This window comes from Hordeum vulgare, chromosome 3H, assembly GCF_904849725.1.
Source record: "Hordeum vulgare subsp. vulgare chromosome 3H, MorexV3_pseudomolecules_assembly, whole genome shotgun sequence".
Lineage (NCBI taxonomy): Eukaryota > Viridiplantae > Streptophyta > Magnoliopsida > Poales > Poaceae > Hordeum > Hordeum vulgare.
Genome location: NC_058520.1, coordinates 327,687,537 through 327,759,625, shown reverse-complemented (window position 1 = coordinate 327,759,625; position 72,089 = coordinate 327,687,537).

Below are 72,089 nucleotides of genomic sequence, written 5' to 3'. Positions count from 1 at the left end.
CCAGCCAGCCAGCAGCCCACGAGCATGCGCCGCCAGGTTCAAACCTGATGCGCGCCCCCATACGGTCAGCAGTAGAGAGAGGAGAGAGGTGGGAGAGGCGAGCCACCGACAGGTGGGGCACACCTGTCGGGGTGGTCTTCCTCCTCTGGACAGAGGGAGGGGAGACACGCCGGCGGCGACACCGACGCCCTCACGCCCCAACAACGGCAGGAATGGGACCAACACATTGCCGCCTACCTGCTGATGGTCGAAGGAACGATGGGGAGGCCGTGGGTCACTGGCGAGGAGGTGGCTGCGGCGGAGATTCTACGAGAGGTGGTGGAACTGGGTGCTACGGGCAGGGATTCGCTCGGGGGAGTGGTGGAGAAGCTCCCTGATCTCACTACGGCCACGGAGGAGGAGAGAGGAGCGCCATAGCTGGCATGTAGCCCGAGATCAACGGAGCTCCGAAGCGGTGGGGCCTCGGTCGATCTCGCGCACTAGAGCTTGTTGTGCTCGAATGGGGTGGCTAGGATCTCGATAGAGGCTCTGGAGGAGTGGGGTGAGGGTGGTGGAGCAAGGGGGGAGGCCTATTTATAGGCCCTCGATGGTGCACCGAGCGGGAAGCGCCGGTGGTTTCAGCGTGGCTCGCAGGAGAGGTAGAGAGAGCTCGGGGTCAAAACCACGGTATTGCGGACGTGGTTTAGGACCCCTGAGACTCACTCAGAGGGAGAGAGAGTGAGGAGTGCGGGAGCTGCATGGCCGCGTTCTTCTGGTTGGATCTGGCGCGCGCGAGCACGCGTCGCTCCGGTCAACAGAGAGGGGGAGGAGGGGGCCCTGAGGCTGCCGTGCTGCAGGAGGGTGTCACGGACGTGGACAAGCATTGAGGGGAGGCTTGAGCCGACCGGGGCTAGGCATCTTTGTCTCGGGTCCGGCCTGTAGCGTGCCCATAGCGTAGTTTTGGCATGCCACGACATCATGGCGCGCTCTGGGGTGCTTTGGCCGTGTCTGGTGTGTCCAGAGGTGGGGTTAGATGTTCCCTAGCCATTTGAGAGCTGAGAGACTCACTGTGGGTCAAAGGGAGTGATTAAAGAGATGATGCCATACTTGAGCCAGAAACTAAAATGGATATTTTCACTGTTTTGCTTGCAACCAAAGAGGGGCCACTCGTGTGCAGTTGAGGAGTGGTGCTGGCTGCTTAGACTATGAGTTTGGAGGTAAGTGTATGGGTGTAGAGTGAGTTAAGAGCTGATTTACCAAGATGGCAGAAGGTGTTCGACAGTTGTTTGGGGTAGCTACACTTCACCATTGGTGATGAAAGTTAACATGATTGGGTTTGATGCAAAAATAGGGTGCTCCACCAAATTTGAGCTTCATTGGACAAGTTTGGCAATGCTAACTTGAAATCACCCCCAAATGGGCAGCATTGGCCCTTGAAAACGGATTGTCGGTAAATCAATCCCCACAAATCCAATTTTTGGCAGGGACTCCACATTTGGTGTGTTGAGCACTCCTGCAAAGTTTCAAGCCATTTGGACAAACTCTGCTATGTAGAGTTGCTTCAACTTGATTCTGGATAGAGAGGGTTTTGGGATTATTTGGTGAACCGAATCACCTTGGAATGAGGTGAAACTTGACCTGACGACCAAATATGGCTTGGGAAGTTTGCTGGAATTTTCTGGGAATTTATTGGAAATATTTCCTTTGGAAATATTTCAAAATTTCAAAACAGATAGAATAAGTTTTCAGGGATTTTATCAAATATTTTGAACATAATAGGGGTTGAAAATCTTATGTATGGAAAATATATGTCCTGTGAGCATCTCCAAATTTTCTCAGATTTTTCTAAGGCAGAAAGGTAATTTTTCATACAGAATATCATTTCTGGCCTCAGAATTGAGCATGCAAATAAAATAGGAAAATATTTTATAAAATAATTATTTTATGATTTTGGAGAGTAAAAATAGTTCTAGAACGAGAATACAATCTTTGGGTAAAGGCACTCCCTTGAAATCAGGGACTTGTAGTGTAAACCCAAGGCAAGGTTTTGAAATAATCCGAAATGAGAAAAAAATTGGTAAAAATATCATGCTATAAAATATGGTTTTTGGATCCACTCATTCAAGCATACATACAAAAAATAGCATTCACGGCACTCATAGCACTTGCTTAAAAAGTTTTTAATGAACTCAAATTTTGAAAAGGCTACAATTGAAGTGAGGTAAAAACAGGGTGTGACAATACATTTGATAAGTATCAGGCCTCGACGACAAAAATATCCGATGCAGGTGCAACGACCCGTATATGCCAATGGTGTGCATGGCGACGCGTCGTATAATGATGTGTTGTGCATCATCACTAGGGTTGAGCAGACCCTTGGCGCATGGTGCAACAATGCTGCCGAGCAACATAGCCGCCTCATAATACGTCTCCAACGTATCTATAATTTATGAAGTATTCATGCCATGTTTACAATAATTTTATATGATTTTGGTATGATTTGATTAGAACTAACTCGGACTGACGCTGCTTTGAGCAGAACTACCGTGGTGTTGTTTTTGTGCTGAAATAAAAGTTCTCGGAATAAGCTGAAAATTTACGGAGAACATTTCTGGAAAATATAAAAAATACCGGTGAAAGAATCAACCGGAGGGAGTCCACCACCTGGCCACAAGCCAGGGGGTGCGCGCCATGTCTTGTGGGCCCCTCGTGCACCACCTTGACGTGAGACCGACGCCAAAAATTCATACAAATCAAGAAACCTCCAGAAAGAAACCTAGATGGGGAGTTCCACCACCGCAAGCCTCTGAAGCCACGAAAAACCAATCTGGAACCTGTTCCGACACCCTGTCGGAGGGGGAAACCATCATCAGAGGCCATCTTCATGATATCGACGTTCTCCATGACGAGGAGAGAGTAGTTCACCCTCGGGGCTGAGGGTATGTACCAGTAGCTATGTTTTTGATCTCTCTCTCGTGTTCTTGAGATGGCACAATCTTGATGTACCGCGAGTTATATTAATATATATGAATCATATGGAGTTTTCCCCTCTCTATGTTTTTGTGATGAATTGAGTTTTCCCTTTGAAGTTTTCTTATCGAATTGAGTCTTTAAGGATTTGAGAACACTTGATGTATGTTTTGCGATGGGATATCCGTGGTGACAATGGGGTGTTCTATTGATCCAGTTGATGTATGTTCTGGTGATCAACTTGCGGGTTCCGTGGCCTTGGGAATCTATGCATAGGGGTTGGCACACGTTTTTGTCTTGACTCTCCGGTAGAAACTTTGGGACACTGTTTGAAGTTCTTTGTGTTGGATTGAGCATGATGAATCTGAAATTGTGTGATGCATATCGTATAATCAAGCCCATGGGTACTTGTGGTGACGTTGGAGTATCTAGGTGACATTAGGGTTTTATTTGATGTGTGTCTTAAGGTGTTATTTTAGTATGAACTCTAGGGACTGTTCGTGACACTTATAGGGATAGCTCAGAAGATTGATCAGAAAAGATTACTTTGAGGTGGTTTCGTACCCTACAATAATTTCATCGTTAGTTCTCCGCTATTTGTGAATTTGGAGTGAACTCTTTGTCGCACGAGAGGTATTTACATATGATTCAACTATGTTAGTATTGTTGAGAGAACTTGCACTAGTGAAAGTATGAACCCTAGGCCTTGTTTCTAAGCATTGCAATACCGTTTGTGCTCATTTTTATCATTAGTTACCTTGTTGTTTTATATTTTCGATTAAAAAAACCTATATCTACCATCCATATTACACTTCTATCACCACCTCTTCGCCGAACTAGTGCACCTATACAATTTTCCGTTGCATTGGGTGTGTTGGGGACACAAGAGATTTATTGTATTTGATTGCAGGATTGTTTGAGATAGACCATCTTCATCCTACACCTCCCACGGATTTATAAACTTTAGGTCATCCACTTGAGGGAAATTTGCTACTGTCCTACAAAACTCTGCGCTTGGAGGCCTAACATGAGTCTACAAGAAGAAGGTTTCGTAATACATCAAGCTCTTTTATGGCGCCGTTGCTGGGGAGGTGAGTGCTTGAAGGTATATCTTTAGATCTTTCAATTAAATCTTTTGGTTTCTTGTTTTTCACTAGTTTGGTTTTATAAAATAAAACTACAAAAAATGTAATTGAGGTTGCCTCATATGCTTCATCTTTTCAATGTCTTTCGTGAAAATGATGGAAAGGAAAATTGTGCTCAAGTGTTAGAAGAAGTTGTTAAAATTTTGGCACTGAATCTTTGAGTGATGAGTATGATAGAAATATTTTTAGTATGAATTCTCTGAATATTCATGATGCTAATGATATGAAAAGCCACAAGCTTGGGGATGCTATGCTTGATGAATATGATATTTTTAGTCCCCCAAGTTTTGATGAGCAAAACTATTATGATGGTAGCATGCCTCCTACTTATGATGACTATTGTGTTCATACTTATGTGATGAAAAAGAGTGATGATTAGTATCATGATACTTGTCATAATTTTGAATATCCTTTTACTGAATATTACTCTTTTAATGTGGAACCAATTTGTAGTATTCAATTCTTTTATGATACTCCCACTATTAGTCATGAGAAGAAATTTTCTTGTGTGGAGAGAAGTAAAATTTCTATGCTTGTATATCATGAAAATAATGCTTTATGTGCTGGTTATAATATGAAATTTCTTCATGATGCTACTAAAATTTATTATGAGGGAGGAACATATGCTTGTAGGAATTGCAACAATATCAAGTTTCCTCTCTATGTGTTCAAAGTTTTGAAGTTATGCTTGTTTTGCCTTCCTGTGCTAGTTGATTCGTGCTCCCATAAATTGTTTGATCAAAAAATCCATATGCATAGGAATTGGGTTAGACTTAAATGTGCTTGTCATGAGATTCATGATGCTCTTTTGCATGTTTCAATTATTATTCTTTTATGAGCATCATTGAAATCATCATGCCTAGCTAAAAGGCTTTACAGAAAAGCGCTTGTTGGGATACACGCCAACATTTTTGCTTTATGTTTTTTGGTGTTCACATGATTAAGCTACTTTATTAATCATGTTTTATGCCTTTTATTTCAATAAAGTACCAAGTAAATCCTTTGGGATAGCCTGGATGATAGCTGACTTGATTCTGTGCAAAAACATAAACATTTGCTCTCAGTCTAGGAATTTTGTAAATTCACTGGAACATGATTTTGATCTGATTTTTTTACACATTATTGATATACAAATTTCCTGGAGTGTCCTAATGTTTCAGAATTTTTGGAGACAGGGAAGTATGGTTACACTATTGATCTTCACACACTGTTCTTCTTTTTGATAGATTCTGTTTTGCATGCATAGTTTGCTTGTTTTAGTGTTCCCATAGCTTATATTCAGTGATATAAATTATGGGGATAGTAGAATACAGTAGGTATCATGTGAGAACAAATATGAATATTGTCTTGACAGTACCTAAGTGAATGATCATTATTTATTATACTAACCCATCTCACAAAGTTCCGTTAAGTTTTGTGTGATTGAAGTTTTCAAGTTTTGGGCAAGACATCGATATGAGGAGAATAAGAAGTGACAAGAACCTAAGCTTGGGGATTCCCAAGGCAACCCAAGGTAATATACAAGGAATACTCAAGCGCCTAAGCTTGGGTATGCCCTAGAAGGCATCCTCTCTTTCGTCTTCAACATTATCGGTATATCTTACTTGGAGCTATATTTTTATTTGTCACATAATATGAGTTTTGCTTGGAGTGCCATTTTATTTTGTTGTTCTCTGTTAGGTGCTATTTATAATTTTGTTTTTCAATAAAAAAGTTCAAAGAATTGCATTAGGATGCTTGCATTGCATGCTTTGATTGGTGCTGTGTAAAAACAAAAACTGGTGCTGTAGTGTTTGAATTTTCATATTTTACTGGAACATGAAAAGTTTCTGAAATTTTTGCAGTGTTTTCATATAAATATTATAGCATTACCTAAATTTTAATAATTTTTGGAGTTACATAAGTACACTGTTTTCGTAAATTTTACAGACTATTCTGTTTGGATAGATTGCTGTCATAGTTTTGTTATCTACTTATCCTATAGTTTCCACGACCTATATTGATAGATATAAATTGTGGAAATCATAGTAAACAGTAGATGATGTTTGCAATTATTATGCAACTTGTCTTGGCAGTATATAGAGAGTTGATTTATTATTATGTGCACTAACCTATCTCACGACTTCTTTTCAAGTTTTGTGTGGATGAAGTTTTTGAGAATAGGTGAAACCAGGATATGAGAGGATTGAACAAGATACAAAAGCTCAAGCTTGGGTATGCCCAAGGCACCACCAGGAAATATTTCAAGAACTCTCAAGCATCTAAGCTTGGGGATGCTACGCATCCCACCTCTCTTCGTCAACTATCGGTTAGCCTATGTTGAGCCAAAAAAAATATTCGTTCACGTGATGCAACCTATTCTTGGAGTGCTATTTTTGTTTTGTTTGTTATTTAAATAAACTACTCAGATCTGAAAATCTTTATTAAGAGAGAGAGAGAGAGATAAAGTCCTTGCATCGCTACTTAATTGTTTGGCTACTCATTGATCTTCACTTATATGTTTTGGAGTAGTTTTGCAATTTACTTTTGTGCTTCACTTATATCCTATGTGTAAATGGTTGAATGAATTGAATATCATAAATATGAAATTAAATATGCTTCATTGTCAGGACCCCGATCCTAAGCCATAGGAATCCAGCCTGTAACACATCGCATCTCTTTGCGGTCTCACGCACGGTTATCCCCACGGCTGCAACCTTACCTTAGCCGGGACCGTTTGCGCCTTTTGACTCGCGTATGCAATTGTGTCGCTAGCAATCCAATGACAAAGAACCCAGATCGACATGTCTAGTCATAAACCAAAGCGGCAGTTCCGCACAGGGACATGCATACATGACCCAGCAAAGCAGGTGTCAGGCACCAGCGAATGTAGACGAGTCGTAGCAAGCTACAAGGAATCCATTACATCGCATGACATTTCCCCAACGGGGACAGACACATCAGCTAAGAAGGACACATGCCGGTCAACCAATGTGTCCGGAGCAGTAGCGAACTACCATGGCTCGTTGGATCACAAAGGGGCATTTCCCTGTAAGGAATGCTACTAAAGCCAACGGCTAGGTAATTGAACCCGTTACATATCAAGTACAACACACGTACGCATGGCATACCGATATGTATAGATTCATCGATGGCATCACAACATAACGATAAACATACAGACTTTATTTAGAAGGCTCGGAAGAGCCACACACATAATATTACAAGGGAGGGGTCTCACGACACATCATCACAAGTCATACACACAATTCTTACAAACCAGCGGAAGAGTAAAGCTGTCTGAGTACAGACAGAAGTAAAGACAAAGGCACATGGCCTGACTATTTACAGACCCACCCTAGGGCCAGATCGTAGCTGGGATACCAGCTACTCGTCGTCGTCGATGTCTAGGTAGAACCCTCCATTAGGGTCATTAACAACCTCTGCAACAATTATTAAGCAAACATGAGTACAAAAGTACTCAGCAAGACTTTAGGATAAGCTATCTACTCATGCAATGTATCAATAAGGAGTTGTGGGGTTTCATGCGGAAAGCCAGCATTTGACTCGTGGCTAGACAACTTGCATTTTTAAATAATTTTGACAACTTGATTTCTCGCACACGAGTCCACTAATACCACAACAATACTCCATCGTGGAATCATTCAGTCTCCATACGGAAATGCCGTCCACGACACTCACGCTTATCTTGACAATTTTATGAGTAGCCATTAAAGTTATCTATGAACAACATATGCTTCCAAGTAGTCCATATCCGCGGACGCGGCTATTTGAATAGATCATAACCCTGCAGGGGTGTACTTCTTCACACACGCTCTTGCCACTTATCGCCATGTGCACGTCATGCACCTCGGCAACCTTCAAGCGGAAGCCCAGCGAGGGAGTCGGCCACGACCGTTAACCACGCTCATACTTAGTCCAGGTCTATCGCCTATCTGGGGGTAATCAGCACAGAAGTACGGCCGAAGTTTCCACCATGGCCCCAAACGATGTGCGCAGGGTTCCCAAGCCCACCATCCTGGTGCTACTTGGTACACCGTGCCACTGCCTACCGCATCATAGCCCACCTCTAAGGTCAGCGCTACGCATGGCCTCCAACATTACTACAAACACCAGAAACTACTTGCAACTCCTGGACCGAGTAATAAGCGATTAATAAGTTGAGAGGGTCAATTAAGTATCCTAACGTGTGGTAGTATCTAGTCTTGGATTACATACACGGAACTCAGTTCCTAAGGACGGTTCCAATGAAACAACCCGCCATGTACTCCTACATAGCCTTTCACCGGTACCTTTACCAAATCAGGTTCAACACATAGAACACATTCTCACAATTCTGTTCATCACCCAGATGACAGAACATACACAACTCTAAGCATAGCATGCATAGCAGGATAAGGCACATCATGGCTCAAGCATCTACCATGTATGCTAGGTTGCAAGGTTCAGCTATTTACTGTGACAAAGACAGGTCATGCAAAGGAAGTTGGTTCAACTAACGTAGTAAAAGAAGTGAAAGCATTTGCCCTAATGCAAGAAATAAGAGCAGGAGCGAGAACATGGGATTTATCGGGATGATCAAAATGGTTGCTTGCCTTGTTGCTCAGCAAAGGGGCAATATCCCTTAGTCGGATATTCGGTGGAATCTGGAGGAGCGGAGCCTACCGATAGAAATGACATCAATCAATATCAATCATATGCAACAAGATGGTGCATGAGCATGGCATGGAGATGAAAGGTGGTAGGCTAATGTAGCTGCCATTTCTTAAGTTGAAGTTGATTTGAATCAAGATTCAAATATCACTTCAAACCAGGTATTTTCGAATACCCTTTTAATTTATTCGACCTGATGCTCAGGTCATCTTGTTTTAACATGCATGGGAATGATATGTTGAGTTGCTGGTTGTGATTGAGCATTGTTTGGTCATGGCATTTGAAGTGGAATTCAAATGAATTTCAAATTCCAACTCCAAAGCATTTATCAAATTTAACCTATTCACCATTTTGCATGTTTGGTGAAGTTAACATTTTCAAACATGTTTGAAAATGACATATTCAGATTCCTTGGATTTTTCTGATCATTTTTCATATATTATTTGTCCAATTTGGAGTTATATTCAAACTTTTATGAATTTCCAAAGTTTTGAACTTATTCTGGAATTATTTTTAAACAGAAAAAGATTTATTGCATCAGCATGACATCAGCAGGTCCAACTGGCCGTTGAAAGTCAAACCTGACAAGTGGGACCCAATGGTCAGTGACTCAGGCCAGTTTTTAGTTTAAATTTAAGTTAATTAGTTAATTAGCAGGGTAGGGCCCACCTGTCAGTGACTGCTTAGGTTAATTTAATTAAGTTAATTTTATTTTTATTATTAGTAATTAACCAGAGGCTGGCCCCACGTGTCATAGACTCAGGGGGCTCAGATCCAGCGGTGGCGAGGTCGTTCTCGCCGGCGGTGAGCCTCCGGTGACCTCTAGGACGGTGGAGAGGCTCGGAAATGCGGCACAGGTGGCCAAACTCTACGCGGAGTGCACCAGAAGAACGACACGTCTCCCGCAGGTCCATTTTTGCATTTCGCCAAGGACGAACTGGCCAGAGAGGGCACCCGCGACGAGCTTGGCGGCGTCCGAAGCTCGGGCATCGCTGGGCTCATGGAAACAGAGGGAGTTACGCACGGTACTGAGCTCCTACAGTACCTACTCGACGCCCTGAAGCCACTGGTAGCCTGAGATGGATGAGCCGTTCACCGGAGGGCTCCGACGACGAGCTCCCGGGCGGATCACGTCGGGCTCCGGTGAAAACAGGGCTAGAGGAAGAGATCGAAGGGGGAAACTTGGGGGAAATCTTGCTAGGCTCACAAGGAGTGTAGTGGTAGAGCTAGCTTGCTCGGGGACGACCTGTAGAGAGAGAACGCCGGCGGCGAGTTTCGGTGACCCGAGGAAGAAGACGACCGCGTCTCGTCGATTCACTGCATCCTGGCGTCGGGCTCGTAGCTTGGGAGCTTCAAGGAGCTGCGGCGGATCTGTTGCATGGCTTAGAAGGAGGAGAGGTGGGCTAGAACGACGGCGAGCTCGAGCTCGGGCTCGGCTCTAATGGCGGCAGAGAAGGATGAGGCGGAGGGGGCGAATGCGGAGAGGGCCGAGCATGGAGAGGCTGTGGGGAGGTTATCCCCTCGCGTGCTAGCGCCAAGCGGTGGCCAGGCAGGCAAACAGGTGCGTGGCCACAACGGAGTACGCGGCGGCCACCTCCTGCTGCCCACTGGCGAGGAGGAAGACGACAGAGAGAGAGCTGGGCTGGGCCAGGTGAGCGACAGGTAACCTTTTCCCAATTTTTTTCTATTTTGTTTTCTGTTTTGAAGCTGAATTGTTCTGTTATTTTTTTTGGCTCCAAACTTAGTTCAAAAATTATTTTGAACACACTGAAATATTAGTTGGAATAGTTCCAACCATTACTGATGTTTTCAACATTTTTGAAAACTTGAATGTTTTTGGATTCAGATTTAAACTTGAATTCAGTGGCTTTTTGAATTTAAATAAAATGGCAAATGTGTTTTGAAAATAGTTTTCTTCCCTGATAATTTGTTTTCAAGAATTATCATAAAAGTTGAACATTTCTTGAGGCCATTTTGGGTTCATTGATTTTAACAAGTTTTGAATTTCCTTGAATTTGGAGAAGTGGCTAGGGTTATGTGGTTTTGTTTCACCACTTGCTTTGAATTTGTTTCAAGTTCTTGAATGCAATGAATGTAAACATGAGAATAATGCTAAAACCTAGTTAGGGATCCAGGGATGTGACATTCATATACGTATCACATGGGGAGTAATGACTTCGCACATAATAAGTATAGGTGGTAAAATTTATTGAAAGTTAGCAAACACCGCATTGGTCACTTGAACAATTCATGAAATTATATTATAGGAAGAGAGATTCCACATATAAATATACTATTTTGGAAATATTCTATGATCATGAATACCCGTTAATTATTTTCAAACTTGATCAAATTAGTTGAAGTTGGACAAGGAAGACAATGTAAGGAGTTATGCTTGGGTATATTTGTATAGAAGTTATATTGTTATGGATCCTCCAACATGTGGTGCTTGCTTCCACCTCATACGAGCCAAAATGTCCGCACCAAGTAGAAATACTACTTATGCATCGAAACACCATTAAACCCAAAGTTGTTCCATATGAGTCCACCATACCTACCTATATGCGGTACTTACGTGTCGTTCCAAGTAAATTAGCATGTGCAAAACTCTAAACCTTCAAATAATATTCTGTTTTGTATGCTCAAATCGCTCAATATAGTGACTAGGGGCTGTCAGTATCTTCCATGCTAGGTGAGTTATTCTCACGATATGTGTTGATTCAGTATCATTCACGAGAAAGTGGCTCGTATTCAGAATGCCCAGTCCCATGCTAAAAAATCAAGTCAAAATATAATGAAACAAACCCCCCCAGGATTGTTGTTTGTATGGACGGTACTGCTACGGAAACAGACAACAGCGCCAGGGATTGACACGTTGACGGAGACTGGGCTTGCGTTGGTTTTTCCCTTGAAGAGGAAAGGGTGATGCAGCACAGGAGCAGTAAGTATTTGCCTTAGTTTGAGAACCAAGGTATAAATCCAGTAGGAGAATCTCGTCAAGTCCAGAGTACCTGCGCAAACACAAACGAGCTTGCACGCAACGCTATAAAGGGGTTGTCAATCCCTTCAAGATTGATTGAAAAGTGAGATCTGAAGGCGGAAAGTGCAACAAAGTAAAAGAGTAAGGCTGAAAATATGATGTGAAGTAGACCCGGGGGCCATAGGGTTCACAAGAGGCTTCTCTCAAAATAGCAAATAATACGGTGGGTGAACAAATTACTGTAGAGCAATTGATAGAACCACAGAAAGTCATGACGATATCTAAGGCAATGATCATACATATAGGCATCACGTCCGAGACAAGTAGACCGATACTTTCTGCATCTACTACTATTACTCCACACATCGACCGCTATCCAGCATGCATCTAGTGTATTGAGTTCATGACGAACAGAGTAACGCCTTAAGCAAGATGACATGATGTAGAGGGATAATCTCAAACCAATGATGAAAACCCCATCTTTTTACCCTTGATGGCAACAACATGATGCGTGCCTCGCTACCCCTTCTGTCATTGTGTGAGGTCACCGCACGGTATGAATCCAAAACCAAGCACTTCTCCCGTTGCAAGAATCATAGATCAAGCTGTCCAAACAAAACCCACAACTCAAAGAGAATTACAAGGATATGAAATCATGCATATAAGAGTGTTGGAAATATGCCCTAGAGGCAATAATAAATTAGTTATTATTATATTTCCTTGTTCATGATAATTGTTTATTATCCATGCTATAATTGTATTGATTGGAAACATAGTGCATGTGTGGATACATAGACAAAACACTAGTAAGCCTCTAGTTGACTAGCTCGTTGATCAAAGATGGTCAAGGTTTCCTGACCATAGGCAAGTGTTGTCACTTGATAACGGGATCACAGCATTAGGAGAATCATGTGATGGACTAGACCCAAATTAATAGACGTAGCATGTTGATCGTGTCATTTTGTTGCTACTGTTTTCTGCGTTTCAAGTATTTGTTCCTATGACCATGAGATCATATAACTCACTGACACCGGAGGAATGCTTTGTGTGTATCAAACGTCGCAACGTAACTGGGTGACTATAAAGATGCTCTATAGGTATCTCCAAAGGTGTTCGTTGAGTTAGTATGGATCGAGACTGGGATTTGTCACTCCGTGTGACGGAGAGGTATCTCGGGGCCCACTCGGTAATACAACATCACACACAAGCCTTGCAAGCATTGTGACTTAGTGTAAGTTGCTGGATCTTGTACGGAACGAGTAAAGAGACTTGGCAGTAAACGAGATTGAAATAGGTATGCGGATACCGACGATCGAATCTCGAGCAAGTAACATACCGAAGGACAAAGGGAATGACACACGGGATTATATGAATCCTTGGCATTGAGGTTCAAACGATAAGATCTTCGTAGAATATGTAGGATCCAATACGGGCATCCAGGTCCTGCTATTGGATATTGACCGAGGAGTCACTCGGGTCATGTCTACATAGTTCTCGAACCCGCAGGGTCTGCACACTTAAGGTTCGACGTTGTTTTATGCGTATTTGAGTTATATGGTTGGTTACCGAATGTTGTTCGGAGTCCCGGATGAGATCACGAATGTCATGAGGGTTTCCGGAATGGTCCGGAAACGAAGATTGATATATAGGATGACCTCATTTGATTACCGGAAAGTTTTCGGAGTTACCGGGAATGTACCGGGAATGACGAATGGGTTCCCGGTGTTCACCGGGAGGGGGGGGGCAGCCCACCCCGGGGAAGCCCATAGGCCTTGGGGGTGGCGCACCAGCCCTTGGTGGGCTGGTGGGACAGCCCAAGAAGGCCCTATGCGCCATAGATAGAAAATCAAAGAGAAAAGAAAAAAAAGGAGCTGGGAAAGGAGAGATGAACTCGACCTTCCAATCCTAGTTGGACTAGGATTGGAGGAGGACTCCTCCTCCCTTGGTGGCGCAGCCCTTGGGGCTCCTTGAGCCTCAAGGCAAGCCTCCCCTCCCCTCCTCCTATATATATGGAGCTATTAGGGCTGATTTGAGACAACTTTTGCCACGGCAGCCCGACCACATACCTCCACGGTTTTACCTCTAGATCGCGTTTCTGCGGAGCTCGGGCGGAGCCCTGCTGAGATTAGATCACCACCAACCTCCGGAGCGCTGTCACGCTGCCGGAGAACTCATCTACCTCTCCGTCTCTCTTGCTGGATCAAGAAGGCCGAGATCATCGTCGAGCTGTACGTGTGCTGAACGCGGAGGTGCCGTCCGTTCGGCACTAGATCGGAGCGGATCGTGGGACGGATCGCGGGACGGTTCGTGGGACGGTTCGCGGGGCGGATCGAGGGACGAGAGGACGTTCCACTACATCAACCGCGTTTCTTAACGCTTCTGCTGTGCGATCTACAAGGGTACGTAGATCGGAAATCCCCTCTCGTGGATGGACATCACCATGATAGGTCTTCGTGCTCGTAGGAAAATTTTTGTTTCCCATGCGACGTTCCCCAACAGTGGCATCATGAGCTAGGTTCATGCGTAGATGTAATCTCAAGTAGAACACAAAAGTTTTTGTGGGAGGTGATGTGCGTTTTGCTTCCCTCCTTAGTCTTTTCTTGATTCCGCGGTATTGTTGGATCGAAGCGGCTCGGGCCGACATTACTCGTACGCTTACGAGAGACTGGTTTCATCGCTACGAGTAACTCCGTTGCTCAAAGATGACCGGTGAGTGTCAGTTTCTCCAACTTTAGTTGAATCGGATTTGACCGAGGAGGTCCTTGGATGATGTTAAATAGCAATTCGTATATCTCCATTGTAGTGTTTGCGTAAGTAAGATGCGATCCTACTAGATACCCATGGTCACCACGTAAAACATGAAACAACAATTAGAGGACGTCTAACTCGTTTTTGCAGGGTAAGCTTGTGATGTGATATGGCCAACGATGTGATGTGATATATTGGATGTATGAGATGATCATGTTGTAATAGTTAATACGACTTGCACGTCGATGGTACGGCAACCGGCAGGAGCCATAGGGTTGTCTTTAAACTAACATTTGTGCTTGCAGATGCGTTTACTATATTGCTAGGACATAGCTTTAGTAGTAATAGCATGAGTAGCACGACAACCCCGATGGCGACACGTTGATGGAGATCATGATGATGGAGATCATGGTGTGACGCCGGTGACAAGAAGATCGTGCTGGTGCTTTGGTGATGGAGATCAAGAAGCACATGATGATGGCCATATCATGTCACTTATGAATTGCATGTGATGTTAATCCTTTATGCACCTTATCTTGCTTAGAACGACGGTAGCATTATGAGGTGATCTCTCACTAAAATTTCAAGACGAAATTGTGTTCTCCCCGAGTGTGCACCTTTGCGACAGTTCTTCATTTCGAGACACCACGTGATGATCGGGTGTGATAGACTCAACGTTCACATACAACGGGTGCAAAACTGTTGCACACGCGGAACACTCGGGTTAAGTTTGACGAGCCTAGCATGTGCAGACATGGCCTCGGAACACATGAGACCGAAAGGTCGAGCATGAATCGTATATTTGATATGATTAGCATATAGATGCTTACCACTGAAACTATTCTCGACTCACGTGATGATCGGACTTGAGATAGTGGATTTGGATCATGTACCACTCAAATGACTAGAGAGATGTACTTTTTGAGTGGGAGTTCTTAAAGTAATATGATTAATTGAACTAATTGTCATGAACATAGTCTAATGGTCTTTGCGAATTACGATGTAGCTTGCGCTATAGCTCTACTGTTTTTATATGTTCCTAGAGAAAACTTAGTTGAAAGTTGATAGTAGCAAACTTTGAAGAGGATTGTCTCGTTGCTGTGCAGAAGGCTTATGTCCTTAATGCACCACTTGGTGTGCTGCACCTCGAGCGTCGTTTGTGGATCCTGTGAACATCCGACATACACGTTTCTGATGACTACACGATAGTTCAGTGCAAAATACTTAAAAGCAAGGCGCCGAAGACGTTTTGAAACGTCACAGAACATAAGTGATGTTCTAAAGAGATGAAATTGTGATTTCATGCTTGTGCCCTTGTTAAGAGGTACGAGACCTCCGACAAGATTCATTGTCCATGAAAAAAAGGAGAAAAGCTCAATCGTTGAGCGTGTGCTCAGATTGTCTGAGTACGAGAATCGCTTGAATCAAGTGGGAGTTAATCTTCCAGATGAGATAGTGATGATTCTCCAAAGTCACTACCACCAAGCTGTGAGAGCTTCGTGATGAACTATAACATATCAGGGATAGATACAATGATCCTTGAGAGATTCGTGATGTATGACACTGCGAAAGTAGAAATCAAGAAGGAGCATCAATGGTTGATGGTTAGTAAAATCACTAAGTTTCATGAAAGGCAAGGGCTAGAAGGGATACTTCGTGAAACAGCAAAACAGTTGCAGCACTAATGAAGAGACCCAAGTCTAAACCCAAACCCGAGACTAAGTGCTTCTGTTATGAGGGGAACGGTCACTAAGGCGGAGCTACCCTAGATGCTTGGTAGATAAGTAGGGTGGCAAATTCGAAAGAAGTATATTTGATATACATGATGCTGATGTGTACTTTACTAGTACTCCTAGTAGCACGAGCGTATTGGATACCGGTTCGGTTGCTAAGTGATTAGTAACACGAAATGAAAGCTACAGCATAAACGGAGACTAGCTAAAGGAGCGGTGACGATACGTGTTGGAAGTGTTTCCAAGGTTGATATGATCAAACGTCGCACGCTTCCTCTACCATCGGGATTGGTGTTAAACCTAAATAATTGTTACACTGCCGCTTGAGTCATGTTGGTATAAATTGCATGAAGAGGCTCCATGATGATGGATCTTTATACTCACCTGATTTTGAATCACTAGTGACATGCAAATCATACCACATGAGCAAGGCCTTGTTTTCATTGAGATGAAACAAGATAGTAACTTGTTGGAAGTGATACAATTTGATGTATGCAGTCCAATGGGTGCTGAGGCACGCAGTGGATATCATTATGTTCTTACTTCAATGACGATTTGAGTAGATACAAGAGTTTTTACTTAATGAATCACAAGACTGAAATATTGAAAAGTTCAATTTTGCTTCGGAGTGAAGTTCGTCGTAACAAGAGGATAAACGGTCTATGATATGATCATAGAAATGAATATCTAAGTTACGAGCTTTGATACGCAGTTAAGACAATGTGGAAATTGTTTCGCAGTTCATGCCACCTCGAACATCATAGTGTGATGATGTGTCTGAACGTCATAGCCACGCGCTATTTGGTATGGTGCATGCTATGATGTCTCTTATCGAATTACCACTATCGTTTATGGGTTATGCATTAGAGACAACCGCATTCACTTTAAAATAGGGCACCGCGTATTTCCGTTGAGATGACACAGTATAGACTGAGGTTTAGAGAAATCTAAACTGTCGTTTCTTGAAAGTTTGAGGCTTCGACACTTATGTGAAAAAGTTTCAGTCTGATAAGCTCGAACCCAAAGCGGATAAATGCATCTTCATAGGATATCCAAAACAGTTGGGTACATCTCCTATCTCAGATCCGAAAGCAAAGTGTTTGTTTCCAGAAACGGATCCTTTCTCGAGGAAAGGTTTCTCTCGAAAGAATTGAGTGGGAGGGTGGTAGAACTTGATGAGGTTATTGAACCATCACTTCAACCAGTGTGTAGCAGGGCGCAGGAAGTTGTTCCTGTGGCGTCTACACCAATTGAAGTGAAAGATGATGATGGTGATCATCGAGCATCGGATCAAGTTACTACAAGCCTCGTAGGTTGACAAGGTCGCGGTCTACTGCAGAGTGGTACGGTAACCCTCTCTTGGAGGTCATGTTGTTGAGCAACAGTGAACCTACGAGTTATGGAGAAAGCAATGGTGGACCCGGATTCCGACAAATGGCTGGAAGCCATGAAATCCGAGAGAGGATCCATGTATGAAAACAAAGTGTAGACTTTGGAAGAACTACTTGATGGTCATAGGACTATTGAGTAAAGATGGATCTTTAAAAGGAAGACAGACGACGATGGTGATAAGTCACTATTAAGAAAAGCTCGAGTTGTCGCAAAGATGTTTCCGACATGATCAAACAGTTGACTATGGTGAGACTTTCTCACTCGTAGCGATGCTAAAAGTCTGTTAGAATTATGTTAGTAGTTGTTGCATTATTTTTGAAATATTGCACATAGGATGTCAAAACATTGTTTCCTTGAAGGTTTCCTTGAGCGAACATTGTATGTGATACAACCAGAAGTTTTTGTCGATCCTAAAGATACTAACAAGTATGCAAGCTCCAGCGATCCTTCAATGGACTGGTGCAAGCATCTTGGAGTTGGAATATACACTTTGATGAGATGATCAAAGATTTTGGGTTTGTACAAGGTTTATGAGAAACTTGTATTTCCAAAGAAGTTAGTGGGAGCACTATAGAATTTCTGATAAGTATATGTGGTTGACATATTGTTGATCAGAAATAATGTAGAATTTCTGTGAAGCATAAAAGGTTGTTTGAAAGGAGTTTTTCAACGGAATACCTGGATTGAGCTACTTGAATGATGAGCATCAAGATCTATGGAGATAGATCAAAACGCTTAATAGAAGTTTCAACAAGATGCATGCCTTCACAAGTTTTGAAGGAATTCGAAATAGATCAGCAAAGAAGGAGTTCTTGACTGTGTTGTAAGGTGTGAATTTGAGTAAGACTCAAAACCCGACCACGGCAAAATAAAGAGAATAGACGAAGGTCGTCTTCTATGCCTTAGCCATAGACTCTAAAGTATGCCATGCTGGGTACCGCACCTGATGTGTGCCTTGACTCAAAGTCTGTTGAGAGGTACAGAGAGTGATCCATGATTGAATCACTAGCAGCGGTCAAAATTTATCCTTAGTAACTGATGGACTAAGGATTTTTTCTCGATTATGGAGGTGGTTAAAGAGTTCGTCGTAAAGGGTTACGTTGATGCAAGCTTTGACACTAATCCGAATAACTATGAGTAGTGAAACGGATTCGTATAGTAGAGTAGATATTTGGAGTATTTCCGAATAGCACATAGTAGCAGCATCTATAAGATGACATAAAGATTTGTAAAGAACACACGGATCTGAAAGTTTCAGAACCGTTGACTAAAACCTCTCTCACGAGCAAGACGTGATCAGACCCCATAACTATATGGGTGTTGGATTCATTGGAATCACATGGTGATGTGAACTAAGATTATTGACTCTAGTGCAAGTGGGAGACTGTTGGAAATATGCCCTAGAGGCAATAATAAATTAGTTATTATTATATTTCTTTGTTCATGATAATTGTTTATTATCCATGCTATAATTGTATTGATTGGAAACATAGTGCACGTGTGGATACATAGACAAAACACTGTCCCTAGTAAGCCTCTAGTTGACTAGCTCGTTGATCAAAGATGGTCAAGGTTTCCTGACCATAGGCAAGTGTTGTCACTTGATAACGGAATCACATCATTAGGAGAATAATGTGATGGGCTAGACCCAAATTAATAGACGTAGCATGTTGATCGTGTCATTTTGTTGCTACTGTTTTCTTCGTGTCAAGTATTTGTTCCTATGACCATGAGATCATATAACTCACTGACACCGGAGGAATGCTTTGTGTGTATCAAACGTTGCAACGTAACTGGGTGACTATAAAGATGCTCTACAGGTATCTCCGAAGGTGTTCGTTGAGTTAGTATGGATCGAGACTGGGATTTGTCACTCCGTGTGACGGATAGGTATCTCGGGGCCCACTCGGTAATACAACATCACACACAAGCCTTGCAAGCATTGTGACTTAGTGTAAGTTGCGGGATCTTGTATTACGGAACGAGTAAAGAGACTTGCCGGTAAACGAGATTGAAATAGGTATGCGGATACTGACGATCGAATCTCGGGAAAGTAACATACCGAAGGACAAAGGGAATGAGATACGGGATTATATGAATCCTTGGCACTGAGGTTCAAACAATAAGATCTTCGTAGAATATGTAGGATCCAATATGGGCATCCAGGTCCCTCTATTGGATATTGACCGAGGAGTCACTCGGGTCATGTCTACATAGTTCTGAAACCCGTAGGGTCTGCACACTTAAGGTTCGACGTTGTTTTATGCGTATTTGAGTTATATGGTTGGTTACCGAATGTTGTTCGGAGTCCCGGATGAGAACACGGACGTCACGAGGGTTTCCGGAATGGTCCGGAAATGAAGATTGATATATAGGATGACCTCATTTGATTACCAAAAAGTTTTCGGAGTTACCGGGAATGTACCGGGAATGACGAGTGGGTTCCGGGTGTTCACCGGGCGGGGGGGGGGGGGGGGGGGGGAGCCCACCCCGGGGAAGCCCATAGGCCTTGGGGGTGGTGCACCAGCCCTTGGTGGGCTGGTGGGACAGACCAAGAAGGCCCTATGCGCCATAGATAGAAAATCAAAGAGAAAAGAAAAAAAAGGAGGTGGGAAAGGAGAGAAGGACTCCACCTTCCAATCCTAGTTGGACTAGGATTGGAGGAGGACTCCTCCTCCCTTGGTGGCGCAGCCCTTGGGGCTCCTTGAGCCTCAAGGCAAGCCTCCCCTCCCCTTCTCCTATATATATGGAGCTATTAGGGCTGATTTGAGACAACTTTTGCCACAGCAGCCCGACACATACCTCCACGGTTTTACCTCTAGATCGCGTTTCTGCTGAGCTCGGGAGGAGCCTTGCTGAGATTAGATCACCACCAACCTCCGGAACGCTGTCATGCTGCCGGAGAACTCATCTACCTCTCCTTCTCTCTTGCTGGATCAAGAAGGCCGAGATCATCGTCGAGCTGTCCGTGTGCTAAACGCGGAGGTGCTGTCCGTTCGGCACTAGATCGGAGCGGATCGTGGGACGGATCGCGGGACGGTTCGTGGGACGGTTCGCGGGGCGGATCGAGGGACGTGAGGACGTTCCACTACATCAACCACATTTCTTAACGCTTCTTCCGTTCGATCTACAAGGGTACGTAGATCGGAAATCCCCTCTCATAGATGGACATCACCATGATAGGTCTTCGTGCGCGTAGGAAATTTTTTGTTTCCCATGCGACGTTCCCCAACAAAGAGATCAGAAGAAACTCAAATAATATTCATAGATAACCTGATCATAAATCCACAATTCATCGGATCTCAACAAACACACCGCAAAAGAAGATCGCATCGGATAGATCTCCATGAAGATCATGGAGAACTTTGTATTGAAGATACAAGAGAGAGAAGAAGCCATCTAGCTATTAGCTATGGACCCGTAGGTATATGGTGAACTACTCGCGCATCATCGGAGAGGTCATGGTGTTGATGAAGAAGCCCTCCGTATCCGAAACCCCCCTCCGGCAGGGCACCAGAACGTGCCCCAGATGGGATCTTGCAAAGACAGAAGCTTGCGGCGGCGGAAAAGTACTTTCGATGATCTCCTAATTTTTTCTAGGATTTTAGGGAATATATAGGCGAAAGTCCTGGGGCAGAGGTGTCCCAGGGAGCCCACAAGCCTGGGAGGTGCGGGCCCCCTGGCCCCGGCTAGGGGGCTTGTGGGGTCCCTAGTGCCCCCTGCCTTGGTTCAAAAGTTCCCCGATCTTCTTCTGTTTCATAAAAAATCTTTTTCGAAGTTTCGTTCCGTTTCGACTCCGTTTAAAATTCTCCTCTGAAAAGGGTGAAAAACATGGACAAAACAGGAACTGGCACTTGGCACTGAGTTAATAAGTTAGTCCCAAAATAGATATAAAAGGCATACAAAACATCCAAAGGTTGACAAGATAATAGCATGAAACCATAAAAAATTATAGATACTTTGGAGACGTATGAGGTACCCGTGGATTCGTCTTGCCATGGAGTGTGATTGATTGGTGGAGGAGGAGTAAAAAATTTACCATTCTATTTGGGAACCGCCTATAATGTATCTCACAAGGAAGATACCGGGACCTCTCGGTTGTTATGTTGACAATAGAAGCATACTGCTCAAAATTATTATTTGACTCTGTTTTCAAATCTTGAGCTATGGCGCCTCTACAAATCAATGCTTCCCTCTGCTAAGGGCCTATCTTTTACTATCTAGTACTTACCTTTATACAAGAGTGATGGTTATCTTCACCACTTCCTATATTTTGCCTTTTTCTCTTGGCAAGAATCACGTGGTGGGGAAAGATCCAAGCATATATGGTCATTCAAATATATTTGATCATTTATTATAATGGTTGACAATTATCTATATGATAAATAAGCTGGGAGGCAAAACTTTAAGCCCCTATCTTTCTCTGTGCTCGATGGATGCCATTTGCTCTAAAAATATGCTTTGAGTGTTAGCAATCACAGAAGACTATATGATAGTTGAGTATGTGGAATTTGCTAAATCAAAAGCTCTTGCGTAGACCCTTACTGAAATAAGATGAATTGCAATTGTTTGGTGACTGAAAGCATAGTTTGTTAGTTTTCAAGAAACTTTATGGTCTATACTTTAACATGCGAATAGCTTTTTACTTGATCATGAGAAGTTTTATGAGATGAGCTACTGTTTATGGTTGATATTGATGCTATAAAAAGGGATTGGAAGTATCATTGATCAAACTTGTGCACTTCCTAGCATTCACACTTCATAAATTATTTCTTTTATCATTTACCTACTCGAGGACGAGCACGAATTAAGCTTGGGGATGCTGATACGTCTCCAACGTATCTAAAATTTATGAAGTATTCATGCCATGTTTACAATAATTTTATATGATTTTGGTATGATTTGATTACAACTTACCCGGACTGGAGCTGTTTTCAGCAGAACTACCATGATGTTGTTTTTGTGCACAAATAGAAGTTCTCAGAATGAGCTCAAAATTTACGGAGAATATTTTTCGAAAATATAAAAAATACCGGGGAAATAATCAACCGGAGCGGGTCCACCACCTATCCACAAGCCATGGGGCGTGCCCCCTGTCTTTTGGCCCCCTTGGGCACCGCCTTGACCTGAGACCGACGCCAAATTCCTATAAATCAAGAAACCTCCAGAAAGAAACCTAGATGGGGAGTTCCGCCGCTGCAAGCCTCCAGAGCCACGAGAAACCAATCGGAAGCCCGTTCCGGCACCCCGACGAAGGGGGAAACCATCACCGGAGGCCATCTTCATCATCTCGACGGTCTCCATGACGAGGAGGGAGTAGTTCACCCTCGGGGCTGAGGGTATGTACCAGTAGCTATGTGCTTGATCTCTCTCTCTCTTTCTCTCGTGTTCTTGAGATGGCACGATCTTGATGTACCGCGAGCTTTATTAATATAGATGAATCATATGGAGTTTTCCCCTCTCTATGTTCTTGTGATGAATTAAGTTTTCCCTTTGAAGTTTTCTTATCGAATTTAGTCTTGATTTGGGAACACTTGATGTATGTCTTGCGATGGGATATCCGTGGTGACAATGGGGTGTTCTATTGATCCAGTTGATGTATGATTTGGTGATCAACTTGCGGGTTCCGTGGCCTTGGGAATCTATGCATGAGGGTTTGCACATGTTTTCGTCTTGACTCTCCGATAGAAACTTTGGGGCACTCTTTGAAGTTCTTTGTGTTGGACTGAACATGATGAATCTGAAATTGTGTGATGCATATCGTATAATCAAGCCCATAGGTACTTGTGGTGACATTGGAGTATCTAGGTGACATTAGGGTTTTGGTTGATGTGTGTCTTAAGGTTGTGATTTTAGTACGAACTCTAGGGCTGTTCGTGACACTTATAGGGATAGCTCATAAGATTGATCGAAAAAGATAACTTTGAGGTGGTTTCCTACCCTACAATAATTTCTTCGTTAGTTCTCCTCTATTTATGACTTTGGAGTGAACTCTTTGTCGCACGAGAGATATTTACATATGATTCAACTATGTTAGTATTGTTGAGAGAACTTGCACTAGTGAAAGTAGGAACCCTAGGCCTTATTTCTAAGCATTGCAATACCATTTGTGCTCACTTTTATCATTAGTTACGTTGTTGTTTTTATGTTTTCAGATTACAAAAACCTATATCAACCATCCATATTACACTTGTATCACCATCTCTTCGGCGAACTAGTTCTCCTATACAATTTTCTATTGTATTGGGTGTGTTGGGGACACAAAAGATTTCTTGTATTTGATTGCAGGGTTGTTTGAGATAGACCATATTCATCCTACACCTCCCATGGATTGATAAACCTTAGGTCATCCACTTGAGGGAAATTTGCTACTTTTGTACAAAACTCTGCGCTTGGAGGCCCAACACGAGTCTACAAGAAGAAGGTTGTGTAGTAGTACTTCACCTCACCGCCGAGAGGGTGCAGCTCACCGCATAAGAAGAACATCGGTGTGCTCCATAGAGCTAAACATGCGGCCCCACACCATGACGGCAAGGCATGCTGCACAAGAGGACACATGGAGGGCCGCAAAGCGAGAGGCGCGGCACGCGTGTAGCGACCCGACTCAAAACGAGTCAAGCCTCTGTGTATCCGTGCCATCCCTGGATCAGTATGCTGGCACACACAGTACATCAATGTATATATCAAAGTGCAATCACATGTAAATAGCGTAAAACTGATATATACCTTAAATATCTCAGCGGAAGCAGTCAAGGGAGTGGAGTCCCAATAAACACCAACGGCAAGTTGAGTGTAGACCGTAACCCTGAATCGTACTCTTACTCGTCGAAGAAAAACATCTGCAACATAAGACGTTGCAGCCGTGTAGGTCAGCATATTGAATATGCCGGCAAGTCACATAAGAGAGGGGTGAAAAGTAATCATCTAAACTATATGCATATATGGCAGGTGGGGCTATAAGTTTTTAGGGAAAAGCAAGCTTTCTCCTACATCAAGAGAGGGCTAAAAGCAAAATGTTACTACATCGTTGGTTGTTAACAAGATGGTTCCGCCAACCAGTTCTCGTACCCGAGTTGTCAATAATTACCCTCATCAAATATATTTAATGGTGTTGAGAAATCCACATAACTTCAGTTCCTTTGGCTCAAGTTGTCCATGACCGTGGACACGGCTAATCGATTAGGTTTGAGTACTCTGCAGAGTTTTGCACACGTTCCCCACAAGATTTGATCACCTCCGTGTATGTCCTCACACTTCAAGGTGTTTGAAGACCGGATGATCAAAACATGGTCTTTCAACGGGTCCCTCTGAATCCCTGTCGGTGCCCATCCATTCCTACCGTTCTTCTACATCTACTAGCACGGCCTGTCCAGAGTCGCCGCATTGTCCAACCAAGCCAGAGCCCATAATAACTTGTGGCTGTGCAGGTAAGCCTTGGGTCTTGAAAATATCCGTCCGTCTCTTTGAGCCTGGGTGAAGCTTTCCGCAGGATGTCATGGCCGTCCCCAGCATCCCGGGTCATCCACTGGTTTCTCCAGGGAGCCGACCAACCGTCCTTCACCCAAAGTTGCATTGCGTCCAAGGTCTTGAAAAGTCTTGTCTTAACCGGTCTTGATTATTTAATCAACCTCGCATCACTCGTGTTATGCACTCAACCGAAATCCCGTCTACTCAAGCATAGCAATATGAAATTTGTCGTCCCGAGGCCAAGTATGGGGGTTGTTGTGTGCCTACCACATGATACTACAATCTATACTAAAATTTCCAAGTACCTACTCAGCATGCAATTGGGCATAGGATGGTAGAACTATGATGCATAAAACATAGGTGATAGTATGATCAAAGTGACTTGCCTGGCGATGTTGACGAAGAAGAATTTCTCGAGAAATAACTTGATAGACTACTCGTCGCTCTCCGATGAAATCTATATAACAAACATATCATTCACATAAGCACTCATACTATCAATCATTCTAGCAATCAACACAAAAGAGAGAGAGAATAAGAATCCGAAAGAAACTTCACTAAAGCTAGGAGTCTTCTACTACATCAAACACTAAATAGTTTTTGTCCAACAGAAAATAATAACAAGGGACTAAGATATAAATTTTAACTAAGATAAAATAAAGTATTTTTCACAAAACTATTTGAAAGTATTTCCAAACGGGATTGAAACCGTGGAGAAACCAATTGCAAGTTACTAAGGAACTAGGATTGATTTCATGATACAAATAGAAATAAAAATAAAAACTTGTTGAGAACCTACTACTTAACTAACAGAAACTAAACATAAACTTTCTGAAATATAAGAGAAATCAATTTAAAAACAATTATAGAAAAAGAAATAGCCATAATCCTAAAAGAACTTAACTTGATAGACTACTCGTCACTCTCCGATGAAATCTATATAACAAACATATCATTCACATAAGCACTCATACTGACAATCATTCTAGCAATCAAAACAAAAGAGAGAGCGAATAAGAATCCGAAAGAAACTTCACTAAAGCTAGGAGTCTTCTACTACATCAAACACTAAATAGTTTTTGTCCAACAGAAAATAATAACAAGGGACTAAGATATAAATTTTAACTAAGATAAAATAAAGTATATTTCACAAAACTATTTGAAAGTATTTCCAAACGGGATTTGAAACCGTGGAGAAACCAATTGCAAGTTACTAAGGAACTAGGATTGATTTCATGATACAAATAAAAATAAAAATAAAAACTTGTTGAGAACCTACTGTTTAACTAACAGAAACTAAACATAAACTTTCTGAAATATAAAAGAAATTAATTTAAAAACAATTATAGAAAAAGAAATAGCCATAATCCTAAAAGAACTTAACTTGATAGACTACTCGTCACTCTCCGATGAAATCTATATAACAAACATATCATTCACATAAGCACTCATACTGACAATCATTCTAGCAATCAAAACAAAAGAGAGAGCGAATAAGAATCCGAAAGAAACTTCACTAAAGCTAGGAGTAGCACGGCAGGGGGTCGGGCGTTGGAGAGGCTCGGCAGGGGTGATGGGAAAGCGCCACGAGACCTACTGTACTCCATTCTTGACAGGAAGATGAGGATTGTGGCGCCGTGGCTACGAGCATGGGAACGGGGCGTTTCTCGAGGGGAATGGAACGAGGAGGACTAGGGGATCCTTTATAGGTGGCGAGGAGGTGCTGGGAGGGAAGGAGATTCGCGAATTCCGGAAGGGGAGGATCTCTTGGTTCCTGCCATGGAAGTTCCTGGTAACGTGAATGACTAGACGAAGGAGAAGATACTAAACGGGCCAGATTTGGAAACTCCTTAATGGGCCAGCTCTTTATTTCATATTAAACGCGATTTCTTTCCTTTTTTCAAAATTAGGAAACTAAAACGACAAAAGGGAAATCAAATCAACTCGGAATATAGAGTTTCTATATACTAAAATTATGAGAAAATAAAATCTAAATGATGGGCATTTTTCCACGGCCAAAATAAAATCTTAAAAAAAATGTTTTTCCAAAAAATCCCTAAAAGCATTATTTCTTTTTGCAATTATTTTCTCAAATTAAATTTTGGTTTTTTTTCTTGGCACAAAATATTTCAATGAATGCCCCTGGTTTTTGGAGGGTCATTTTCCTCCGCTCTTTCTTGCGTGCACGAATTTTGTCGGGGCATTTTGTCGGAGAAGAAAAATATAGAAGCAAGGGCAAATATTTTGAAAGGATTCAAATGCAAACTCCGTTCAAATTCTTTATAGTTGAAGAAGTCATGTCATCTTCTCTCTTTGCTTTTAAAAGGTTGAATTTGAATTCATCGGAGATGGGGAAAGTCATTTTATTCCCTCTCATTCAAAAGTTTTTGAAAAGTTTCAAATTTCACACAAGTTTCAATCACTCAAGAAAACAAACCAACAATCTAATAATTATTTTAACATTCCAAAATTTGGGATGTTACAGCGCGGCAATGCATGAGCGGTTCCATCCCCGCTAGCCTGCTGTCCCACCTGACATGACGTTGTACTTGTGTATACGACACGTGAGTAGCCCGATTTCTCGCCAGGAATGTTAGGGACCGTTTGCACTGTACTTGCACTAGAGCCCGACCGCACCATATTTTCACCAGACGTCGGTCGTGCCGCTCGCATGGGTCGTGCCATTCGCCTTGTCCGCGGCCCCTCAATGCCAACGGACTGGTCGGTAGGCTCGATCGCCTCCTTGGCCCAGGTGTATAGCAGGGAGTAGTAGAAGAAAATGGCCATCACATCCTCGAGATGGCAATCTCCCACGATATAGCTTGCTTGGAGCTCAAGATCGCGCTCCAGCTAGACCGCGAGTGTTGGGGATATTACCTGTGGTGTAACCCACCCTAACTAGGCTGGGTCACTGAAGGGGGGCGACTCATCCTTTGGTAATACAAGCCTTGGCCCAGGGGGCCCAGGAGCCGGATGGTGTTTTAGGAGCTATACAGAGGATGGGCCGCCAAGGAGGTTTCCAGTCTTGGAAAGCACGACGACTTAGAGATAGGGAAAGCCACGACCTGTAGCGTGGCTAGGACTCTTGTAAATCCTAGGGCCTCGACCTGTATATAAAGGCGAATCCCTGCGGAAGATAGGGTAAGTTAGAAATCATCGAGACCTAGGTCAGGCGAGTTACGCCCTCCTTGTAATCGGAACTATCATCAATCTACACAAAGCAGGACGTAGGCTTTTACCTCCACATGAGGGGCCGAACCTGGGTAAATACGAGTCTCCCTTTCACTCACCCCCTTTGAGTCGCCACCAAGGTGCGATAGCTCCTTCATTAAGTCCTTTCATGAGGACATCTGTCGTGACAAAACCACGACATTTGGCGCCCACCGTGGGGCTAACACATGGTGGAGTTGAGTTCTCAAAGGGAGCCCTACCAGGGTCAGAAAGCTATGCGGTCGGCTTCATGACGAAGAGCCACCGCGGAAGGTACTACATCGACAACTCGTTGTGGGGGCCTGAAGCGATTCAATCGAATCTGGTTACAGGGTTCCCTTCGGCAAGGTCAACATCTTCATCAGCATGATTGGAGCACCCGTGCCTGAGCTGGACACCTCCACTGACATCGTCGAGCCAGCCAGGTACGTCCTCCCCATCACACGTCAGGACAGTAGATGCCATGTTTTCGTTGGCTTTACACACGGAGCGAGCGTACAAGATGAACTGGCGGTCCAGGAGAACACCCCCATCAACTCTGATGACGAATCATCCATGAGCGACACAGATTCAATTCGCCCTCTGTACGAAGGACAACTCGGAGATTTTCCATTGGCGATGGACCCCGAGGTCTTCGAGAGATCCCACCCGCAAATCGCCATCTACATGGCGGGGGCGACACAATCTCAACCAAACCCGGCCGGCAACAACAAGACTGGCGAGTCATCGAAAACCCCGGCTCAAGCCATGGCGAACTTAACGGTGGAGGTCACGAGACTCATGGCAACCGCTGTGACGACAGAGAATCAGGAAGCGATCAACGCCGAGCTGGCGAAGCTGCACGAGGCGATGGCCAAAGCCCAGCGGGACATGGAAGCGGAAGCCACCAAGATGGCGACGCAGCAGGCCTGGATCACCACAGAGACGGAACGGCTGAACACCGAAGGCTGGCGGCTCGAGATACAACAATGCACGTCCGATGCTATTCATCAGAGGAGGCATCACGGACGCCTCTCGGCCGATCGACATCCAACTCGCCTTTTCGACAACCCACGCACTACTAGGGCAGGACTCGAAGTATTTTCCAGGCCACTCTAGGGGGAGGTCCGGCTCAACCGCCTAACCCACCACCACCTCAACCAACAGGTGCCCATGCACCTCGCTTCCAGACAACACGAGGCCACTTCTCAAATCCCGTGGATAACGTGCTGGCGGCAACCCGCCACTTGGAGTCCCTCCCGATCTATGGGAACTCCCTGGCCGAGGTGGAGGTGAGAAACACCATCGAGATGCTGAAGATTGGAGTGGTCCAACATGCGCAATACTCACACAGCCTTGACCGGTTACACTCCACACCCCAGGCGAGTCACACCAAAAGTCGCCATGAGGACCAACCTGCAGTGACCAGTGAGCAACGGCGTTTGCCTCAGACCAACCCGCTCGGGGTACCTGATACACGAGCCCAAGACATTGTGGATGCAGCGCGAGCCGCGCGTCAGATGGAGACGGCAGCCACGGCGGGTCAGGGCTATCCGGCTTATACCCAGACACCTCCCGCACAGCTCGATGCCGGCGGCAGGCACGTCGGGGTGCCCTGTTTCATGCCCGCTCTCCGCAATGAGCGGATGCCGAAGGATTTCAAAGAACCAAGGAAGGTACCCAATTACACGCCAGATCTCGAGCCAGGGTCATGGATCGAGAGCTACGAACTTGCGATGGACATGCTCGACGTGAACGAGGCAGTTTGCACCAAGTATTTCACTATGATGCTTGAAGGAACGACGCGTGCGTGGCTGAAAAACCTGCCGCCTAACTCCATCAACACCTGGGCAGAGTTAAAGGAGCGTTTCATCAAAAACTTCCGAGGGGCTTGCAAGCGCCCGATGACCATCGTGGACTTACAACACTGCGTTCAGCGACCGGACGAGTCGGCCCATCATTGGACGCGGCGAGTTGCAGAAGTCATTCGTTCGTCGGACGACATCTCGGCGGCTCAGGCAGTGCTGATTCTGGAGAAAAATTGCCATTACGAACCTTTGGTGCTGAAGCTGGGGCGACTTAAGCGTAAGGTGCAGGACATGGGAGAGTTGATGGATAGCCTCACCAGATATGCCGAGTCAGACGACACCAAGGATCTGGGGGAGGATGACGACAAAGTTAGCACTGCCAGGAGGGGCGAGTCGTCAAAAGGTCACTCCCAGTTTCAAGGGCGGGGTAACCACAACCACGGCGGTCACGGTAAAAGGAGACAACAGGAAGGTCCCATAGACTTCGTCGCCAATAAAAATGCCGGCAACCGGAACCAACACCAGAAGAAGCGAGGCTTCAGCGGGAAGAAACCGCGCAACTATCATGAGATGCTCAAACGCCCCTGCTGTGACGCCCTCGGCTTAATCGTACGCTAATCATACACGCAAATGCGTACGATCAAACCCAAGGACTCACGGGAAGATATCATAACACAACTCTAGACACAAATAAAATAACATCAGCTTCATATTACAAGCCAGGGGCCTCGAGGGCTAGAATACGAAAGCTCGATAAACACACGAGTCAGCGGAAGCAACAAATATCTGAGTACAGACATAAAACATGGGGTGCCTTAGAGAAGGCTAGCACAAAAGATACAACGATCGAACGAGGCGAGGCCTCCTTCCTGGGAACCTCCTAACTACTCCTGATCATCAGCGGCCTCCACGTAGTAGTAGGCACCGTCGGGGTAGCAGTCGTCGGTGGTGGGGACCTCCATCTCCTGGGCTTCATCATCTGGTCGCAGCAAACGGATCAAGGGAACAAGGGGGGAGCAAAGCAGCGGTGAGTACTCATCCAAAGTACTCGCAAGTCTTACATCAGAACTATTCTAATTATGCATCAGTATCAAAGAAGGGGGTTATATGTGGACTGACTGCAGCAATGCGAGAATAGAGGGAGAAGGCCTAGTCCTATCGAAGACTAGCATCTTCAGGGTCTTGCAGCAATAGACGAGAGTAGAACACGGGTAAAACATTAATAGTCATATTGTTGCAGCAATATTAAAGTGAGGTCACGCCTAAGGATCCTCCCTCGACTCCCTGCGAGGAAGCAATCCCGAGGCAAACTAATTCCAGTTAAGTAACAATTGTAGTTGTAAGAGATTGGGGCACAACTCCAAGTCGTCCTGTAACCGTGGACACGGCTATCCGAATAGTTAATTTTCATCCCTGCAGGGGTGCACCACATGTCCCGTCACGCTCGATAACACTCTGGCCGGACATACTTTTCTGGGTCCTGCCCGGCCTCGGAATATCGACACGTCGCAGCCCCACCTAAGACTAATCAGAGAGACCAGCCCGCCGGTCTAAATCCTAAGCACAAAGGGTTCATGGGCCCAGTTCCCCTTCACGCTCCTGCACGTGGCGTGGGCGGCCGACGTCAGTCCTAGCATCCCTTAATCACAAGCGCGATGCATCTCGGGACCACTCGGGCGCGCGCCGCTACACTGCTGGCATCTGAAAAGCTTCGGCTGATACCGCGACGCCGAGTACCCATAATTCTTCCCGCGTAGCCGGTTAGTGCGAAAAGGTCTCCGACCAACCCAGATCAAATACCCAAATCCATTAGCATTTTAAAATAGGCCAACAACACAGTCTCACGGGAATCCACCCGGCTTACAACTAATCACCAATGAACCCAGTAACATGGTCGAGTAACTGTGTGGTTGTAACATCGGGGGAATCCGAGGAATCACCCTCGTTGGATTCCAAACGATGTACCCGTCAAGGTGGGCTTAGAGGAATCACCGTCGGGGGTCCCACACTCGCGGGGTTGCACGACAGAGGCGTCATCGGGAATGGTGAAAGAGGAATCACCCTCGATAACCACGACCGACTAGCTATACTACAGAGATATCATCATGAGTACTTAGCGAGGTGTCACCCTCGGTACCCGATAGTATCCCTGTAGCGTCGTACAACGAAGGGGGGTGAACGTGTTGTGTCGGGTCTGGCTCGTCGATCGGAGATCGAGATTGAAAAACAAGCGGGGCAACTGAACTACGGGGTCAGAGGGGATGACTGCTCCACCTATACTAAGCAGGTTAAAGGTACAGGACTGAAAGTAGCAGTTCATCAAAAACAGGCTATGCATCAGATATAGGAGCTAACTACAACAGTAGCAAAATACTAATGCAAGCAGTAGGAAGAAAGACATAGGCGATATAGGAATGATCAAGGGGAATTTGCTTGCCTTGCTGCTCTGCGGCAAAGGACTGATCGGCAGGGTCGTAGATGTACCCGGCAGCAACGTCAGTCTCGGGGTCTACCGGTAAGAAGAGGGGGAAGAAACAATAAATAATAGCACCGATGCAACACAAAACATGACATGGAAATATGCAGGCTAGGCATGAGCTAACGCAGGAACATTCGTCATAGACGGGTCGGAAGAATATCTGACGATATTTTCCGGGTCTCGGGCTACTACCGGTTACACTGGAAACGATGGAAAAGTTCCATGTTTGCTATGCTAGGGACGCGTGACACACGAACGGGGCGTGTATCCGGGTTCGTCTCGATCTGCTGATCAACTTTCATGTTGAAAATATTTCGATCTGACTTACGGATTATTTAATATTAATTTTCAAAGTTTTATTAATTATTTAGGAATTAAAAACAGATTTAAAACATTTAATAAAATTCCATTTTGACATCACCGCGATGTCATGCTGACATCACATTTGACTGGTCAACTGACCAGCGGGTCCCGAACGTCATAGGCACAAGTTTTATTTAAGATTAAATATTTATTAATCAGATTAATTCAACGAGGGACCCACGTGTCATACTCTAATTATGTTAATTAATTATTTTAACTAAATATCTATTTATATATTTATTTAAGAAAAACATTATTTTTAATATTTATATTAACTCTCGCGTGGGGCCTCCCTGTCATAGACAGCGGGTGCATTGGCCCCACCGGTAAGTGACCTAAGGCCAAATACACATTTTCAATCACAAATAAATAAACATACAAATGTCGTATCCCTCCACATGCCTTTATACGCAAATACATACATAATACGGGTATCGAATACATACATACATACATACATACATACATACGGCATCTAATACATCATTTGTTTTTATTATTTTTTTCTCTCAAAACTCTCATCTCTCTCTCTGCTAACACAGAGACAGAGAACTCACTTTGCTCCAACTCCACCTAGAAGAACCTAAACTTCAAATCCTCCTACCGGAGTCCACCGTCGACGGATCGAGGTCCCGTTTGCCGGAACGGAACCGGGATGGCGAGGAGATCGACACGGTGGGAGGAGCCCGAGGAGAGGCTCACCGACGGTGACGTGACAGCCCGGTGAAGCCGGAGTTCGCACGAAGGTGACGGTGGAGACGGCGTGGAGGCGGTGACGGTGACGATGGTGGTGACGTGCCGGCGAGGAGGAGCCGGTCGGATCTTCGCCGAGAGGGGCCCCGGTGAGGAGAGGCCCCGGAGGTGGAGCCGCCGACGGGGAGGGGCGGCCACCGTAGAGAGGGCCGCCGGAGAGGGACCTCCCGGAAGGGGCCGGCCGCCGAGATGGGGGGGCCGAGGTGGCCGGCACCCCTGCCGGCGGGGTGGAGGCCGAGAGGGGGCTCGCCGCGGAGAGAGGGGAGGAGCCGCCGGGGGAGGAGGTCGTGAGGTGGGGGGGGCCGCCGGGAGAGGAGGGTCGGTGGGGAAGCTTGCCGGCGGGAGGCAGGGGAGGGGCCGCCGGGGGGTGAGGGGGAAGGCCGCCGGCGGGAGGGCCGACGGGAGGGAGGAGGAGGAGGCGACGTGAGATGGGAGTGGAGGGCGTGGCTCGGCAGGGGAGGCGAGATGGGGATCTCGGTTGGTGGGGGCCGAGAGAGAGGGAGTGGAGGGAGTTACGGGATGGTGGAGGGGGTCGTGGGGAGGAGAGGGAGTGTCGGTGGGGTGGGGCCCCCCACGAGGGGGGGTTGGCTGGCGGCGGCGCCCAGGGGGGGGAGGGAGTGGCGAGGGGAGTGGGGGTCGCCAGGGGGGATTAGGGTTGCGGGATGGGGCGCGGGAGGTGGCCGGCTGGGCCGGTGGGTGGCCCAGTTGGGCCGGGGAGGGAGTTGCTTTCTCCTTTTTTTTGATTTGTTTTTATTTTGTTTTACCTTTTCCCTTTTCTTTTTATTAATCCTTTCTTCCAGTTTTCTTTTCTTTCTTTTTTCATTATTATTTCTTTAATACTTTCCCCTTTATATATATATCCTTTTAATACTTGTAATGAACCGATAAAGTGCTTCCCTTTGCTTTCAAATCATCGATCCGGACAGACGCGAATCCACGCGGGTCTGAGATGGGAATTCGATGACGTGGCATCATTAGCGGTTGATCACTGTAGCTTAATTACAATCACTACTGTAGCAAAAGTCGAGGATGTCACAATTCTCCCCTACTAACAAGAATTCTCGTCCCGAGAATTAAGAGGTAGAGGGAAAGAGCCCGGGGTATTCATCACGAAGATGATCCTCGCGTTCCCAAGTGGCTTCATCTTCAGAGTGATTTGACCACTGCACCTTAAGGAACTTAGTGACCTTGCGACGAGTCTTACGTTCAGCTTGGTCGAGAATGCGGACCGGATGCTCTTTATAAGAGAGGTCTTGTTGTAGCTCTAGCATATCGTGATCCACTGCTCGAATAGGGTCCTTGAAGCAGCGACGGAGCTGAGAAACATGGAAGACATCGTGAACCTGAGAAAGGTTCGCCGGCAGTTCCAATTGATAAGCCACTCTTCCATGCCTTTCGAGAACAGTGAAAGGACCAATATAACGAGGAGCTAACTTGCCCTTGATTCCGAAACGGTGTGCACCTCTCATTGGTGTAACACGAAGATAAGCCTTTTCGCCAGGTTGATAGACCATATCTTGATGATGACGGTCATACTGACTTTTCTGACGAGACTGAGCAGCCTTCAGATTCTCATGAATAATGCGGACTTGATCTTCGGCATGTTGAATAATATCCGGACCGAAGAGTGATCGTTCCCCAGTTTCTGACCAATTCAGAGGAGTTCGACACCTTCGCCCATACAATACTTCGAAAGGGGCCATCTTCAGACTAGCTTGATAGCTATTGTTGTAAGAGAACTAGGCATATGGGAGAGATTCCTCCCATTTCTTACCGAAAGATATGACACAAGCTCGAAGCATGTCCTCGAGAATTTGGTTGACTCGTTCAACTTGTCCCTGGGATTGAGGATGAAATGCAGTGCTGAAGGACAGATGAGTCCCCATAGCCTTCTGAAAACTTTCCCAGAATTTTGAAGTGAACAAGGTGCCACGGTCCGAACTGATTACCAATGGAATACCGTGAAGTGAAAGAACTCTTGACATATAAAGATCTACCAGCTGACTAGCATTAATCGTTTCTTTGATGGCCAGGAAATGTGCAACTTTGGACAGTCGATCAATGACGACAAGAATAGCATCATTACCTTTCTGAGACCTGGGAAAACCAGTGACGAAGTCCATTTCAACGTGATCCCATTTCCACTCGGGAATAGAGATAGGTTGCAGAGTTCCAGCAGGCTTTTGGTGTTCTGCTTTGATACGCCGGCATATATCACATTCTGCCACATAGCGTGCAATGTCTTGTTTCATATTGGGCCACCAGAATCTTTGTCGGATGTCTTGGTACATCTTGGTACTACCCGGGTGAATAGACAATGGTGTGTCATGAGCTTCTTCCATCACCTTCCCAGTCATCCTGAGATTTTCCTTCTTATTTGGGACGAATAGGCGACCCTTGAAATACAAGGCGCCACCTTCATCAACAGTGAAAAAGGAGGGTTTACCCTTAGCAATATAGCTCTTAATCCTGTCGACATCATCGTCAAAGTTTTGTATATTCTTTATGGAGCTCACAAGATCTGGTTCAACCACTAGGTTACTGAGGGAACCCTGATTAACAACACGGAGGTTCATCTTTTGATACTCTTCAGGAGGGGGAACAAGGTAACCCTGAGGAACAATGTGGAGGTTCAGCTTACGGAATTTCTCTTGCAGACGATCGTGAACCTGATGAACCTGGAGGTGGTTGCAGTATGACTTGCGACTTAAGGCATCAGCCATTACGTTAGCCTTGCCAGGGGTATATGATATACTACAGTCAAAATCTGCTATACGCTCCATCCATCTTTGTTGGCGCAGGTTCAGCTCCGGTTGAGTGAACAAGTACTTCAGACTTTGATGGTCGTTGTAGATTTCACAGCGATTACCGACAAGGTATTGTCGCCATTCCTTCAATGCATGAATGACTGCGGCAAGCTCGAGATCATGAACTGGGTAGTTCTCTTCATGAGCACGCAGTTGACGTGAAGCATAAGCGATCACCTTACGATCCTGCATTAGGACACAACCTATTCCTTGACGAGAAGCATCACAGTATATGACGAAATTCCTTTTCGTATCTGGAGGAGCAAGTACTGGAGCGGACGTCAGTTTGTCCTTGAGTGTCTGGAAACTTTCCTGACATTTATCAGTCCATTCATACTTAACACCTTTGTGAAGCAGGTTGGTTAAGGGCTTCGCAATCTTGGAGAAGTTCTTGACGAATCGACGGCAATAGCTGGCGAGTCCGAGAAAACTTCTGACTTGCTTGACATTCTTCGGGGGAGTCCAGTCAAGAATAGCTTGAATTCGTTCGGGGTTGACCGCAATACCATCCTTGGAAATCACATGACCAAGGTAAGTCACTTCGTCTAGCCAAAACTCACATTTGGAATACTTCGCATAGAGTTTATGCTCCCGAAGCTTATCCAGTACAAGACGAAGATGTTCAGCATGCTCTTCTTTGTTCTTTGAAAACACCAGAATATCATCCAGATATACCACGACAAATTTGTCGAGGTAGTCCATGAATATATAATTCATCAATCGAGAGAAAGTTGCCGGTGCATTGGTTAAGCCGAAGGACATGATGGTGTACTCGTATGATCCATATCGAGTAACAAAGGCGGTCTTTGGAATATCCTCCTTGCGAACACGAATCTGGTGGTATCCCAATCTCAAGTCGAGCTTAGAGAAAACGGTGGAACCAGCAAGTTGATCATACAAATCATTTATCCGCGGGAGAGGATATTTGTTTTGAATAGTGGCCTGGTTGATAGGACGATAGTCTTCAACCAATCGATTTGTCCCATCCTTCTTCTTAACAAAGAGAGAAGGTGCTCCCCAAGCAGAGGAACTCGGACGGATGAAACCCAGACGGAGCGAGTTGTCAATTTCTTGCTTAAGTTCAAGGAGTTCATGTGGTGGCATTTTATAAGGACGCTTGGCAATAGGAGTGGTACCGGGTACCAAGTCAATGACAAACTCGACAGCTCGAGCAGGGGGAATCCCCGGAAGTTCTTCTGGAAAGACATCTTGGAACTCTCGGACCACTGGAATGTTTTCAATCCCTTCAAGAGGCGACGCATTTAATGCATTCAAGGCATACAGCCCTGCCTCAGCATTACGGACGAGATGAGCATGGTAGCTTACTAGTTCATCTGAAGGGTGTAGGAGGTGGACGGTTTTGGTGGCACAAACGATCGACGCCGTATGAGCTTTCAACCAGTCCATCCCCAATATGAGATCAATGTTGGATGACTTTAGTAGGATGGGGTTGGCAAGGAATTCTAATCCTTCAATTTCAACTGGAACATGGGGGCAAACCACAGAGGTTCGGCATTCGCCCCCAGGGGTGTTTACCACTATCGGGATGTTCATCTCTTCGCTCCTAATGTCATGCATGTATGCAAAATTTTCCGACATAAAGGAATGCGATGCTCCTGTATCAAACAATACAGAAGCAGGTACTGAGTTAACAAGAAGTGTACCCATCACGGTAGCAGGCTGGTCTTGAGCTTGACCCATATCAATGTTGTTGGCCTGACCACGAACATAAGCAGGCTTAGCGTTGAAGTTGCGGTTTTGGTTGTTGCCACGGCCAGTTGCGGGAAGTGCCAGCTGATTCTGATTCTGCCTGCAGTCTCTAGCACGGTGACCTGGACGGCCACACTTGAAGCACAGCCCGTCCTCAGGACGGGATGGAGGAACTCGAGGTGGTGGAGCTGGAAGCCTCGGCTGCCTAGGTGGTGGAGGAGGCAGGCGAGGTGCAGCATAACACGGCCTCGGAGTAGGAGCAGGTGCATGGTACATGTTGTTGGGAATCCAGATCTTCCGCTTCTGTGCAGATGAGCCCGAAGATGAGCCCATGTCACGGTTGCGCTTGCTGCTATCTTTGTATTCCTGCAGACCAGTCTCAACCTGAATAGCCTTGTTCACGAGGGTGGCGAAATCAGCATAGTCCTGAACGAGGAGTGTCAGCTTGATATCAAGGTGGAGGCCTTCACGGAACTTCTCCTGCCTGCGTGCATCAGTCGCAATGTCTTCTTCAGCATAGCGAGATAATTCCAGAAATTCCCGCTGATAAGCATCCACAGTCTTGTTGCCCTGGACCAAGTTGCGGAACTCACGCTTCTTCCGATCCATGATTCCCTGGGGAATGTATCGAGCACGGAAAGCAGCCTTGAACTCTGCCCAAGTGATGATAGTCCCATCGGGCTGAGAGCGCCTGTGGCTATCCCACCATTGAGCAGCGGGACCCTTCAGAAAGTAGGCGGCAAAGTTGACATAGCTCGCCAGGGGCACATTAGCAGACTCTAGCTCATAAGAAATGTCACGGAGCCAGTCATCAGCATCTAGAGGCTGAGTTGAGCTGCGGTAGATCGCAGGGTTGAGACGGCAGAAGTCTTGCAGTGTCACGCCTTGTGGTTGGTTCATGTTCGGCCTTTGGAACTGATCCATGAGCCCTTGCATAAACTGGCGGTTCAGCTCAAACTGTTGGATCATCCCCGCCATATACTCAGGAGGCGGGGGTGGTGCATCGTTGGTAGGGCCACGCGGGCGGCCAACTGGTCTAACCATCCTGTTAAATATTTAGCAGGGGTATTTTAGCTTAAGGTAATTGAAAGGCATCGCACGCATTCATGAAGTAATCAAGCATAATGAAAGGGAAATGCGATAGATACTCCATAGTAGTTGAGTTCGACATACAGACCCATACATAAGTTCGATTACAGACTAACGATTAAAACTCGAAATTTGGCGATAGCCCGGACGCATTTGACGATACCCTGGACTCACTAGGCGGCGCGCAGGCACGCGGTGGAAGAGTACCACAACGAGATGTAGCGATAAGGCTACATCAACGTCGGAGAGGACGATCGAATCCTGGTAGCTGGCGGTGATAGAAGGTAGGGACAGGACCCTGTGTCCCGTTGTGACTCTGGTGAGGGTACCGCATCCAGTCGAGCAGCTGAGGTCCAAGTGCAGGGGTTCTACCCCCAACATCAGTCCACTCGAGAGCTGATGGTAGCTCTGTCCTGCTCGGCTCGCGGATGCGCATAGGCGGAACCCTCGGACAATGTGATGGCTGCAGCTCTGTCAACGCGTCGTAAAGACGAGCACGCGTAGCATACAACTCCACAGTCAGAGCTCGGAAAGCACGATCCATTGCCTCAGTGTACTGCACCAGAATCCGCGCGTCGTACCGACGCGTCACGCAGGGGGCGCAGAAAGCGACGTAGGAACGGTCGCTGCGCTCCCGAACGTCAGAAGCGTAGGCAGTGAGATCAGACCCAGTCTCATCCCCAGCAGGAGCATGCAGGATGTATCTGAAAGGGCTCTCCTCCAGGTGAGGGTACGCTCCACGGAGTCGGGTGATGGCGATGTAGGCCGCATCGTGGACGGCCATCTCGACCGACACTCCAATACCACAAAACACGTGGCGCTCGAGGGTCTCACCGCCCCTCTGGTCGAAGATGCGAACCTCAGCCTGGTACTGGTACTGGTTGTACTCGCGGAAATCCTCGAACACAGTGTACTCGGGGTACCAGCGATATTCCAGCCTGGTCAGGAGATCGACCAAAATGGCCGGGAACCCAGTCGTCTCAGTGGCCTGTGTCAGGCGCACGTGCTGCCTTGCGGGACGCATCTGAAAATAAGATTGACGGATGTCAATGACAGTGTGTGTAATACATATTCAGGAGAAAAAGAGTAGATAGTCCAGCGCTCCGGATTGATGTGATTCGAGAACCTAATGTTAGAGTTAGTAAAATCTTTGACCCGAAAGAGAAGAGAAAGTAGAGCCCAGAGTATAGGAAAGGAGTAAAAGATACTAATACCACCCAATTGAGATGTGGGCCCGTAAGCCACAACATCAGTGTTAGTAAGTTTTTCAAACACTAGACTCAACTTCGGCCAAGGAGTTGGAAAGGGGGCTACCTACAGGCAGTTGGCTCTGATACCAACTTCTGACGCCCTCGGCTTAATCGTACGCTAATCATACACGCAAATGCGTACGATCAAACCCAAGGACTCACGGGAAGATATCACAACACAACTCTAGACACAAATAAAATAACATCAGCTTCATATTACAAGCCAGGGGCCTCGAGGGCTAGAATACGAAAGCTCGATAAACACACGAGTCAGCGGAAGCAACAAATATCTGAGTACAGACATAAAACATGGGGTGCCTTAGAGAAGGCTAGCACAAAAGATACAACGATCGAACGAGGCGAGGCCTCCTGACTGGGAACCTCCTAACTACTCCTGATCATCAGCGGCCTCCACGTAGTAGTAGGCACCGTCGGGGTAGCAGTCGTCGGTGGCGGGGACCTCCATCTCCTGGGCTTCATCATCTGGTCACAGCAAACGGATCAAGGGAACAAGGGGGGAGCAAAGCAGCGGTGAGTACTCATCCAAAGTACTCGCAAGTCTTACATCAGAACTATTCTAATTATGCATCAGTATCAAAGAAGGGGGTTATATGTGGACTGACTGCAGCAATGCGAGAATAGAGGGAGAAGGCCTAGTCCTATCGAAGACTAGCATCTTCAGGGTCTTGCAGCAATAGACGAGAGTAGAACACGGGTAAAACATTAATAGTCATATTGTTGCAACAATATTAAAGTGAGGTCACGCCTAAGGATCCTCCCTCGACTCCCTGCGAGGAAGCAATCCCGAGGCAAACTAATTCCAGTTAAGTAACAATTGTAGTTGTAAGAGATCGGGGCACAACTCCAAGTCGTCCTGTAACCGTGGACACGGCTATCCGAATAGTTAATTTTCATCCCTGCAGGGGTGCACCACATGTCCCGTCACGCTCGATAACACTCTGGCCGGACATACTTTTCTGGGTCCTGCCCGGCCTCGGAATATCGACACGTCGCAGCCCCACCTAAGACTAATCAGAGAGACCAGCCCGCCGGTCTAAATCCTAAGCACAAAGGGTTCATGGGCCCAGTTCCCCTTCACGCTCCTGCACGTGGCGTGGGCGGCCGACGTCAGTCCTAGTATCCCTTAAATCACAAGCGCGATGCATCGCGGGACCACTCGGGCGCGCGCCGCTACACTGTTGGCATCTGAAAAGCTTCGGCTGATACCGCGACGCCGAGTACCCATAATTCTTCCCGCGTAGCCGGTTAGTGCGAAAAGGTCTCCGACCAACCCAGATCAAATACACAAATCCATTAGCATTTTAAAATAGGCCAACAACACAGTCTCACGGGAATCCACCCGGCTTACAACTAATCACCAATGAACCCAGTAACATGGTCGAGTAAGTGTGTGGTTGTAACATCGGAGGAATCCGAGGAATCACCCTCGTTGGATCCCGAACGATGTACCCGTCAAGGTGGGCTTAGAGGAATCACCCTCGGGGGTCCCACACTCGCGGGGTTGCACGACAGAGGCGTCATCGGGAATGGTGAAAGAGGAATCACCCTCGATAACCACGACCGACTAGTTATACTATAGAGATATCATCAGGAGTACTTAGCGAGGTGTCACCCTCGGTACCCGATAGTATCCCTGTAGCGTCGTACAACGAAGGGGGGTGAACGTGTTGTGTCGGGTCTGGCTCGTCGATCGGAGATCGAGATTGAAAAACAAGCGGGGCAACTGAACTACGGGCTCAGAGGGGATGACTGCTCCACCTATACTAAGCAGGTTAAAGGTACAGGACTGAAAGTAGCAGTTCATCAAAAACAGGCTATGCATCAGATATAGGAGCTAACTACAACAGTAGCAAAATACTAATGCAAGCAGTAGGAAGAAAGACATAGGCGATATAGGAATGATCAAGGGGAATTTGCTTGCCTTGCTGCTCTGCGGCAAAGGACTGATCGGCAGGGTCGTAGATGTACCCGGCAGCAGCGTCAGTCTCGGGGTCTACCGGTAAGAAGAGGGGGAAGAAACAATAAATAATAGCACCGATGCAACACAAAACATGACATGGAAATATGCAGGCTAGGCATGAGCTAACGCAGGAACATTCGTCATAGACGGGTCGGAAGAATATCTGACGATATTTTCCGGGTCTCGGGCTACTACCGGTTACAATGGAAATGATGGAAAAGTTCCATGTTTGCTATGCTAGGGACGCGTGACACACGAACGGGGCGTGTATCCGGGTTCGTCTCGATCTGCTGATCAACTTTCATGTTGAAAATATTTCGATCTGACTTACGGGTTATTTAATATTAATTTTCAAAGTTTTATTAATTATTTAGGAATTAAAAACAGATTTAAAAGATTTAATAAAATTCCATTTTGACATCACCGCGATGTCATGCTGACATCACATTTGACTTGTCAACTGACCAGCGGGTCCTGAACGTCATAGGCACAAGTTTTATTTAAGATTAAATATTTATTAATCAGATTAATTCAACGAGGGACCCACGTGTCATACTCTAATTATGTTAATTAATTATTTTAACTAAATATCTATTTATATATTTATTTAAGAAAAACATTATTTTTAATATTTATATTAACTCTCGCGTGGGGCCTCCCTGTCATAGACAGCGGGTGCATTGGCCCCAGCGGTAAGTGACCTAAGGCCAAATACACATTTTAAATCACAAATAAATAAACATACAAATGTCGTATCCCTCCACATGCCTTTATACGCAAATACATACATAATACGGGTATCGAATACATACATACATACATACATACGGCATCTAATACATCATTTGTTTTTATTATTTTTTTCTCTCAAAACTCTCATCTCTCTCTCTGCTAACAGAGAGACAGAGAACTCACTTTGCTCCAACTCCACCTAGAAGAACCTAAACTTCAAATCCTCCTACCGGAGTCCACCGTCGACGGATCGAGGTCCCGTTTGCCGGAACGGAACCGGGATGGCGAGGAGATCGACACGGTGGGTGGAGCCCGAGGAGGGGCTCACCGACGGTGACGTGACGGCCCGGTGAAGCCGGAGTTCGCACGAAGGTGACGGTGGAGACGGCGTGGAGGCGGTGACGGTGACGGTGACGATGGTGGTGACGTGCCGGCGAGGAGGAGCCGGTCGGATCTTCGCCGAGAGGGGCCCCGGTGAGGAGAGGCCCCCGGAGGTGGAGCCGCCGACGGGGAGGGGCGGCCACCGTAGAGAGGGCCGCCGGAGAGGGACCTCCCGGAAGGGGCCGGCCGCCGAGATGGGGGGGCCGAGGTGGCCGGCACCCCTGCCGGCGGGGTGGAGGCCGAGAGGGGGCTCGCCGCGGAGAGAGGGGAGGAGCCGCCGGGGGAGGAGGTCGTGAGGTGGGGGGGCCGCCGGGAGAGGAGGGTCGATGGGGAAGCTTGCCTGCGGGAGGCAGGGGAGGGGCCGCCGGGGGGTGAGGGGGAAGGCCGCCGGCGGGAGGGCCGACGGGAGGGAGGAGGAGGAGGCGACGTGAGATGGGAGTGGAGGGCGTGGCTCGGCAGGGGAGGCGAGATGGGGATCTCGGTTGGTGGGGGCCGAGAGAGAGGGAGTGGAGGGAGTTACGGGATGGTGGAGGGGGTCGTGGGGAGGAGAGGGAGTGTCGGTGGGGTGGGGCCCCCCACGAGGGGGGGTTGGCTGGCGGCGGCGCCCAGGGGGGGAGGGAGTAGCGAGGGGAGTGGGGGTCGCCAGGGGGGATTAGGGTTGCGGGATGGGGCGCGGGAGGTGGCCGGCTGGGCCGGTGGGTGGCCCAGCTGGGCCGGGGAGGGAGTTGCTTTCTCCTTTTTTTTTGATTTGTTTTTATTTTGTTTTACCTTTTCCCTTTTCTTTTTATTAATCCTTTCTTTCAGTTTTCTTTTCTTTCTTTTTTCATTATTATTTCTTTAATACTTTCCCCTTTATATATATATCCTTTTAATACTTGTAATGAACCGATAAAGTGCTTCCCTTTGCTTTCAAATCATCGATCCGGACAGACGCGAATCCACGCGGGTCTGAGATGGGAATTCGATGACGTGGCATCATTAGCGGTTGATCACTGTAGCTTAATTACAATCACTACTGTAGCAAAAGTCGAGGATGTCACACCTGCCCACAGCATGCTACGGCTGAGGGACCAGCTACCCACTCCTGGGAGGATTGCTATGTGATGCAGGAGTTCCGGGCTGATGCGCTCAAGAAAGGCCAAGGAGGCGATCAAGGCCAGCAATCCTAAGGCGATCAAGGCCAGCAATCTCAAGATTGTTGGTTGGCGCCCCCGGGCCGTGCCCAAGTCCGTTCGGTGGATTTCCTAACCCGGCGACGCAGGGCGGGTCACAGCCTAATAGTGGACAGTACCAAGTTCACAACCAACAGCAGTATAACCCGCTGGGTGTGTTTCAGCAACCACCCCCGCAAGGGGATCCTCAACGGCAGGATGATAATGGCGGTTTTTAGAATAACCCTAAGCAGCTGAACAGCGGGCAATATCATGTGTTCACCACCAACACCTGCAAACAGGACTAGAAGGTGAAACATAGAACTTTCAGCGTGGCTGAGCCGGCGCTCCCCAGGTACCTCCATTGGTCTAAACAGCCCATAACCTGGAGTAGGGAGGATCACCCGCCCCGAGTTGATAACCCTGGCGACTTGGCTTTGGTCGTGGCTACCCAAGTCGGAGGATACACCCTTTCCAAGGTCCTGATGGATGGTGGCAGCAGCATAAACATCTTATACTTCGATACATTTCGAAGGATGAATCTTTCGGAGAAATACTTGATGTCGTCGTCCACGGTTTTCCACGGCATTGTCCCGGGTAAGTCGGCGTATCCAATTGGGCAGATTAAACTTAACGTGGCTTTTGGCACAGAGTCCAATTACAGGAGTGAGTCACTCATGTTTGAGGTGGTCAAAATCAAGAGCCCTTACCACACATTGTTTGGAAGGCCGGCTTACTCTCAATTCATGGCTCACCCATGTTATGTTTATCTCAAGCTCAAGATGCCTGGTCCTAAGGGGCCTATTACGATCAGCGGAGACAGGAAGATAGCCCTAGAGTGCGAAGAAGGAGACGTAGCTTATGCTGAGACGGCTTGCGCGACCGAGGAGCTCAAATTTCACCAGGCCAATGTTGACCTGACGGACATGACGCCGCTCAAGAGGCCAACAATTGACTCTGAGCTGCCCCCAAATTCAAACCAACACACGACACGAAGGTGATAGACTTCACGCGTGGCGACTCAACCAGGCAGTTCACTATTGGGACGGGTCTGGATCCCAAATAGGAAAGCGCGCTCATCGAATTCATCCGTGAGAATCAGGACATCTTCGCGTGGAAACCTTCTGACATGCCGGGTGTACCAAGAGAATTCGCTGAGCACCATTTTAATACTGACCCCAAAGTAAAGCCTGTTCGGGAGTACCTTCGCAAGTTTAATGAGGAACGACGTAAGGCTATTGGAGAGGAAGTCGCCTGGCTTTTGGCCGCCGGATTCATCATCGAGGTTTTCCATCCTGAATGGTTGGCTAACCCGGTCCTAGTGCTAAAAAAGAACGACGCTTTCCGCATGTGCATCGACTACACCGACCTCAACAGAGCTTATCCAAAGGATCCCTTCGCCCTTCCCTGCATTGATCAAATAATTGACTTGACGGCGGGTTGCGAGTGTTTGTGTTTTTTGGATTCTTACTCAGGATACCACCAGATCAAGATGACTGTGGTGGACCAGGAGAAAATGTCCTTCATAACCCCCTTCGGAGCCGTCTGCTACGTGTCTATACCGTTCGGGCTCAAGAGTGCGGGGGCGACTTATCAACGTTGCATCCAGAATTGTTTGCATAACCAGATCAGATGCAGCGTCCATGCTTACGTTGACGACATCGTAGTCAGATCTCAGAAGAAAGAGTCGCTCTTGGAGGATCTCAAGGAGACTTTTGACAATTTGCGTGTATACCAGATGAGGCTTAACCCCACCAAGTGTGTGTTTGGTGTTCCCGCAAGAAAGTTATTGGGTTTTCTGGTGTCAGAACACGGTATTGAAGATAACCCGGACAAAATTGAAGCGATCACTTCGCTAGGAAAGCCGGCCAATATCAATCAAGTCCAACGCATGGCGGGTCGTATCGCGGCTCTAAGTCGCTTCATAAGTCGCCTCGAGGAGAAAGCCATCCCTCTTTATCAGTTGCTCAAGAAAACTGATCATTTTGTTTGGACGGATGAAGCCAACGAAGCCTTTGAAGCCTTGAAGCAACAACTAGCTAAGCCGCCGGTATTGGTTGCTTCGACGAACAAGGAGCCTATGCTCTTGTACATCGCAGCCAATCCTAAGGCGGTAAGCGTGGTAGTGGTCGCCGAGCGGAAGGAAGAAGGGAAGGAATATCCGGTTCAGAGACCAGTATATTTTATCAGTGAAGTCCTGACCCTCTCCAAACAACGCTACCCGCATAGGCAGAAACTGGTCTTTGGGGTGCTTATGGCGAGTCGGAAGCTGAAGCACTACTTCCAAGAGCATCCCATCACGATGGTCAGTTCTGCCCCCCTTGGTGACATTATACAAAATCGAGAGGCGACTGGACAGATTGCTAAGTGGGCCATCGAGTTAGGACCGCATCACGTGCGATATACTCCCTATACAACCATTAAGTCTCAAGCACTAGTGGATTTCATCAACGAGTGGACCGAGTTGCAGATTCCAAAAGATAGGCCCGATCACACATACTGGACCATCTATTTTGATGGATCTAGGCAATTGGAAAGCTCGGGGGCTGGTGTGGTGTTAACTCCGCCTGAGGGTGACAAATTCTGTTATGTCCTCCAACTCATGTTTGCATGCACAATCAATGCAGAGGAATATGAAGCTCTGCTCCATGGGTTGCGACTCGCCAAAGAGATGAACCTCACCTGAGTCAGATGTTTGGACAACTCAGATCTAGTGGCACAGCAGGTTTCAGGCACCTGGGATTCTAGATATTCCTTGATGGCGGCTTACACCCGAGCTGTGTCGGACGTGGCGGGTCACTTTCATGGTTATCAAGTGGATCACATCGATCGGCGACTCAATGAAGCCGCATATGCTCTTTCACGCCTCGGTTTACAGCGTAAGCCGGTGCCCCCCAATGTCTTTTTGGATGTGTTACATAACCCCTCGTGAGGCTACCTTCAGAGGAAGATTTGGCGGTGCCGGACCCTGAGTCTCAACTTGTGCCGGCTCTTCGTGCTACCCCGGATTGGGCGATTCCTTACATGGCATATCTCACACGAGGCGAGTTAGCCACGGATGAGTTATTGGCCTGCCAAATCGTCCGTCGATGCAAATCCATGGTCATCCATAACGGCGAGTTGCATAAGCGAAGCACTTGAGGGCTATTTCAAAGATGTGTCTCTTCCGAGGAAGGATGTACGATTCTCAACGAAATTCATGCAGGTGACTTTGGACATCATGCCGGCTCACGCTCCCTGGTTTCCAAAGCCTTTCGGCATGGATTTTATTGGTTGACGGCTCATGCAAATGCAGAAGAGATAGTTCGCCGATGTGATGGGTGCTAGAAATTCGGACGCCAGATGCACGTGCCGGATCAGGAATTACGGATAATTCCAATTACTTGGCCATTTGCGGTCTGGGGGCTGCACATGGTTGATCCTTTTAAAATGTCATCCAATAAGAAGACTCACCTATTGGTGGCGGTTGACAAGTTCACTAAGTGGGTTGAAGCAGAACCCGTTAGTAGCTGTGATTTAGACACGGCTGTCAAATTCTTGAAAAAATTGATCTTTTCGGACACCCGCATAGTATCATTACTGACAATGGTACTAATCTATAAAAGGGCGCAATGCAAGAGTTTTGTGGACGGGAGCATATTCTGCTCGACGTTTCTGCAGTCGCACGTCCAGAGTCTAATGGACAGGCAGAAAGGGTGAATCAGGAAATATTGCGAGGAATCAAGCCACGGCTTATGGTACCTCTGGAGCGTACGCCAGGATGTTGGGTGGAAGAATTGCCCTCAGTGTTATGGAGTATCAGGACCACCCCAAACCACTCCACGGGTTTTACCCCCTTCTTTCTAGTCTACGGGGCAGAGGCAGTTTTACCAAGTGACATCAGACACGATTCACCGTGAGTCGCCGCCTATGTGGAACAGGACAACGAGTTGGCACGACAAGATTCGTTGGATGCTTTGGAGGAAGAGCGAGACTTGGCTGCATCGCAATCGACGATCTATCAGCAGGACTTGTGACGCTATCACAACCGCCGCGTGAAGAGACAGACTTTTCAAGAGGGCGACTTAGTGCTCCGGTTGATTCAAGACCACACTGGTATGCATAAGTTATCACCTCCATGGGAAGGACCATTTGTCATCTGCAAGAATCTTCGGAACGGTTCATACTACTTGGTGGATCTTCACCCGAATCGGCCAACTACAGAGGTTGAGACAACTCGCCCCTGGAAGATAGCCCACCTGCGGCCTTACTACACCTAGAGCCATGGGCTCCTTTCTTTTCTGCAAATCCGAGAACTTGTAATCTTTGATTTATAAAGCAATAAGTCGGCACCCACGAACTTCGGGGTCCTTCGCCATTTCAGCTTCTGGAGAGCATGAGTCTTTATTGTTCTATGAGTCGTCCAAGCATGGACGCTATCAGTACCAAAGAGCATAAGTCACCACGCTGCACTTGTTTCAAAACTGGGTACTGGTAAGCCAAAGAGGACCAAAGTTGCCACACTGCATGGTTCAAACATGGGCGCCTTATATGGTTTCTGAGAATTAAGCCGGCTTACTTGGGGGCTACTAGTTCCGAAGTCGTTTTGCAGTAAGATCGTAAAATGCTTTTGCAATCCTATGTCCGACTTTTCCCTAATGATAGGTCCCTTGGGGGCTTCCACTCATTGAGTTCAGACTGAATACCCTCTTGGCTAATGAAAAATTACCGCATTACAAATGGTTATACTGGACCATGTGTTGGACAAGTTGCCTTATGGACCCATGTACTCTTGGCGAGTCAATCCTCTTTTTGGACCCTGAACTCGCCTTGGTTAAAACATGAAAGGTACTGGCCAGAGACACACATGGAAAATAGAGAAACCATTGGTTCACTGAACCTGATTCACTGAAACATGACTCGCGCTTCATCAGCCGGTCTAAAAAACTTGGGATGTTGCAAAAGCCTTCTTAGGGTAGCACTAGAGTTTTGCAAACTCGTCCTATCCTGTCGTAGCTCATCGAGCCGACAAATTTTTATGATTATCCTCGTGGCACTGCCGCAAGGTTTCGTAAACCTTTATATGACTCACCGCAACTCACTGAGCTGGCTCCTTGCTTATAACTCGCCATGACTCACTGGGCTGGTTTTATTTCTTGCCACAACTCATTGAGTCGGCCTATGGTGTTTTTTCCCTGACAAAATGGTTGAAGAAGATATTCGAAAAGAACATTTTCAAGCATCAGGATTGGTAAAGGCGGTTCCTGATCCGCAAAAAGGATAAACGGTTCAGCAATGTCAAGCAAAAGGCATGGATGGAAGATTGTTTCCCTGAATCCTAATAACTACTACATGGGTCACACGACCATACCGGGCGTCATCCCCCGGTCAAGGAAATATCGAATTGTTTTTCAGCAAAGATTACACCCTGGTTAGACTTAATCTGCCTCCTGGTCGGCTTGCTTTGAGCTCTCTCCATCTTCAATTTGTAAGTCGCCGAGTTTCCACTTGCACTTGGACAAGGCGACAAATTCATCTTCGTCGTTCAGAAAGACAAATAGGTCTGCTTCAAAGTCGAAGGGATTCTTAGGCCGGCGAGGAGTCAGGCTAGTAATCCCAAACGAAGGAGGAGTCACCTTTTTGTTGTTGTCGTCATACATAGCTTGGTATTTGTTCAAGTCCAAACTGGCCTCCAGCTGAGTCACTGCGGCACGGGACTCTTTCACAACCCGGTGGTAATCGTCTTCAGTAAATTCCGACTCGTCGTCCTTCAGCTAAGGGTAACCAGCTACTACTTCCTCTGGCTTGAGTTCAGGGGCATACGCCAGGCATGGACTTAGGGTGGTCAGAGCTCCCTTGCGGGTGGCTGACCTCTTTAGCTCCTTGATACGTCTCCAACGTATCTATAATTTTTGATGGTTCCATGCTATTATCTTGTCAAACTTTGGATGTTTTGTATGCCTTTTATATCTTTTTTGGGACTAACTTATTAACTCAGTGCCAAGTGCCAGCTCCTCTTTTTTTCCATGTTTTTGACCCTTTTCAGAGGAGAATTTCAAACGGTGTCCAAACGAAATAAAACTTCTGAAAAGATTTTTTCCGGAACAGAAGATACGCAGGGGACGTGAGAACCAAGGCAGAGGCCACCAGGGGAGGCCACAAGCCCCCTAGGCGCAGCCAGGGGGCCTGCGCCTAGTAGGCTTGTGGGCCCCCTATGGTCGTCTGCCCTACCTCTTCCGCCTATAAATTCCCGAAAAATCCAAAACTGCGCGAGAGATCCACGAAAATACTTTTCCGCCGCTGCAAGCTTCTGTCTCCGCAAGATCCCATCTGGGGCATGTTCTGGTGCCCTGTCGGAGGGGGGATTCAGATACAGAGGGATTCTTCATCAACACTAAGGCCTCTCCGATGATGCGTGAGTAGTTCACCATAGACCTTTGGGTCCATAGCTAGTAGCTATATGGCTTCTTCTCTCTCTTGGATCTTCAATACAAAGTTCTCCATGATCTTCATGGAGATCTATCTGATGTAATCTTCTTTTGCGGTGTGTTTGTCGAGATCCAATGAATTGTGGATTTATGATCAGATTATCTATGAATCTTATTTGAGTTTCTTGTGATCTCTTATATGCCTGATTTCATATCCTTGTAATTCTCTTTGAATTGTGGGTTTTGTTTGGCCAACTTTATCTATGATTCTTGCAATGGGAGAAGTGCTTGGTTTTGGGTTCATACCCATGCGGTGACCTCACCCAATGACAGAAGGGGTAGTGAGGCACGCATCATGTTGTTGCCATCAAGGGTAAAAAGATGGGGTTTACATCATTGGTTTGAGTTTATCCCTCTACATCATGTCATCTTGCTTAAGGAGTTACTCTGTTCGTCATGAACTCAATACACTAGATGCATGCTGGATAGCGGTCGATGTGTGGAGTAATAGTACTAGATGCAGAAAGTATCGGTCTACTTGTCTCGGACGTGATGCATATATGTATGATCATTGCCTTAGATATCGTCATGTCTTTGCACGGTTCTATCAATTGCTCGACAGTAATTTTTTCACCCATCGTAATAATTGCTATTTTGAGAGAAGTCTCTAGTGAACACTATGGCCCCCGGGTCTACTTCCCATCATATTTTCAGCCTTACACTTTTACTTCGTTGCACTTTCCGCCTTCAAATCTCACTTTGCAATCAATCATGAAGGGATTGACAACCCCTTTATAGCGTTGGGTGCAAGCTCTTTTGTGTTTGCGTAGGTACTCTGGACACTTGGCTTGATTCTCCTACTGGATTGATACCTTGGTTCTCAAACTGAGGGAAATAGTTACTGCTTCTGTGCTGCATCACCCTTTCCTCTTCAAGGGAAAACCAACGCAAGCTCTAGAGGCAGCAGAAGGATTTTTGGCGTCGTTGCCGGGGAGGATCACGTCAAGAATAGTCTCCCATCAACGTGCCGATTTCTGGCGCCGTTGCCGGGCAGGATCAAGTCAAAGAATAGTTTCCCGTCAACGTGTCAATCTCTGGCACCTGGGATTATTCTAGGTGAAGCTCATCCAAGTAAGTGTGGCAAACTAATCTTTTGCATTTTTTTGCCTCTCGTTTTCCTCTACCCCACTTCTGAAAAACAAAAAATTACAAAAATATTTGCCTTTTTCGTTCGCCCTTTTCTCTCGCTTGCCTTCTGTTTGCTTGTGTGCTTGGTGAAGTCACCATGACTGAAAACACCAAACTTTGTGACTTCTCGAATAGTAATAATAATGATTCTATTAGTATTCCAATTGCTCCGCCCACTAGTGCGGAATCATACGAAATAAATGCTGCTTTGCTGAATCTTGTTATGAAAGAGCAATTCTCCGGCCTTCCTAGTGAAGATGTCGCCTCCCATCTTTATACCTTCATTGAGCTTTGCGATATGCAAAAGAAGAAAGATGTGGATAATGATGTGATTAAATTGAAGCCTTTTCCGTTTTTGTTGCGAGATCGAGCAAAAACTTGGTTTTCATCTTTGCCCAAAAATAGTATTGATTCTTGGAACAAGTGCAAAGATGCTTATATATCCAAGTATTTTCCGCCGGTTAAGATTATCTCTCTCCGTAATGATATCAAGAATTTTAAGCAACTTGATCATGAACATGTTGCACAATCTTGGGAGAGAATGAAATTGATGATTAGAAATTGTCCCGCTCATGGCTTGAGTCTTTGGATGATTATACAAATCTTCTACGCTGGTTTGAATTTCGCTTCTAGAAATATCTTGGACTCCGCCTCAGGTCGAACGTTCATGGAAATCGCATTAGGAGAAGCCACAAAACTCCTAGACAATATCATGACAAACTACTCTCAGTGGCACAGTGAAAGGTCACCTACTAGTAAAAAGGTACACGCTATAGAAGAAATTAACTCGTTGAGTGCTAAGATGGATGAGTTAATGAATTTGGTTGCTAGTGGAAGTGCTCCTTTAGATCCTAATGATATGCCCTTGTCTTCCTTGATTGATAGTAGCAATGCGAGCTTGGACGTTAATTTTGTTGGTAGGAATAATTTTGGCAACAAGAATGCTTTTAGAGGAAACTATGTTCCTAGGCCTTTCCCTAGTAACCCCTCTAATAACTTTGTAAATTCCTACAACAATACTCATGGAAATTACAATAAATTACCCTCTGATCTAGAGAGTAATATCAAAGAGTTTATCAACTCGCAAAAGATTTTCAATGCGTCCATAGAGGAAAAACTACTCAAAATTGATGATTTGGCTAGGAGCGTTGATAGAATGTCTATTGATATTGATGCTTTGAAAGTTATGCGTGTTTCCATGAATGAGAGCAAAGAAAAACAACCCAAATTCGTCCTAGACATGAATGGCTTAAAAAGGCGTGTTCTCGTGATTTGAATCACGAAGATCTTAAAGTGCTTGCTGTGACTCCCATTGAATACTTGTTTTCTAGTGTCAAACCAAATGATGATGGGGCTGGATATGAATCCACTTTGGTTGAAAAACGCCCCAATGATTCGTAGTCCATCTATCTCGATGCTAAAAGCATTGACAGTGGAGTAGAAGATATCAAAACTTTGAGTAGTAATGAAACTACTACTTTCGATTTCAAGGAATTCAATTATGATAGTTGATCCTTGCTTTAATGCATTTCCTTGATGCAATCCATGCTAAACTCATATCGTCGATGCTATGCTAAAATCTCTTGAAGAGAAACTTGAGTTGGAAGTTTCTATTCCTAGAAAGCTTCATGATGAGTGGGAACCTACTATCAAAATCAAAATCAAAAACTATGAATGCAATGCTTTGTGTGATTTGGGTGCTAGTGTTTCCGCGATTCCAAAGTCTTTATGTGATTTTCTGGGCTTTAATGAGATTGATGAGTGCTCTCTTAGTTTGCATCTTGCTGATTCTACTGTCAAGAAACCCATGGGAAGGATCAATGATGTTCTTATTATTGCAAATAGGAACTATGTACCCGTGGATTTCATTGTGCTTGACATTGATTGCAATCCTACATACCCTATCATTCTTGGTAGACCTTTCCTGAGGACTATTGGTGCTATCATCGATAGGAAGGAAGGGAATATTTGATTTCAATTTCCTTTAAAGAAGGGAACGGAGCATTTTGCTAGAAAGAAAATAAGATTGCCTTATGAATACATGATGAGGGCTACTTATGGTTTGAGCACCAAAGACGACGATACGTGATTTTATCGCCTTATGCCTAGCCAAGTGCGTTAAATAATAACGCTTGTTGGGAGGCAACCCAATGAATTTATCTTTTCATTTCTGTTTTGCTGCGTCCACACCATCATAATTCTGTTATGATTGTGTTTTTTGCGTTTCTTTTTTGTGTTTGAGCCAAGCAAAACCTTTATGACTCGTTTGGTGATGGTTGTTTGATCCTGCTGGAAAAAGATAGAAACTTTTCGCTCATGAAACTATTTTTCATTTGTATTCCGAAAGAGCATTTGAGTTGATTCGTTTTGCTGCTGGTTGATATGCCTTTTTCCGAGGCTGTTGTAATTTTTTAGAATTTTTGAGGTACCAGAAGTATACGAAGTATACAGATTGCTACAGACTGGTGTGTTTTTGACAGATTCTATTTTTGTTCTGTTGGTTGCTTGTTTTGATGAAACTATGGATAGTATGGGGGGGGGGGGGGTACTAGCCATATAAAAGTGAGAATACAGTAATGTAACACTAATATAAATAGAAATCTAGATTGCTACAGGATCTAAAGAGGTGGTAGTTTGTTTTCTTGTGCTAATGATATCACGAGTTTCTGTTTAAGTTTTGTGTTGTGAAGTTTACAAGTTTTGGGTGATGTTCTCATGGACAAAGGGATAAAGAGTGGAAATAGCTCAAGCTTGGGGATGCCCAAGGCATCCCAAGCCAAATTCAAGGACACCAAAAAGCCTAAGCTTGGGGATGCCCCGGGAAGGCATCCCCTCTTTCGTCTTCAATCCATCGGTAACATTACTTGGAGCTATATATTTATTCACCACATGATATGTGTTTTGCTTGGAGCGTCTTGTATCGTAGGAGTCTTTTCTTTTTGTTGTGTCACAATCATCCTTGCTGCACACCTTTTGAGAGAGACACGCACTCATCGTGAATTTGCTAGAATACTCATTGTGCTTCACTTATATCTTTTGAGCTAGACAATTTTGCTCTATGTGCTTCACTTAGATCTTTTAAAGAACGGTGGTGCGTAACTTGGTAGTTGCGTTGTGCTATGGAAGTAGTCCCAAAGGTGATAGGTACCCAAAGAGGATACAATAAAACTTCCATCTTCATGTGCATTGAGTAGAAAGAGAAGTTTGATTCCTCTCAATTAGTTTTGAGACGTGGATTCGGTAATATTAAGAGTTATATTAGTAGGGTGCTGTGAATCTAGAAATACTTGTGTTGAAGTTAGTGATTCCCGTAACATGCACGTACGGTGAACCGCTATGTTAGGAAGTCGGAGCATAATTCGTCTATTGATTGTTATCCTTTGTGTTGCTTTCGGGATCGCGCGATGGTTAACACCTACCAACCCTTCCCCTAGGAGTATGCGTTTAGCACTCTATTTTGATTACTAATAAAAACTTTCACAATAAGTATGTGAGTTCTTCATGACTAATGTGAGTCCATGGCATAGATGCACTTTCACCTTCCACCATTGCTAGCCTCTCTAGTACCGCACAATTTTCGCCGGTGCACAAACCCACCATATGCCTTCCTCAAAACAGCCACCATACCTACCTACTATGGCATTTTCAGAGCCATTCCGAGATATATTGCCATGCAACTCCCACGATTCCGTCTCATGACTTGTGCCGTCACTCTTATATTGCCATTGCATGATCGTAATATAGCTAGCGAGATGTTTCAACGTCATACGCTAAGCTAGATCGTTGCACATCCAGGTACACTGCCGGAGGCATTTCCTATAGAGTCATCATTGTTCTAAGCATTGAGCTTTGAGTAAATGAAAGTGTGATGATCATCATTATTAGAGCATTGTCCCATGTGAGGAAATAAGAAAAAAAGAGGCCAAAGAGCCCAAACAGAAAAAAGAGAGAAAAATAGAGAAGGGACAATGCTACTATCTTTTTCCACACTTGTGCTTCATATTAGCACCATGTTCTTCATAATTGAGAGCCTCTCATTTTGTGACCACCATATGCTAGTGGGAATCTTCTATATAACTTGGCTTGTATATTCCAATGATTGGCTTCCTCAAAATTGCCCTAGGTCTTCATGAGCAAGCAAGTTGGATGCACACCCACTAGTTCTCCTTTTGAGCTTTCACATCCTTATAGCTCTAGTGCATACATTGTATGACAATCCCTACTCATTCACATTGATATCTATTAATGGGCATCTCCATAGCCCTTTGATATGCCGAGTCGATGTGACCATCTCCTCCTTTTTGTCTCACAACCTCCACCACAATCTATTCCACCTATAGTGCTATATCCATGGCTCACGCTCATGTATTGCGTGAGAGTTGAAAAAGGTTTGAGAAAGTAAGAGTGCGAAAACAACTACTTGGCCAGTACCGGGGTTGTGCATGATTTAAATTAGTTGTGTGGGGATGATGGAGCATAGCCAGACTATATGATTTTGTATGGATAACTTTCTTTGGCCTTGTTATTTCGAAAGTTCATGATTACCTTGCTAGTTTGCTTGAAGTATTATTGTTTTCATGTCAATATAAAACTATTGTTTTGAATCTTACGGATCTGAACATTCATGTCACATGAAAGAAGTTACAAAGGACAACTATTCTAGGTAGCATTCCACATCAAAAATTCAGTCTTTATCACTTTCCGACTCGAGGACGAGCAGGAGTTAAGCTTGGGGATGCTTGATACGTCTCCAACGTATCTATAATTTTTTATGGTTCCATGCTATTATCTTGTGAAACTTTGGATGTTTTGTATGCCTTTTATATCTTTTTTGGGACTAACTTATTAACTCAGTGCCAAGTGCCAGTTCCTGTTTTTTCCGTGTTTTTGACCCTTTTCAGAGGAGAATTTTAAACGGTGTCCAAATGTAATAAAACTTCCGAAAATATTTTTTTCCGGAACAAAAGATACGCAGGGGACGTGAGAACCAAGGCAGAGGCCACGAGGGGAGGCCACAAGTCCCCTAGGCGCGGGTAGGGGGGCCCGCGCCTAGCAGGCTTGTGGGCCCCGTGTGGCTCGTCTGCCCTACCTCTTCCACCTATAAATTTCCAAAAAAATCCAAAACTGCGCAAGAGATCCACAAAAATACTTTTCCACCGCCGCAAGATTTTGTCTCTCCGCAAGATCCCATTTGGGGCACGTTCTGTTGCCCCGTCGGAGGGGGGATTTGGATACGGAGGGATTCTTCATCAACACCATGGCCTCTCCGATGATGTGTGAGTAGTTCACCATAGACCTTGGGGTCATAGCTAGTAGCTAGATGGCTTCTTCTCTCTCTTGGATCTTCAATACAAAGTTCTCCATGATCTTCATGGAGATCTATCCGATGTAATCTTCTTTTGCAGTGTGTTTGTTGAGATCCGATGAATTGTGGATTTATGATCAGATTATCTATGAATCCTATTTGAGTTTCTTCTGGTCTCTTATATGCATGATTTCATATCCTTGTAATTCTCTTGGAGTTGTTTGTTTTGTTTGGCCAACTTGATCTATGATTCTTGCAATGGGAGAAGTGCTTGGTTTTGGGTTCATACCGTGCAGTGACGTCACCCAGTGACAGAGGGAGTAGCAAGGCACGCATCGTATTGTTGCCATCAAGGGTAAAAAGATGGGGTTTACATCATTGGTTTGAGTTTATCCCTCTACATCATGTCATCTTGCTTAAGGTGTTACTCTGTTCGTCATGAACTCAATACACTAGATGCATGCTGGATAGCGGTCGATGTGTGGAGTAATAGTAGTAGATGCAGAAAGTATCGGTCTACTTGTCTCGGACGTGATGCCTATATGTATGATCACTGCCTTAGATATCGTCATGATTTTGCGCGGTTCTATCAATTGCTCGACAGTAATTTGCTCACCCACCATCATATTTCCTATTTTGAGAGAAGCCTCTAGTCAACACTATGGCCCCCGGGTCTACTTCAGATCATATTTTCAGCCTTACACTTTTACTTCGTTGCACTTTCCGCCTTCACATCTCACTTTGCAATCAATCTTGAAGGGATTGACAACCCCTTTATAGCGTTGGGTGCAAGCTCTTTTGTGTTTGCGCATGTACTCTGGACAGTTGGCTTGATTCTCCTACTGGATTGATACCTTGGTTCTCAAACTGAGGGAAATACTTAATGCTCCTGTGCTGCATCACCCTTTCCTCTTCAAGGGAAAACCAACGCAAGCTCAAGAGGCAGCAGAAGGATTTCTGGTGCCGTTGCCGGGGAGGATCACGCCAAGAATAGTCTCCCGTCAACTTGCCGATTTGTGGCGCTGTTGCTGGGGAGGATCAAGTTAAAGAATAGTTTCCCGTCAACGTGTCAATCTCTGGCACCTGGGATTATTCTAGGTGAAGCTCATACAAGTAAGTGTCACAAACTCATCTCTTGCATTTTTTTGCCTCTCGTTTTCCTCTTCCCCACTTCTGAGAAACAAATATTTGCAAAAATATTTTCCTTTTTCGTTCGCCCTTTTCTCTTGCTTGCCTTCTATTCGCTTGTGTGCTTGTTTGCTTGGTGAAGTCACCATGACTGAAAACACCAAACTTTGTGACTTCTCGAATACTAATAATAATGATTTTATTAGTATTCCAATTGCTCCGCCCAGTAGTGCGGAACCATACGAAATCAATGCTGCTTTGCTGAATCTTGTTATGAAAGAGCAATTCTCCGGCCTTCCTAGTGAAGATACCGCATCCTATCTTAATACCTTCATTGAGCTTTGTGATATGCAAAAGAAGAAAGATGTGGATAATGATGTGACTAAATTGAAGCTTTTTCCGTTCTCGTTGCGAGATCGAGCAAAACTTGGTTTTCATCTTTGCCCAAAAATAGTATTGATTCTTGGAACAAGTGCAAAGATGCTTATATATCCAAGTATTTTCCGCCGGCTAAGATTATCTCTCTCCGTAATGATATCATGAATTCTAAGCAACTTGATCATGAACATGTTGCACAATCTTGGGAGAGAATGAAATTGATGATTGGAATTTGTCCCACTCATGGCTTGAGTCTTTGGATGATTATACAAATCTTCTACGCTGGTTTGAATTTCGCTTCTAGAAATATCTTGGACTCCGCCTCAGGTGGAACGTTCATGGAAATCACATTAGGAGAAGCCACAAAACTCCTAGACAATATCATGATAAACTACTCTCAGTGGCACACTGAAAGGTCACCTAATAGTAAAAAGGTACACGCTATAGAAGAAATTAACTCATTGTGTGCTAAGATGGATGAGTTAATGTATTTGGTTGCTAGTGGAAGTGCTCCTTTAGGTCCTAATGATATGCCCTTGTCTTCCTTGATTGAGAGTAGCAATGCGAGCTTGGATGTTAATTTTTTTGGTAGGAATACTTTTGGCAACAACAATGCTATTAGAGGAAACTATGTTCCTAGGCCTTTTCCTAGTAACCCCTCTAATAACATTGTCAACTCCTACAACAATACTCATGGAAATTACAATAAATTACCCTCTGATCTAGAGAGTAATATCAAAGAGTTTATCAACTCACAAAAGATTTTCAATGCGTCCATAGAGGGAAAACTACTCAAAATTGATGATTTGGCTAGGAGCGTTGATAGATTGTCTATTGATATTGATGCTTTGAAAGTTATATGTGCTCCTCCCAAGATCAATATTGATGAAACTTTGAAAGCTATGCGTGTTTCCATGAATGAGAGAAAAGAAAGAACCACCCAAATTCATGCTAGACATGAATGGCTTAAAAAGGCGTGTTCTCGTGATGAGAATCACGAAGATCTTAAAGTGCTTGGTGTGACTCCCATTGAATCCTTGTTTTCTAGTGTCAAACCTAATGATGATGGAGCTGGATATGAATCCACTTTGGTTGAAAAACGCCCCAATGATTCGTAGTCCATCTATCTTGATGCTAAAAGCATTGAAAGTGGAGTAGAAGATATCAAAACTTTGAGTAGTAATGAAATTACTACTTTGGTTTTAAAGGAATTCGATTATTATAGTTGCTCCTTTATTGAATGCATTTCCCTGATGCAATCCATGTTTAACTCTCCACACGCTTATAGCCAAAACAAGGCCTTTACCAATCATATCGTCGATGCTATGATAAAATCTCTTGAAGAGAAACTTGAGCTGGAAGTTTCTATTCCTAGAAAGATTCATGATAAGTGGGAACCTACTATCAAAATCAAAATCAAAAACTATGAATGCAATGCTTTGTGTGATTTGGGTGCTAGTGTTTCCGCGATTCAAAAGTCTTTATGTGATGTTCTGGGCTTTAATGAGATTGAGGAGTGCTCTCTTAATTTGCATCTTGCTGATTCTACTGTCAAGAAACCCATGGGAAGGATCAATGATGTTCTTATTATTGCAAATAGGAACTATGTACCCGTGGATTTCATTGTGCTTGACATTGATTGCAATCCTACATACCCTATCATTCTTGGTAGACCTTTCCTAAGGACTATTGGTGCTATCATCGATATGAAGGAAGGGAATATTAGATTTCAATTTCCTTTAAAGAAGGGCATGGATCATTTTCCTAGAAATAAAATAAGATTTCCTTATGAATCCATGATGAGGGCTACTTATGGTTTGAGCAACAAAGACGACGATACGTGATTTTATCGCCTGATGCCTAGCCAAGGGCGTTAAACAATAGCGCTTGTTGGGAGGCAACCCAATGAATTTATCTTTTTCTTTCTATTTTGTTGCGTCCGCACCATCATAATTCTGTCACGATTGTGTTTTTTGCGTTTCTTTTTTGTGTTTGAGCCAAGCAAAACCTTTATGACTAGTTTGGTGATGGTTGTTTGATCCTGCTGGAAAAAGATAGAAACTTTTCGCTCACGAAATTATTTTTCATTTTTATTCCAAAAGAGCTTTTGAGTTGATTTGTTTTGCTGCTGGTTGATATGCCTTTTGCCCAGGTTGTCGTAATTTTTCAGAATTTTTGAGGTACCAGAAGTATACGAAGTATACAGATTGCTACAGACTGGTCTATTTTTGACAGTTCTGTTTTTGTTTTGTTGGTTGCTTGTTTTGATGAAACTATGGATAGGATCGGGGGGGGGGGTAGTAGCCATGGAAAAGTGAGAATACAGTAATGTAACACTAATATAAATAGAAATCAAGATTGCTATAGTACCTAAAGAGGTGGTAGTTTGTTTTCTTGTGCTAATGATATCACGAGTTTTTTTTTTAAGTTTTGTGTTGTGAAGTTTACAAGTTTTGGGTGATGTTCTCATGGACAAAGGGATAAAGAGTGTAAATAGCTCAAGATTGGGGATGCCCAAGGCATACCAAGCCAAATTCAAGGACACCAAAAAGCCTAAGCTTGGGGATGCCCCGGGAAGGCATCCCCTCTTTCGTCTTCAATCCATCGGTAAAATTACTTGGAGCTATATTTTTATTCACCACACGATATGTGTTTGGCTTGGACCGTCTTTTATCATAGGAGTCTTTTCTTTTTGTTGTGTCACAATCATCCTTGCTGCACACCTTTTGAAAGAGACATGCAATCATCGTGAATTTGCTAGAATACTCATTGTGCTTCACTTATATCTCTTGAGCTAGACAATTTTGCTCTATGTGCTTCACTTAGATCTTTTAGAGCACGGCGGTGCGTAACTTGGTAGTTGTCTTGTTCTATGAAAGTAGTCCCAAAGGTGATAGGTACCCAAAGAGGATACAATAAAACTTCCATCTTCATGTGCATTGAGTAGAAAGAGAAGTTTGATTCCTCTCAATTAGTTTTGAGACGTGGATTTGGTAATATTAAGAGTTATGTTAGTAGGGTGTTGTGAATCTAGAAATACTTGTGTTGAAGTTAGTGATTCCCGTAACATGCACGTATGGTGAACCGCTATTTTAGGAAGTGGAGCATAATTGATCTATTGATTGTCACCCTTTGTGTTGCGGTCGGGATCGCGCGATTGTTAACACCTACCAACCCTTCCCCTAGGAGTATGCGTTTAGCAATCTATTTTGATTACTAATAAAAACTTTCGCAATAAGTATGTGAGTTCTTCATGACTAATGTGAGTCCATGGCATAGATGCACTTTCACCTTCCACCATTGCTAGCCTCTCTAGTACCGCACAATTTTCGCCGGTGCACAAACCCACCATATGCCTTCCTCAAAACAGCCACCATACCTACCTACTATGGCATTTTCATAGCCATTCCGAGATATATTGCCATGCAACTCCCACGATTCCGTCTCATGACTTGTGCCGTCACTCTTATATTGCCATTGCATGATCGTAAGATAGCTAGCGAGATGTTTCAACATCATACGCTAAGCTAGATCGTTGCACATCCAGGTACACTGCCGGAGGCATTTCCTATAGAGTCATCATTGTTCTAAGCATTGAGCTTTGAGTAAATGAAAGTGTGATGATCATCATTATTAGAGCATTGTCCCATGTGAGGAAATAAGAAAAAAAGAGGCCAAAGAGCCCAAACAGAAAAAAGAGAGAAAAAGAGAGAAGGGACAATGCTACTATCTTTTTCCACACTTGTGCTTCATATTAGCACCATCTTCTTCATGATTGAGAGCCTCTCGTTTTGTCACCACCATATGCTAGTGGGAATTTCCATTATATAACTTGGCTTGTATATTCCAATGATGGGCTTCCTCAAAATTTCCCTAGGTCTTCGTGAGCAAGCAAGTTGGATGCACACCCAGTAGTTCTCATTTTGAGCTTTCACATACTTATAGCTCTAGTGCATCCATTGTATGACAATCCCTACTCATTCACATTGATATCTATTAATGGGCATCTCCATAGCCCTTTGATATGCCGAGTCGATGTGACCATCTCCTCCTTTTTGTCTCACAACCTCCACCACACTCTATTCCACCTATAGTGCTATATCCATGGCTCACGCTCATATATTGCGTGAGAGTTGAAAAAGGTTTGAGAAAGTAAGATGGCGAAAACAATTACTTGGCCAGTACCGGGGTTGTGCATGATTTAAATTAGTTGTGTGGGGATGATGGAGCATAGCCAGACCATATGATTTTGTAGGGATAACTTTCTTTGGCCTTGCTAGTTTGCTTGAAGTATTATTGTTTTCATGTCAATAGCAAACTACTGTTTTGAATCTTATGTATCTGAACATTCATGTCACATGAAAGAAGTTTCAAAGGACTAATATGCTAGGTAGCATTCCACATCAAAAATTCAGTCTTTATCACTTCCCGACTCGAGGATGAGCAGGAGTTAAGCTTGGGGATGCTTGAGATGTCTCCAACGTATCTATTATTTTTTATGGTTCCATGCTATTATCTTGTCAAACCTTGGATGTTTTGTATGCCTTTTATATGTTTTTTGGGACTAACTTATTAACTCAGTGCCAAGTGCCAGTTCCTGTTTTTTCCATGTTTTTGACTCTTTTCAGAGGAGAATTTTAAACGGTGTCCAAACGGAATAAAACTTCCGAAAAGATTTTTTTCCGAAACAGAAGATACGCAGGGGACGTGAGAACCAAGGCAGATGCCACCAGGGGAGGCCACAAGCCCCCTAGGCGCGGCCAGGGGGCCCGCACCTAGCAGGCTTGTGGGCCCCGTGTGGCTCGTCTTCCCTACCTCTTCCGCCTATAAATTTCCGAAAAATCCAAAACTACGCGAGAGATCCACGAAAATACTTTTCCACCGCCGCAAGCTTCTGTCTCTCCGCAAGATCTCATCTAGGGCATGTTTTGGTGCCCTGTCACAGGGGGGATTCGTATACGGAGGGCTTATTCATCAACACCATGGCCTCTCCGATGATGCGTGAGTAGTTCACCATAGACCTTCGGGTCCATAGCTAGTAGCTAGATGGCTTCTTCTCTCTCTTGGATCTTCAATACAAAGTTCTCCATGATCTTCATGGAGATCTATCCGATGTAATCTTCTTTTGCGGTCTGTTTGTCAAGATCCGATGAATTGTGGATTTATGATCAGATTATCTATGAATCTTATTTGAGTTTCTTCTGATCTCTTATATGCATGATTTCATATCCTTGTAATTCTCTTCGAGTTGTGTGTTTTGTTTGGCCAACTTGATCTATGATTCTTGCAATGGGATAAGTGCTTGGTTTTGGGTTCATACCGTGCGGTGACCTCACCCAGTGACAGAAGGGGTAGCGAGGCACGCATCGTGTTGTTGCCATCAAGGGTAAAAAGATGGGGTTTACATCATTGGTTTGAGTTTATCCCTCTACATCATGTCATCTTTCTTAAGGCGTTACTCTGTTCGTCATGAACTCAATACACTAGATGCATGTTGGATAGTAGTCGATTTGTGGAGTAATAGTAGTAGATGCAGAAAGTATCGGTTTACTTGTCTCAGACGTGATGCCTATATGTATGATCATTGCCTTAGATATCATGATGACTTTGCGCGGTCCATCAATTGCTCGACAGTAATTTGCTCACCCACCGTCATATTTGCTATTTTGAGAGAAGCCTCTAGTGAACACTATGGCCCCCGGGTCTACTTCACATCATATTTTCAGCCTTACACTTTTACTTGGTTGCACTTTCCGCTTTCAGATCTCACTTTGCAATCAATCTTGAAGGGATTGATAACCCCTTTATAGCGTTGGGTGCAAGCAATTTTGTGTTTGCGCAGGTACTCTGGGCACTTGTCTTGATTCTCCTACTGGATTGATACCTGGGTTCTCAAACTGAGGGAAATACTTAATGCTCCTGTGCTGCATCACCCTTTCCTCTTCAAGGGAAAACCAACGCAAGCTCAAGAGGTAGCACTCCTCTACTTGTTCTGGCAACATTGACAAGCAACCCAGCATATTCTTGATGGACTTGATTGGTTCCTTGTTGCCCATTACTGCCTTCATCGTCGGCATGCTCCCTGTATACACCTGCTCCGTAAAGGTGTAAATCACTTTAAGCTTCAGGATGCAGTCGTCTTGGAGATTGACGGCTCGTGGACCTACAAAGGATACAACAATTACAATCAGTATTTGCAAACTAAAATTATGACTTCTCTTTCCGAACGAGGGAATTGCTCCTTACCAAAGATGGCTTGGGTCATGTTGGAGACATGCTTTTTAAGCCCGGAGAGCGCCTGTAGGGCGGCATCTAACTTTGCCTCGGCTTGTTCTGCCCGCTTGAGGAGGGCGACTTGATCAGCATTGGCTTTCTTCTCAAATTTTTTGAGGTCGGCTTTCATCTTCTCCATGTCACCCAGGGCTAACTGATATTTTTCTTCAGACGCAGTCCGAGCTTCCTGCTGTTCGGTTAAGCTTTTCTTCAAGTCAACAAGAGATGACTCGGCCTGGGTCACAGATTCCTGCAAACAAATTTTGGGGAGACAAGTTTCAGAACTGTTGCAAGCAACATCCCTGACACTTGGGGGCTAACGTATGATTCTATTCAAAGTCATACAAAATACAAGACTCGATTCATCTTTCAAAAGATGACCCGGCCCTTGAGGGCTACAGGTTGAAGTTTTTATCTAATGCAAGACCCGACTCATCTTTCAAAAAGATGACCCGTCCCTTGGGGGATACAGGTTGAAGTTTTTATCTAAAGCAAGACCCGACTCATCTTTCAAAAGATGACTTGGCCCTTGGGGGCTACAGGTTGAAGTTTTTATCTAATGTAAGACCCGGCTCATCTTTCAAAAAGATGACCCGGCCCTTGGGGGCTATAGGTTGAAGTTTTTCTATCAATTCAAGACCCGACTCATCTTTCAAAAGATGAGCCAGCCCTTGGGGGCTATGGACAGATATGGGTCTACCAGATATTGCAACAAACATTATTTTATCCAGCAAGACTAGTCTCCTGGAAGGCTAATGGGTGGAAGAACACATAATAAAGGACGTACCTCATGTTTGAGTTTCATCATGTGGATCAAGCTCTTCTCCATTTCATAACTCGTCTCCAGGCGACTTACGAAGCCAGAGCAGAGTTGGTCAAATTCGAGCTTCTCATAATTGGGAAGCTTCAGCTTAGTGATATCTTGTTCTACGGAAGGATGGGAATCTTTTGACGTGTGTTTGGATAACACTGCCGCTGCAGGTTTGGAGTAGCCAGTACCAGTGATAATTACGGTATGTGGATCTTCAGTCGCCTTAGAAGAGCTCGGCGGGTTAACATTGTGAGTGGTTTCATTTAAAGAGCCTGGAGAGTCGTTCCGGACGTCAGGAATGTCATCTGCTGGAGCATCATGAGACGCCGTTTGGTCCTCATCAAGCTCTGGGGTAGAGGTGCTCATGCCTAACACCTTAGTCGTCTTAGGAGCAGAAGACAAGTTGCCAGTTTTTCTCTTCTTTGCTTGTGCTCTGAGATAAAGACATCAAAGTTAGAACAAATATCATTATTGGGAAGGGAACAGGTTAATAAAAAGAACTTACCCCTGTACACGAATCATTGGCGGAAGAGATGACATCACTGAGTCGCCAGATGAAGGAGGAGAGACCTGAAAGAATAAAAGTTCAAGGTGTGAATGACTTATGAATCACATTTTCTACAAGGAGGAGAGTATTGAGTAGAAGTATACCTCACTTGTGCGCTTCCGACCGGTTGTCTTTTCAGGTAACCCGGAAACTAAGTAGCCAGGACGGCTTCGGGTTTTTCGTTTGGGAGAATATTTCGCCTTCTTCAAAAGGAAATCAAGGTCCAGACAAGCATTTGGGTGAGACATGGGAACTTTTCCATAAATCCGCCTGGCCGGCCTAGGAGAAGAGGAAGTTGAGTCGGAAGAAATAGAAATTTCCTCAACCGCGTCATCTTGGCTCTCATAGTCATCGTCCTACGCATAAAGGTAACAAGATATAAGCATAAGTCAGAACATAATGATGATAAACAAAAGGGTAAATTTTTACCTCTGACTGTTCTTCGCCGGCTTGGGACTCGCCGACGACGGATGACTCCGTGACGGCGGCTTTGCCTTTGCTCGTCTTTTTCTTCTTCTTCTTTGGTGGCGGCTTAGTTGTTTTCTGGGTGGTCACCTTTGGCCTTCGAGACCAAAATGGATCACCTTTCTGGCGGATAGAATCAAATTTCAAACCTGGAACACTGGCACATATGTTGGAAAAGGTAGAAGGAGGCGACTTAGATTGTTACCGGTGGAGCCGGGTTGGTGAGGCAGAAAGGCTTGAGCCCGACCTGGGCACAGTTTTCCAAGGACTCGCCGGTTAACTTCTTGAGTATGTCAAGAATGTCTTTCTCGGGGAGTCTTTTATGATGAAAGAATTGCGGATGGTTCACGCTGCCATCGTATTCGCACATCAGACCATTCCGGCGACTCAGAGGAAGAATATTCCACTACACCCAGCAACGGAATAGGTCAACCCCGGTGAGCCCATTATTGGTCAAAGACCACAGCTCGGAGAAGATGGGGCTGAATTCTGATTCTTCTTCTTCGGTAAGTTTCTGTGGCAGCTTGAAGTCCATGGGTAAGTGATCTTCTCTATAACCCGGAAGTGGGTTCTCACCGGGAGGAGAAGTGTCACGACAATAAAACCAAGACTCGGCCCAGCCTTTGGGATGGCTGGGCAGGAGGACGGACGGAAACCCACGTTCGTGGCGCCGCTGGATGTTGACCCCCACGAATTCCAAGTTGGGTCAGTTGGAAAATTCAGTCTGGCGGTTCACCTGAAAGAACCTCCAAAATAATGGAACCCTGGGCTCTATGTGTAGGTATGCTTCCCAAAATACTTGGAATTGACAGAGATTACTGATGGAGTTGGGTCCCAGATCCTGAGGGTGAACGTTGAGGAGATGCACAACGTCTCTAAAGAACTTTGACCCGGGCGGCTTGAAGCCTCGTTCAAGATGATCAATGAAAACAACTACTTCCCCCTCGGCGGGATTGGGGATCTCCTCGCGTGGAGCGGTCCGCCAACCAATGACTTCCTTACCATCAAGATGACCCGACTTGACAAATTTCTCGACAAAGGCGTCATTAATCTTGGTTGGTAGCCAATCACATTTTGAGATGCTAACCATGACTACAAAAAAGAAGAAACAAGGCGGCTCATTAAGGACCATAAAACGTGGTAACTCGCCAGTTGGAGACCTACGATATGTCTGTAAAGGCCCTCTGACTCGCCATTAGGTGATTAAAAACTTGGATATGAGGATATTTTGACTCGCCAGTTGAGCGATTTATGGTATGTCTACGAAGGTGTTATGACTCGCCCTTCGGCAATCAAAAGCGTAACTTTGGCGATGTTCTAACTCGATGTGGTGGAATATGGCGAGTGGCGATTCAGAAAAGATTCTTTCCTTTGGGATATTCCCGGAGTGGGATAAACAAGTTTCTAAAAGCAAGCAATGAAATACGGATCTATGGGTGGATCAAATTAAGGAGGTGATACGTCCATTTTTCATCATGCTTTTATATTGATATTTATCGCATTATGGGCTATTATTACACATTATGGTACAATACTTATGTCTTTTCTCTCTTATTTTATAAGGTTTACATGAAGAGGGAGAATGCCGGCAGCTGGAATTCTAGGCTGAAAAGGAGCAAGTTTGAGATACCTGTTCTGCACAACTCCAAAAGCCATGAAAATCAGCAAGGAATTATTTTGGAATATATAAAAAATATTGGGCGGAAGAAATACTGGAGGGGAGCCACCAGGAGGTCACGAGCCTACCAAGCGCGCCCCACCCCCCTGGGCGCGCCTGGGGGCTCGTGGGCCCCCTGTTACCCCTCCGGCTCCCATCTTCTGTTATATGGAGGGCTTCGTCCCAGAAAAAAAAATCAAGAGAGAGCTTTCGTAAAGAATCGCCGCTGCCACGAGGCGGAACTTGAGCAGAACCAATCTAGAGCTCCGGCAGGGCCGTCCTGTCGGGGAAACTTCCCTCCTGGAGGGGGAAATCGTCGCCATCGTCATCACCAACACTCCTTTCATTGGAGGGGACTCATCTCCATCAACATCTTCATCAGCACCATCTCATCTCCAAACCCTAGTTCATCTGTTGTACCCGATCTCCGTCTCGCGGCTCCGATTGGTACATGTAAGGTTGCTAGTAGTGTTAATTACTCCTTGTAGTTGATGCTAGTTGGTTTACTCGGTGGAAGATCATATGTCCAGATCCTTAATTCTATTCAATACCTCTCTTATCATGAACATAATTATGCTATGTGAGTAGTTACGTTTGTTCCTGAGGACATGGGATGAGTCTTGCTATAAGTAGTCATGTGAATTTGGTATTCGTTCGATATTTTGGTGCGTTGTATGTTGTCTTTCCTCTTGTGGTGTTATGTGAACGTCGACTACATGACACTTCACCATTATTTGGTCCTAGAGGAAGGCATTGGGAAGTAATAAGTAGATGATGGGTTGCTAGAGTGACAGAAGCTTAAACCCTAGTTTATGCGTTGCTTCGCAAGGGGCTGATTTGGTTCCACCAGTTTAATGTTATGGTTAGACCTTGTCTTAATTCTTCTTTCATAGTTGTCGATGCTTGCGAGAGGGTTTAATCATAAGTGGGATGTTTGTCCAAGCAAGGACAACACCCAAGCACCGGTCCACCCACATATCAAACTATCAAAGTAGCGAACGCGAATCATATGAACATGATGAAAACTAGCTTGACAGAAATTCCCATGTGTCCTCGGGAGCGCTTTACCTTATATAAGAGTTCATCCAGGCTTGTCCCTTGCTACAAAAGGGATTGGGCTATCTTGCTGCACCTTTCTTAGTATTGTTACTTGCTACCCGTTACGAATTATCTTATCACACAACTATCTGTTACCGCTAATTTCAGTGCCTGCAGAGAATACCTTGCTGAAAACCACTTGTCATTTCCTTCTGCTCCTCGTTGGGTTCGACACTCTTACTTATCGAAAGGACTACGATAGATCCCCTACACTTGTGGGTCATCAGGACTCTTTTCTGGCACCGTTGCCGGGGAGTGAAGTGCCTTTGGTGAGTGGAATTTGGTAAGGAAACATTTATATAGTGTGCTGAAATTTATTGTCACTTGTCACTATGGAAACTAATCCTTTGAGGGGCTTGTTCGGGGTATCTTCACCTCGACCGGAGGCACAAAGAATTGCTCGTCAACCTACTGCACCTACTGAAAATATTTATTATGAAATTCCTTCGGGTATGCTAGAGAAACTGTTGGCTAATCCTTTTAGAGGAGATGAAACATCACATCCCGACTTGCATCTAATCTATGTAGATGAAGTTTGTGGTTTATTTAAGCTTGCAGGTTTGCACAAGGATGAGGTTGAGAAGACGGTCGTTCCCTTATCTTTGAGGGATAAATCATTGACATGGTATAGGCTATGTGATGATACTGGATCATGGAACTACAACCGATTGAAATTGGAATTTCATCAAAAGTTTTATCCTATGCATTTGGTACATCGTGATCGGAATTATATCTATAATTTTTGGCCTCATGATAGAGAAAGTATCGCTCAAGTTTGGGGGAGGCTTAAGTCAATGTTATATTCATGCCCGAACCATGAGCTCTCTAGAGAAATTATTATTCAGAACTTCTATGCTCATCTTTCTCATGATAATCGCGCCATGCTTGACACTTCTTGTACCGGTTCTTTTATGAAGAGAGATATTGACTTCAAATGGGATTTATAGGAAGGAATTAAACGCAACTCTGAGGATTGGGAGTTTGATGAAGGTAAGGAGTCAGGTATGAATCTTAAGTTTGATTGCGTTAAATCCATCGTTGAAACAAATAATTTTCGTGATTTTAGCACTAAACATGGACTTGACTCTGAGATAGTAGCTTCATTATGTGAATCATTTGCTGCTCATATTAATATCCCTAAGGAGAAGTGGTTTAAATGTCATCCTCCCATAGAAGTCAATGTAGTAAAACCCAATCCAGTTGAAGAAAAAGTTATTGCTTATAATGATTCTATTGTTCCTAGTGCTTACATTGAGAAAGCACCTTTCCTTGTTAGAATAAAGGATCATGCTAAAGCTTCAAGTGTGATACGTAAGGGCTACATTAGAACACATACACCCCCTGAGCAAATTAAAGTTGAACCTAGTATTGCTATTATTAAAGATCTCTTGGCCGATAATGTTGATGGGCATGTTATTCAATTCTGTGAAGCTGTTGCTAGAATTGCTAAACCTCATGCTAGAGACAAACATAAACCTGTTGTTGGCATGCCTGTTGTTTCTGTTAAGATAGGAGATCATTGTTATCATGGTTTATGTGACATGGGTGCTACTGTTAGTGCAGTGACTCAATCTTTGTATAATGAAATTAAAGATGAGATTGCACCTGTCAAGATGGAATTTATTGATGTTACTATTAAACTTGCTAATAGAGATACGCCCTGTGGAAATTGTTAGAGATGTTGAAGTCTTGTGTGGTAAAACTAAGTATCCTACTGATTTTCTCGTTCTTGCTACCACACAAGATAGCTTTTGTCCCATCATATTTGGTATACCTTTCCGCAATATTGTTAATGCTCAGATTGATTGTGAGAAACAAATTGTTACTGTTGGCTTTGAAGGTGTGTCACATGAATTTAATTTTTCTAAGTTTGGTAGACAACCTCATGAAAAAGAATTGTCTAATAAGGGTGAAATTATTGCACTTGCTTCTATGGTTGTGCCTCCTACTGACCCTTTGGATCAATACCTGCTTGAACATGAAAATGATATGCATATGGATGAAAGGAATGAGATAGATAGAGTTATATTTGAACAACGTCCTATCCTTAAGAATAATTTGCTTGTTGAATT